Consider the following 69,946-nt stretch of genomic DNA (forward strand, 5'->3'; position numbering starts at 1 on the left):
CCCCTCATTGGGTAGACACAATGATGCAATTATCAAGAGCGCGCTCTATCACTAGGCTTAAACTGAGAGCTATGACAAAACTGAGAAAAGTTTAGCAAAAGATTGTTCACGGTTGGGATACATAAACTCCATCTTGAACTCTTGACAATGAGGATATATGTGTGGCAAATTTTGCTCTTCAACATTCTTATAAATGTTATAAAAAGTGTGAATTTTGCTTCAATATAGCATCTATTTCTTTTCTATCTCAGGCTGATGCAAACTATTGGATACGTGCTGCTAGAAAGACGATGACAATTTCAGGCCTCTTGTTTGATATAGATTGAGCTTCTCTGTAAATGGAGAAGTCAGAGAAAACCACATTTATGCGCCTTCAACCTAATAACAGGGAGGAGAAATAGGGAGGAAAGATTAATCTATTAACCCATAATAATAACTCCTTTTCAGGGTTTACAGAGGGTAGATATAAAGTGTCTTTAAACAAAGTCCTAATCAAACTTTCTAAAATAGTTACTGCTCGCCAAGCGTGCATTGCCTCTGCAGTTAACCCGACGTCGCAGACATCATATTACAGTTTACCACAATCTTTTTTATCTCTGCAACTGCCTCTGACTGGAGGATACTCATCTCTTGGAACATCTTAATTTGGTGATTCTCCACTGCAATGTTTATCTTAGTTTGATGATTCTCCAATGCAGTGTTTATCTCATCTTGGAGACTATCCGGCAAATTCTCCAAAAATGGTGTGAGCAAATGTTTCAGTGATGGGATTTGTGCCACCATGTCCTGCTCTGACTCCTGAAAGGAAAGGCCACACGCGTAAAGACAGGATTAATTTACAGAAAGAAAGAACACCAATGCTTGCTTCTGTACCTTGTGTTTCAGATAATCATACATCTGCTTGCAGTTCTCTTTTTTATCCTTCTTGTGCTTCTCCATTTTATCTTTTTCATTCTCTTTATCCTTCTTGCTCTTCTCCATTTTATCTTTCTCATTTGCTTGTGCTAGCATCTTCGCAAGTTTCTCTTTATTGTAGTGTTTGATGCGTGGTTTCTCCTGTTCAGACTCCGGGAGAAGACTGTCTAGGTACGATATCTGTTGACCACAATTTTAGTGTTAAACATAAAATTTATTGGTCATAATAAAAGAAATAGTTTTAAAGATGCTTACAAGCAGCACAGCTGTGCAACCCGTAGGGACTGCATGTGAAGCTTTTTCTTTTCCTTTCTTTCTTATCCATTCTAAGATACCATCCTTCAGACGTTGACAAACGATCTTGCACCAATCCTGCTTTTTCATACTTTCCAGGTCAGAACAAAAAGCTATGTTCTCACCTGTAATGTAATCAGAAGTAGTGGGCAGCAGAAGCCGATTCATCAAAATACACAAGAAACATTTGACTTGCTTATCAACATCCCTAATTCCCTTCATGTACTGGATGAAAGTATCCAGTTTGATCCTTGTTACCTTCTCCCTTTGGGACTTCTTTTTACCATCTTTGTTCTTCGCCTTGATCGGAAAATCCACCACAAAACCAGCTTCTTTCAGCTCATTACATAATTTTATGTACTCATTCATTTTTTCTATAGCAGTTAGCTTGATACCCAACAGGAAATTGTTATTGTCCCCACAACCTCGAGGGATGCCAAGTTCATCATGCACCAACTCTGGTGTGATCTCCAGTGATTTGCCAGGGTTAATTTTCATGACAAATCTTTCGCCCTCAGAGCTAACGTCGCATCTTTCTGCCAGCCATATGATTCTTTCTCTGCTTTGAAGGCTCTCTACAGTGAGATCCAGCAAATCACCGAAACCAAGAGAACGGACCTTGTCTTTTGCGTCATCTGACAGAACTCCAGCTGCCATGATAATATTTTTAAAACTGCACCTCATAAGTAGAGACCTTTTAGTGCCCTACAAAAAATCATTTTCATTAACACTATTTCAGAGTCATGGCAACATTCCAAGCCCACTCCTTTTCACCCAGCAAAGGTAGGAGTTCATTTTGTACCTTAGGGCCACCCTCCACCTGCAGTTGATCCTCAGCATCCACAACATGCTTCACAGCAAAAGTTTCTTTGTCTAGTAAGTCATACAATGCTTCATCTTGTTGGTCCAAAAGATCATGTTCTTGATGTTGCCTTTTCTCTGTCGCTTGCACTGAACCATCTTGCTCTTCATCATGAACATTGTCAAGAATATCTTTTCTTTGCCTAAACACTCCCCACAGGTAGTGTTTTCCTTGGAAAACTAGAGTTCAAAAGAATTTGTTCAGTAATAGGAAAAGGTCAGCAAAATATTCCAATGTGACAAGGTATATTAGAAGCAATGCTAGATCATATCAAAAGGGTTAAATAGGAAAATAAATAGGTGTTTGCATCATCTAGCAAATGGGAGGGGCGGGGAGGGTAGCAGTTCTCCAACTGTGACACTTACGATGATATTGTTCTGCCAATAGGGCAGAATGGTCTGTTGCAACTGGAGTTTTTGACGCCATCTTTGCACTGTCATTTAAAGACCACTTTGAAGCATTGTTCAGAGCAGACTCAGCACCTTCAATATCGTCTTCATCTTCACTTTCAATTATGTATCTTCTCCTTCGCTTCATTGGCCTACCATTTATGAGATTTTGGTCATTAAAGTCTCCAGATTGTACAACCTCTTCCACATAAGATTCAGCGTTTACCCGATCCTTCACCATTGGTTCATTACACTTAAGATGTTGATGATTGACATTTTCCAGCTGGACATCTTCAGCCTTCTCTTCTTCTTCTTCATCTTCATCATCACCAGTTAGAATGAGACGTCTACGCTTTTTTGGGCTGTCCTTTCCCAAGTTTCGAAAAGTATCAGAAATTTCAACTTCTGTAGCACTAGCCTCAAGAGCAAATTTAGCTTTTGAAGAGATCTCTAAGGATGAAGTCGAATATGCTTGATCCATTGCTAGTGATTGTGGAGTTTGCATTGATTTGCGCTACTGGTGTTTATGAGCTCCCTTGCAGTCACTGTAACATAAAAGGAGATGTTCAAAACCAACAGCTCCACACATTTTACATACAGCATTCTGCAGAAATGCCCTTGGGTTTGTTATAAATTATCAAATATAGAAGTAACAAATGATAATACCAGGCCAGAAGTAAAGACCGGTAGTCAGCCAACAAACTTTAGCTCATCTCTAGTATATCAAACCTAAAACATATAGTTTAGCAATAAATATGTTACGGGGGGAAACCTTAAAAATTAACTGGATCAGATGCTGGGAGTTAGATAAACACCACAATGAATCATTTGTCTGAAATACTGCATATAACCTAGTTTATGAAAACCATACCAAAATATAGTAATGACTAATTTGGAAATAAAATACGAAACCACGGCTTTAATAGTTTAAGATGGCACCAAAACATACTTGTGGTTGACAGAATTATTAATTCACCATCTCAGGTAGACATTATGTTAGATGCAATTTTCTTGTGAAGTACAGTATTTGCAGGTTGACAAAACCAGCAAATATCATTGAAAGCAAACATTATATACCATATATCCAATACCCAATTTGTTAACATAGTTAAACACTTAATCCAATCACAAACATAAGTCCATCCAGATATGTCCTATGTCAAAAATATTCTGGCTAACAATATGTACAAAATATATTATCTTAAATGAAAAGAGTTATAAATTATGAGAGCATTTTCACAATGAATCTAATGGTGTCGATTTTGCGATGTCAAACTATATAAAATTTTAGATATTTATAGTAAACTTTTCTAAAAAAAATGGGACAAACGTAGACTTATATTGATAATCAAAGGAAGCAACTTGTGCATGTGCTATTTTATTTACTTTGCGGTCCTGATATCACATACAGTAGGAAGAGCACTACTGTACAAGGCTCAAAAGATCAGGCCATATATAGCAAAACATTTCTTTTCAAGGTGGAGCATTAAGGAGTAAAAAAACACCTTCATTTGAAGTAAGTGCGCTGACTTTAGTTTTCAAACAACTTCCTTAAATCCATACTAAAGATGTGTTAAACACCTTCATAATAGTCCTTTCAGCCATAGCTTTTCAGCCAAGCGAACATCAATGACCCAGTCTGTTTCAAAACCACAGAGAACCAAACAAGACTGCAGGCACCATAGGCTACTTTTATAGCATGGCACAAACAAACTATTGAACACAAACGCCTCTTATTTGTCTTTCCTTTATGGACGGCATAAATAAATGGCTTTCACACATATTGAACTGATGCATCACTCTAACCTACACAAATTCCCATACATTACCTTCTCGATAATATGAATAAAAAATAACAATACCAGCCTTCTACAAACACATGTCGATACCCAACCTAAATTGTCTGCGATCATTAGTAACTATTAAGTAGTATTTGGTTATTTTCCACAATGAACCACTCAAGTTAGCAAGCTTTTTGTCAACTAAATTGTAGCTTTTTAACTCTTTTGTGTCAGGATTTATTTTGAACAAGACTAATATAGATAAATTAAACCATACTTCATTAGCGCGCCTCACTACAAAGTTGGGAACAAAAGAAAGTTGATCTGTTTGTGCAAAAATGACGCCTGATGCTCTATTAACCCGGCCAATATGGTCCATCCAAGGTTAAAAGACAACAGCTGGGACCATCTCGTCCAGATCAAGGGCTCAAATGTCCCCATATCCTTGGTCTCTCCGGCTCCGGGGACGACATCTCGGCAGCCAAATCCACCCGGTAATACAATATAATAAAGACAGGGGAGGGATCGGAACCGCGAGCGAAAGGGATTTGAAACAACGTACCATTGTAGCCTAAGATTTCGATGACACCAGCAGCGGCTCCATCCTCGCCGACAGCAACGCTTCCAACAACGGCCGCCAGAGATCCTCTTGAACCCTAGATAGTCGGCCTCTCTCGATCTCTCCACTCGAAAAGAAACCAGCGGACCGCCGAGCGGAGAGATGAAAAGGGAGGCAGACGATGGGGGAGAGAGGAAGGTCGACATTTATGGTGCCTCGCTCGCTGGTTCTCAGAAGCCACGATGGGGTCGAAGGATTGGTGACGGCTGGCGGCGTGGTTAACGCGGTGCGAGGTCCCGAGGCGTGGGAGTGGGAGAGGACGCGCGGCGGGGGTGGAAGATGGAGGTGGAGGCGACGACGGGCGGAGAGGGGCAGCACTGCACCAAAGGCGAAACGACGCGCCTCCTGAATTCACATTTCCGTCCGTCCAACGTGGTGGTGTACGGGTGTGGGTTTTTTTAAAAAAACTCCGTGGTGTACTGGTATTGTTAACCGTGTGCTGGTAACTGGTGTAAATCGAAGCTATAGGAAGAGTCTACGACCCCAAGGCTTTTAGGCCTGGTTTAGTTTTAAAAAATTTGTAAAATGGATATTGTAGTATTTTTGTTTGTATTTGATAAATATTATTCAATTATAAACTAAGTTAGGTTAAAAAGATTCGTCTCGCAAGTTATAGGCAAACTGTGCAAGTTTTATCTATATTTGACTCTCGCCGTAAGATTTGATATGACGGAGAGTGAAATTTTTTACACAATTTTTTGTAAACTAAACAAGGCCTTAGTTCACCCAAAAACCAAAGACTTTTTAAGATTTCATGTCACATCGAATTTTGCAGCACATGCATAGAGCATTAAATATAGTCAAAAACAAAAATTAATTACATAGTTTGCCTGTAAATCGCGAAATGAATCTTTTGAGCCTAGCTAGGCCTTGTTTAGATCCATTTTTTTTTAGATTTTGACACTGTAGCACTTTCCTTTTTTCTTAACAAATATTGTTCAATCATGGAGTAAGAGCATCCCCAACCGTTTTGCATAATTGGTTTGGCAAATGAGGGAGTTTGCCAAGTCTCAAAAAAATATGGCAAAGGTGAAAAGAGGCAATCTTCAATGGTTTGGCATTAATCACTTCATGCATGTGCCGCAAGATTCGATGCGACGGAGAATTTTGAAACGTTTTTTGGTTTTTGGGATGAACTAAACAAAACCTTAGTCCATGATTAAATAATAATTGATAAATAAAAACAAAAGTGCTATAATATCCAAAACCAAAAGATTTTTAAAACTAAACAAGGCCTAGTAATGTTCACGTTCAGATAGAAGCGTTCGCTCTTCAAAGGCTAACTTCTCCGGAAGATGAGTTCACATGAGCGGCTCGATCTTGGCCTTGTTTAGTTCCCCAAAATTTTGTAAAATTTTTCAGATTCTCCATCACATCGAATCTTTAGACATATGAATAGAGTATTAAATATAAATGAAAATAAAAATTAATTGTACAGTTTGTCGAAATTGACGAGACGAATCTTTTGAACCTAGTTAGTCCATAATTGAACAATATTTGTTAAATACAAACGAAAATATTACTATTCCTATTTTGTAAAATTCTTTAGAAGTAAATAAGGCCACGAAACGATAATGGCTGGGAGCCATTTAGGAGAGGGAGTTACTCCAAAACTGAGGTAGCGCTATACCTTGCTATATGCGTAGCTCCGCCACTAAATGTTGATACTAATTTTTATAAATCTGTCTAGTAAAGTTTAGAATTAGTTGACTCCTCGTAAAACTAGATCTTCATTATTTTTACGACAAGAAATAAGATGATTTTTATTGGTATCTTGATTAAAATGACAACTAAGTAAAATAGTGATGTAGCTAGATTTTTTTTTTTAAAAAAAAAGGAAGACGAGGAAATGTTGTTTTAGACAAGGAAAAGCCCAATATGCAAGTTTTGGCTCACTATGTACCGTCTGGGCCACCGACATCACTAGCGTCCTCCATGCCTGCCGCCTACCCTACCGGACCATGCTTCCCTTCCCTAATCCCAATCGAAGGGTTCGCTGATGACTCCTCGCCCCTACCATTGGCACTGTGCGCCCATCCAATAGTCTCTCACCGTTCGCTCGGCACCGCTGCTACCATCTCGCTCGCTGCCCCTCAACCTGCCACCACCGCTGGCCCGACCGCCGCCGCCAAGCCCTTCCCTTTTTAAGCTCGCAAGCCATGGAGGGCTCTCGTAAAAATCCAAAACCCTAATCGTTGTCGTAGCCTCCTCCACCGCCACGGCCTGTGGCGACCTTGTGACTAGCTTTCCCACCCATTGCCTGCCCTCACCCCCATTGGATTTCACCATCGACCTCGCATGTGCAACACTTGTGGTAGTGATGCACGTGCACCAAATAAGAATTTGGTCCTCTGGATATCACAACCAGTTCCTCTAGAAAATCCAAACATACTCCAAGTCATTTTTTTTTCTTTCAAAATGAATTAGGAATAATTACTCGCACTATAAACTTTTACCTGTATTCATTAAAAATACTATAACGTAGTTTCATTTTTCACATGTTTTGTTCTTAGCAACGCACATGCACTAAATTAGTATGCTTATTAATTATGATGTCAACAATGTGAAATATTGATGTGGCTAAAATTCAATTGAAAATATGGTTTCTATATGTAGTGTCCACATGAGTTGATAATTATTATGTGTGTAGTGTCCACATGGCTTGATTAGTATAGAAACTATCTTATAGTTTTAGGTTAGGACTGCATTAGGGCATGTACAATCATAGACGGCAAGTTATTATCTGTATGTAACATCGCATGACATATAGATGAGTAAACAAATAGAGGGGTATAGTGGGTAAACTCTTTGGTTGTCTATTACTTTTTTAATGTTTAAATGTAGTTATGGTCAAGCATAAATATTATTTAATCATTATGATGTTTGTTGATACAAAACATATCAAGAAAAGACTATAAGTGGACAAGGTTTCTTTCTAGCTAGTTGTCGATTATGTTTTATTACACCAGTACACATCGATGAGGCAGGAGCCTAAACATCCTTCACTCTAGAATGATAGCCTACAACATCTAGCTCACATTCTGAACTCAGCTCTTCGGACCAGCTAAAAGATTATGTGTATATCAGTTCACCATGACATCACTGTAGCCACCTAGCTCAATCAATGGGCAAGCAATGCTACCATCCTCATGGATAGAGTCTTGTTGGAGCAACCTATTCTTGAATTTATCTTCAGGGTGTTGTATGACATCTTTTGTTAACGTATCTTGTGACACCAGCAACTTATTTGGCAGCACCTAAATGGGTATGTTAGGAAGCATCTCAGCAACTTAGGCAAGATGTTTATGCTATTATTGAGGGCTAAAATTTTGGTAGAAGTTATAATAAATGTTGGTTGAAACATCTTGCATCCTAAGCTAGTGAAAGCACTACCGTTGGAGGGTTCATTTGTAAATGTCAATCCCATCCTTGTGTGTGTTTCACTATGACAAATTAACCATGATCCAAATTAATCTTGTGTGCTAGGTTGCCAATTTTTGGACCAAAGCAAATACTAGTATTGACACTATTATAGATATAGAACATGTCTAATAGAAGAACATTGTGGATGTTGCACTTATCTTTACATTAGTATAGGTAAACAAAACTATTATGTTGCATTATCATGGTATTTTTGTTTTATTTCAGAATGTCAATATAGGACAAAATTTAGTGATGTGATGTGAACGGATCACTATGAATTCATCAATACCATTCCCAACAAAATAATTGTACAAGTATTCTAGAATAGAAAACAAATATTAATAAATCAGTATATAGAAAATCAAGTAAGGAAAGGTTCATAAGGGGAGAAAGTAGTATAACTGCTATATTTTTACTTGAGCTTAGGCTTGTACCTCTTTGTTCGTCGACAACTATGAAGTTATACTTCCAATGTGTCACCAATATTAATTTCTTGAAGGATGGCAATGGTCCCCAATACTTGAGTCACTTGATTCGAGGAAGTGGAGGAGCCGGGGCTATTAGATCTACTAGCTTTTGAAGGTGCCATAGAGGGTGGTATTTCTGTCGTTGGGGAAGAAGAGGCATGGGATTGCATAGAACCAATGGGGGAATTGTTTATGATAGTGCTACTAGTTTTTAAAGGGAGTGGATGGCGGCGAGGAGAGGAAAACTAATATTAGGGTTTGGTGTTAGGGATAATGCATATATAGTCACAACAGATGTTGCCAAAGGAAATTGGGCCTAAACCATGGCCTAGGCATGAGGAAAAGCCCAATATACTATGCATGTTTTGGCTCACTATGTACCGTCCGGGCCATCGACGTCACTAGCGTCCTCCTTGCCCACTGCTTACCCTGCTGGACCATCCCACCCTTCCCTAATCCCAATCGAAGAGTTCGCCGGTGACTCCTCACCCCTACCACTGGCACTGCGCACCCATCTGATTGTCACACTCTTCCACCTTATACACCTATTTGTGTGTTTGGCACTGCACAAATTAAGTTAAGTGTGCATTTAATACTTGTCACACTCTTCCACCTTATACACCTATTTGTCTGTTTTACACACACTTCTACAATAAACTTAATGGAGGTGGTTGCTTTTCTTTTTTGGAGGTGGGCAAAGCCAACACCTCCTCCAATGAAAGGCCTCAGTTAATCCATGACCTACGGAGGCGGTTGCTTTGCCCGCGTCTATAAATCAAATATGGAAAATATAAAAAAAAGAGAAACCCATGGATGGGACCACAGAGCCCATCTAGGGGCCTGTCAAGCCCATCCACGGGCATCGTCGCTGCAGCTACCCGTGGCCTCCCGCCGTAGGGATCTAGCCTCGAATCGCCAGATGGAGCTACCCATGGATGGATCTAGGGAGCCGCCGCTGAGAGAACCACTGGGCCGGGGAAGGAGTCCCTGTCCGTCGTGTCCATCGCTTGCCCGCCTAGATCGAGTAGCCCACTGTCGGATCTAGGGAGCCGCCACTAGGAACGGATCTGGGAGCCGGGAGGACAGATCTAAGGCCCCATGAACGTCGCCGGGAGGATGAGGGGGCATCGTTGCTGCTGTGACGAAGGAGAGGGAGGAGGGAGCCGGGGGCATGCAGCCGCCTCGCGCCCAACACGCCATGGCTACCGCGCCGGAGGAGATGAAGATGACAACCTCAGGAGGGACGGGGAGGTTGCCACCTACAGGATAAGGGAGGGACCCGCATCACTAGATCTGAGAGGGAGGGAGCTGCGCCGCCTGTAGGAGGAAGACGGCAGAGGCCACCACCATCGGATCTAGGAAGGAGAGGGCCCTGCACCATCATTGAGAGAGGGAGGGAGAGAGGACGCTGGATCTGCATGGGGGAGTTAGAGTGAGGAAGGATGATGAGGGAGAAGGAGGCTGCCGCCTAGGCCTAGGAGAAAGAGAGGATGGGTGAGGGAGGCTGCTCCTTCGATTGAATGGCTGGAGGAAGCCGCCGAACCCTAAGTTGACATATATATATATATATATATACTAGCAAAAATGCCCGTGCGTTGCAACGGGGAAAAGAAAACTATCAAATCTATATCTCTATTACCTAATTGTATATATATTTATACCTACCTAATAATAAAGAGGCAAAATTTTAGGCTCTTTTTTTGTCCATCTTTTTTTTGTCTATTTTCCTCTAACTACCGAACGATAGAGAGTTTCTTTTATTTCAACTAATATATAACTCGTGCTTATACGAGTTAAAATAACTTGAGTCTAAACTAATATATGGAAAGAGTCTTAATATAGGTCAGACCCACATCTACTTCATGAGCGTACCTCAAGTCTGAACATTTCAATTTTATTGATTCTACAGTCAATAAACACATCTAAACATAAGACTAAACTAATAGGACTTTCAGATTTTTCAGCATACCTTTGACATACAGGGCATTTAAGTAGGGAAAGCTTCCCATTGGCCCGGTAATTCTTCTTATGTGCTTCATTCTCATTCATCAGCTTCACCATCTTAAGAAAGGCGCTCTTCAGCACCTTCGGGTCCACCCCCGTCTCCTCCACCTTCACCTGCTTCGCAGCACGCATCTCAGACTTCTGTTGCTGCTTGCGTCTGGAGGACTCCCTGGGCACACCACCATTAACCTGATCCTCCCACTTCCGCTTCGGGACAGGCATTGGAAGCAGCCCGGTAGTGGACAGGAGTGCGGGCATGGGTGGCGGACCACCGCTCGAGGGGTGGGCGCAGCAGGGGCAGCTGGGGCGGGGGCGGCAACGGGGGCGGCGCCAAGAGGTGCGCGGGTATCGGCAGCGGCGGGCCGGCGGCGGCTGGCGTTGCTGCGGGCTCGTGTGGGAGAGCGAAGTAGGTGCACATGGTACCGTCAGGTAAAAAAAAAAGACAACACTACACCGAGACGGAGACCGAGACAGACGGTAAAAAAAGTTGGCGTGGGTGACGGACAGAAACGGATTGGGCAGACTGAAATTTCCATGATTAAGTATTAGGGAAAGATTAGAATTTCTATAAAATATGATATATCAGTTAAATATATGTAGATTATAAACACATGAACTTATAAAGTGTTCACATAACATAACAACACATAAAGCAAAGGTAGTGTAAGCATCTTTGAGCATAAATTTAGTTAAATTAGTAAATCAGTGAGATATACAGGAATTATGCTAAAACTTTTACCACAAATCAAGCATCACATTAAATAGGCTATTATAAAATTTTTATAATAATTGGAGCAAGATAACTACAATTTTAGTTTTACACTAAAAAGCATAGGCAAGCATCTACCAACAGAAAAATATACTAAAATTTATGATTTTTTTGTTTACTATATGGATCTAAATATGTGGAGCTCAACAAAATTTATTTTATAATTTTTAGATTTTTCTATGAATTACTATATATATTTATTAATGCTATGGAAGATTAAAATTCTATTCTTTTTCTTCTTCCGGTCTATGTAGGGGCCGATGATGCTGACAAATTTGCACTTAAGTCCCTGTACTTTTTTAAATTTTAATATGTTCTAATATGTATAGGAGATTTTGTATTGGGAACCCTAGTTCTTTTTTTCCTCCTCCTCTACTGATTCCAGACGGAAACGGACATAGGGAGTAGCGGTTGGCAGAAAAATATGGGGCAGACTGAAATTTTCTCCTTATATATATATATATATATATATATATATATATATATATATATATATATATATATATATATATATATATATATATATATATATATATGAAGAGCTATCGGGCCTCGTCTGGGTCGATTGGGCCTCAGCCTTTTTAGAAGACGAGTATTATAAGGTGCCCGCCTCCAAAAATGAATTTATAGAGGCGGGCACCCTAAAACAACTGGAGGCGGTTATTTCAAGATGTCCGCCTCCATAAATCATTTTTTGGAGGCGGGCAAAAGTGACCGCGCCTCGGTAAATAAAAAGTGTCTGTCTCTGTAAATAGTAGGCATTAACCAAGGTGATTGAATTTTGTGACCGCCTCTGTCAATAAAAGGGCACCATCTTACAAATTCATTTGTGTAGTAGTGACGTGTGCCAAAATGGTTTTAATTAAAGATGTTCAACACCTACCATGCTCACTCTGTCGCACACAAAAAGTCCTATACGACATCTTATTTTTCTCTTTTTTGTCAAATTGTCCTTTTATACCAGCTAATATTTATCTTGAGAACTACCAAATACAAACTCTCATTTTAGTGTTTTTTCATTACTTACAGAATATATAGCTAAAGCCTACTAGACCCCCTTATTAAAAAGACTATTTAGTATGTATACCCTTTCCTCTTGCATGGCCCCTTGCGTGATATGTAGCAAGATTGGAATCATACACGTGTTTTTTTACTTTATTAAGTATTTACATTTATGCAGCTGTTTATATATCTTTACATTCCTAAAATTGTCACATTAGCTTAGAGCATCTTCAAGAATATCCTAAAAGCCTTCCTAATCCTGTTTTTTAGCAAGATTGGAAATTTTTTCTCCAAGAATCCGGTCGTCGACGAGCTCCATGGGGTGTGCTTCTTCACCAAGTTGGACCTGCGGTCGGTGTACCACCAGGTGTGGATGTGGCTAGAGGACGTCCACAAGACGGCGTCGGCGACATTCCAGGCCTTGATGAACGACGTCATGTGCACCTACCTCCGCTCGTTTGTGCTTGTCTTCTTTGACGACATTTTGATCTATAGCACCACTTGGGCGAACCACCTCCGGTACCTCCGCGTCGTCCTCGACACCCTGCGGTAGCATCGCCTCTTTGTCAAGAGGTCCAAGTGCTCATTCAGTGTCACCTCCGTTGCCTACCTTGGTCACATCATCTCGGCGGCCGGCGTCGCTATGGACCCCGCTAAGGTCTAGGCCATCCACAATTGGCCCCAGTCTAGATTGGCGAGGGCTGTGCGCGGCTTCCTCAGCTTGGCAGGAGATTGTGGCTGACATTGCCAGACTTCACCAAGCCCTTTGTCGTCGAATGCGACACATCTACATATGGCTTCGGGGCTGTGCTCATACAGGAGGCTCACCCCATTGCCTTCTTCAGCCGACCGGTGGCACCCTGTCATCGCTCCATCACGGCCTATGAGCGAGAGCTCATCGGGCTTGTTCTCGCTGTCCGGCACTAGAGGCCGTACTTATGGGGGCGCCGCTTCATCGTCAAGATGGACCACTACAGCCTGAAGTACCTCCTCGACCAACGCCTCACCACCATTCCTCGGCATCATTGGGTGGGCAAGTTGCTCAGCTTCGACTTCTCCATTGAGTACAAGTCGAGCGCGACGAACACAATGGTCGACGCCCTCTCGCACCGCGACACCGATGAGGACAACATAGGGGGCCTTCAGGCGATCTTGGCACCCCACTTTGACTTCATCAGCCGCCTTCGCCACGCCTAAGCCATTGACCCCGCGTTGGTCGCCATCCACGACGATGTCCGGGCTGGCACGCATGTTGCGCCATGGGCGGTGATTGAGGACATGGTTCTCTACGATGAGCGCCTGTATATTCCACCATCCTCACCCTTCTTGTAGGAGATTGTGGTTGCTGTCAATGATGATGGACATGAGGGCGTCCAGCGCACTATACATCGGCTCTGCCGCGACTTCCATTTTCCCAACATGGGTCGTGTTGTGCAGGACTTTGTGTGGGCATGTACTACATGTCAGCGGTACAAGTCGGAGCATCTCCACCTGGCCAGCCTCCTCATGCCTCTGCCAATCCCCACTGTCGTCTGGGCAGACATTGGGCTCGACTTCGTTGAAGCACTGCCCCGTGTCAGTGGGAAGTCGGTGATTCTCTCCATCGTCGACCGCTTCAGCAAGTACTGCCACTTCATCGCCCTTGGCCACCCGTCCACCACCGAGTCCGTGGCACAGGCCTTCTTCGCCGACATTGTGCACCTCTATGGTGTGCCGCAGTCCATGGTGTCTAACCGCGATCCGGTGTTCACCTCGACTTTCTAGCGGGAGCTCATGCGGCTCATGGGTACTAAGCTACACATGTCGTCCGCGTTCAACCCCTAGTCGGACGGCCAGACGGAGGCAACCAACCGAGTCATCGTTATGTACCATCACTGCTTCACCAGCGACGGTCCTCGCCAATGGCTTCGATGGCTCCCATGGGCCGAGTACGTGTACAACACGGCCTACCAATCGTTGCTCCGGGAGACGCCGTTCCGGGTGGTGTACGGCCGTGACCCGCCCTCTATCCGCTTGTATGAGCCTGGTGAGACACGGGTTGCTGCGGTTGCTCGTGACATGGAGGAGCACGAGGCCTTCCTCACCGATGTACGCTATCGCCTGGAGCAAGCACAGGCAGTCCAGAAATGCCACTACGACAAGCAGCATCGGCCGGTGACATACACAGTGGGCGACTGAGCGCTCCTTCATCTCTGCCAATTCGCCACGTCCTCGCACCCCAACATACAACGAGCAAGCTGAAGCCCCGCTTCCTAGGGCCATACCGCGTAGTCGAGCTCATCAACGACGTCATTGTCCGCCTAGAGCTGCCTCTCCAAGACCGCATTCATGATGTGTTCCCCGTGGGCACCCTTAAGAAGTTCGTGGAAACACCTCCGTCAGCTCCACAGCCCCTGCCTGACATCCACCATGGGACTGTTGTTCCCGAAGCGACGCGGGTCGAGCAAGCTCGCTTAGCGCGCGGAGTTCAACAGGTGCTCATCCACTGGCGGGAAGAATCGACAACTTCTACTACCTGGGAGGACCTCGATGGCTTTCGTGCCAAGTACCTAGATTTTCAGCACGAGGACGAGCTGAACCTTGAGGGGAGGAGAAATGTCATGTGGGGGGCGCACTTATGCACGCCAGCAGCGGGCCCGCGACATTAGGAGAGCCGTGGCCAGGTCTCATGCAGCAGGCGTGGAAAACACATGCGAGGAAGGCAGGGCCGATACTGATTGATTGATAGGCCTTGCTCTTAGGAGAGTTTATTTCTATAATTAGTTATTTCTAAAATAGTTGTTATCAAGTTTGTTAGGCCTATGGCCTATTTATTCTGTACCCCGCGAGACAATTGAAAGGCAAGAAAGACATTATTCAATCTAATCTCTGTCTCTCTACTAAGCCTGTGGCTAAGGTTTGATCTCTCCGGAGAAGACGGATCAAGACTACGAGCTCCGTAGTCGAGATCCAGCTACCCAAGGGTTTAACGCCCTTGACAGATTTATATATAAACTTCTTGTCTAACTTTTACAATAAGGAGGTGTTTAGTTTCTCATAAAATGCAAAATGCCAACTACTTTGGAATGATGGAATGTAAAATACCAAAATTTTCAAGATTGTGTTTAGTTCCATCCAAAATGCAGAATTTATTACTCTCATGAGGGCCTCTTAAGGCTCTTTTAGGTTTTCTTTGGACTCTTGAAGCCCAAATCCAAAATAGAGAATAACCACTTATTTCTAAAAATTTTACATGGTGTATAGTTCCATTATACAAAATAATGAATCAAAAACCCAAAATTTTTGGAATAGAAGGGAAACTAAACACCCCCTAACTATCCAAAGTGAAACTATGAAATGCTGAGGCAGTAGATGCCCACGCCCCACCATCAATATATATGAGGCAGCCAGACATCAGCGCCATGTAGATCCACAAGAAAGTATGAATAGCACAGATACTAAAATATCGAGACTAAACGGCAATGTATATACGAGTACATCAGTTTACACCCACCGCATCATTCATCAACACCGTTTTCATTCATCAGACGCTCCAATGTTGGGAATTTCCTCAGGGAACTGGGGGTTGAATTTTTTAACAAATCTCCAAATAATGCCCATGTTTGTCTCTATCAGAACTTCAATGTCAGGATCTGGTCAATGGAAGGTCCTGTCGATGCTGGAGAGGTTGAAATCTGAACATACAGACTCAAGAAGTGCCAAAAGGTAGCCTGAACAGCAAGTGGAACTATCAATCATGTGGCATTTGGCTCTCTCTTTTGAAGTCTTCAGTTTCTGCACTATTGCCTTCATCTCAAGCGTAGCAGCCGTCAGTTGGCTCTTGTAGGACTCAACCTCGATTTTGAATTTCTTCAGCTCGGCATGAAAAATTCCGATTTCAGAATCCTGCGCAGACTTATCCCAGATCATCTTATCCTGCTCAACTTCAAAAGTTGTAAACATGAACCAAGAAAGATTATGAGGAATGTTTACGAAATCATAACCCTGATGACCAACTGGAGGAGATTACCCGTAATAGCAGCTTTCTGACGCTTCTCCAAGTCGCGCCAATGAACCTCCTCCTCCTCAAGAGTCCCAATCCTTTCTGTCAAGGATCTCGCCTCAATCTGAAATTTCTTCAGCTCTGATCTCTCTGACTTCAATTCTGCCTCCAACCCTGCTTTCTCACCTCTGAGAGCAGTTCCAACCTCACCCAGAGCTTTAACCTGGGATCTAAGCCCAGGGATCTCCTCAACCTGAGTCTGGAGAGCTTGACATTGGGTCTTCAGAGTGCTGTGCTCGACTTGTAGAGCATTTTTCTCCTGTTCCAGAGAACCAATATTGGATCTAAGAACGGGAATCTCCTTGAACTGGCTCTTGAGATATTCACATTGGGTCTTCATATTGTTATGCTCGGCTGGATGCAAGCACAGAAAGACGAGCATCACCAATGCAGCTGAATGCCATTGAGACCACGATCATCACAAGGAGAAGCTTACCATCAGCATAGCCCCATTCTTTCTTTTTCAAGAGGACCAAGGATTTTTTCACATCGAGTTGTCCTTGAGAGCATCAACCTTAGCCTTGAGAGCATCATTCTGGGCAGCTCTCTGTCATATAGCCACCATATCCTTCTCAAGAACCGGCAACATCTTTATAAGTATCAGAAGATATATATGGATACAAAGAAATAAACAATCTTATCAAATTACCTCCACTATTCCGATAGTGGCAGCTCCAACAGTGTCTGTTATTTGAGCAAGCGAAGGGGAAACAAAGGTTGCTGGATCAAGTTCTGGGGCCAGTTGGTTGTGTGTGATCGCCTTACTCTGAACATGCGATGGCAGACACACAGCCAAAGCTCCAGTCTCCGCTTCGAGACTACACACTGAATGCAAATCTTGACACCTAATTCGAGGCAAGGTCTTTCTCCCAGTGGGACCAAGGTCCTGAAAGCAAATATGTAAAATTCAGAAGCTGTGCTTGTGGTGCTTACTGTATGGGATGCCTTGTTCTGGAAAGTTACCTATGTGGTGAATTATGCAGCTGTCGAAAAGTCAAAAATCATTGAACTGAAATCTAAAAATAATGAAACAAGATAGCCATCGGGCTATTGGTTTACCTTTCATACCAGGAGATGCAAAGACCCAAACTAGGATTAGGGAGTTTATGCACCTGAGTGATTCCAGTGGCAGGAGATTGAGGGGGTGCAGTAGCAGTAAAATTGATTCCAGTGGTAAATAACTGTTTTTTTTCCGTGAACGTGTCCTTCTGACACGTATTTCATTAAGTAGAAGCAGAGGTTAACTGGTTACAAACCATCCTGGGTAATCCAGGGATTACCAAGCAGGGAGTGACCAAACACATAAAACAGACTAAGGCCTAATTTACATGAAAAGTTTGCGACGAGACGACGACAACAGCCATAATTGCCATAGGGCCATTGCCATAATCATCACAAACAAACGGCAACGAGCAAAAGGGAGGCTGTCAAATTAAGCTAACAAGCATCCTCGAGCACGAGCTCGACATTTGTCAGGTCCACTTTGAATAGCACCCGCAGTGCTTGCCTCTTGGACGAGTCAAGCGGCTCCTGTGGTGGAAAGCATTCAACGCTTGAGGAGCCAGCTGCTGCTTGGGGGTTGCGGGATCCCACTTCGAAGAGAGCACCTTCTGTGCCTGGAGCGTGGCGTTCGCAGCACGCAAGTGGGATTTGGCCGCGAGACGGCCACTGCGATGAAGGGAAGCCAATGGTGGTGAGCGGCAAGACCGACGTCGAGGCGCGGCCTTGAGGACCGAGGTTTGCAACGGTTCTGTGACGCGCCTTGCAAACTCTCGGCCGAGGGCTGAAGGAGAAACCTCCGACGACGCCCTTACATCCTGGGCATCCGTTCTTGGGGCTGCCGAGTCCGAGTCCATGCCCGGTGCCACGCCTTGCGACACCACAAGCACGACGGTCTTAGAGGACCCGTCCATCTCGTCAAGACCCAAACACGAGCTAGACCGCCCACCAGGTGAATTGCTCAACCTTTGAACCGAAGGAGATGGCGAGCGTCGTGGCCTGCATAGGCCACCGCCATCGAACAGAGCTTGATCACTTCCAAGAAGTGATCCCAACAGCCCAAGTGAAGGCCCGGGCGGGGAACATGGCTTGCAAGAGAGGTCATCAAACCAGTCATCAGCACTGACCGAGGCCCCCACTCCTGGAGACTTCTTGAGGACGACCACCACCCCCTCTGAGCGCATGGGATCCCATCGCTCATGGGCAGGCTCAGACCGTGGCTTGGAAGCGATGGGGTCGAAGAAGTCCACGATGTAGGAATCCCGAGGCAGGGAGGAACGCACGCCACCCTCGTTCGCTGCAGGGATCCCAGCAGGGGGATGGGACATGGACATCTTGGTGGCAGCCTTGACGCTGCTGGAGTGATGTGATGAGCCACTCCAGGACCTGGTAATTAGCCGCTGTGATATGGAGTCAAATTGAGCATGATCTGATGGCGGCCTTTCACTTGACACCTTCCCTAAAGAACTGCTGTGAGAACTTTCATTATTCCTTTGAGTGCATTCGTCACAAAACCAGTCTTCTAAAGATCCATCAAAGAGAACTTCTTTCAAACAGTACCTGCACCAATGACGAAGTCATGAAAAAGATGGCCCATAATCTTTTTGATCCAGAAAAGAAAGCTAAACATGTAGTGCGAACATAACTAAACTGTGCAGAAGTAGCACATTTGATGTGATCTATAATAAAAAAAAAGTTTTCAAAAGAGAACAAATCTACTATTGATTATGGTCATTAACAAGCAAACATAAATAATGTATTCAACAAAATATGTTTAAAGGTACAGATAAGGCCTTCACTAGATCAAGTGGCAATACCATACTTCAAAAAACAGATGTACCAGGTAATTATTTCTTCATATTGTTGCAATGTTAACAATTAGGTATCCTTAGGATGAAGAGTCACATACTGGTGTGTATGAGCTCCCTTGCAGTCACTGCAACATAACAGGAGACGTTCAAAACCAATAGCTCCACACACTTCACACACAGCATCCTGCAGAAACGCCAAGGTGTTTGTTATAAACTATCAACTATAGCAAGTAAAGAACAATAAAACCATAAAATAGTCTGATGCATTCTCATGTTTTTCTGATACAATGCAATATCCATGTTCACTAGTTATGATATATATACACTAGGCCATTGATGATTAAAGATCAGCTGCAACCCATAACATTTGGTTCGGTTTTTTGTATGCAACATAAATTAAGAAAAACTCTAGATAGATATCCTACATCGTTCTCAAGTGCCAAAAGTTAACGTCCGGGCAAGCCATAGCTTTGTCCTTAGTATAGTAACAATTAGTCTGATGCTAGCATGAGCATAGCAGTGAGCATCATCTAGATATATTGAGTGAGATAGAGTCTAGTTAGACTTGTATAATCTCAATCTTAAGCAAGGTTAACACAGTAAATTTAGAAACCGAGCCAGAGGCAAAGACTGGTAGTCAGCCAACAAACTCTAGCTAATCTTAAGTATTGATATCAAACCTAAATAAGAAATAGTTTAGTGATAAGCCGATAAATATGTTACAGCTGGAACCCTTCAAAACTAACTGGACCAGAATGTTGGGAGATAGATAAACATCACAATGAAACATTTGTCCGAAATACTGAATATAGCCTGGTTTATAAAAACCATACCAAAATATAGTAATGATTAATTTGAAAATAAAAGATGAAACTACAGCAGTAATAGTTTAAGATGGCACCGAAACATACTTGCTGTTGAGAGAATTATTAATTCACCATATCAGGTAGACACTACGTTAGATGCAATTTTCTTGTGAAGTACAGCATTTGCAGGTTGACTAAACCAACAAATAGCAAGCATCATATGTCATATTCCAATACCCAATTTAGTATCAGAGTTAAATACTTCCTCCAATCACAAACGTAAATCCATCCAGATACGTCCTATGTCATCAAAAAAAAATGCTAGCAATACCTAAATATATATATATATATATATATATATATATATATATATCATCTTCTTAAATGAGAAGAGTTACATATTATGAGAGTATTTTCACAATGAATAAAATTAAACCATACTGCATTTGCACACCTCACTACAGAGTTACCCGAGCAAAAGAAAGTTGCTCTGTTTGTTGCCAAAGGTGGCGCCTGATGGCTGATGCACTATTAACCCAATGGCCCCATCTGTAGACTAATGACATGCGGAGGCATGTACTTGACCCCACTAACCATGGTTCTGATAGAGTCCACCAAAGTGCATCGATGGGAAGTTGATGACCTCTGTGAGCCTATGCGTCACACACATGCACATGTAATCTAAAGAATCAAAGTTCAGTGGGCAATCAACACCTAAGCAGCCATGCACAAACACCTAAGAACTCGTCTCTCGGATCCGGCTCCGGGACGACATCAGCAGCCAAATCCCTGACCATGCTAACACGAAATGTCCGTGCAGCACTCAGTGGAGCAGCCATTCAGGAAGTATCTAGGATTATACTGATTTCGATTTAGATTCTAGGCACACATAAACCAGCTTAAGGGTTGGTCCTCATTCTCAAAAAAAAAAGGAGGGCTGTTCCTCCTCAAGCAACCCCGGCAGCGAAAACAACTGCATGTTCTGCACGGGCAGTGGAAAAGGATTGAACTTCAAGTGGCCACAACACAAATCCCCGATGGAATGACAGAGTAGAAAAACTAAAGGAATATGACAACAATGCTCCTCCCAACTGTGACGGATCCCATCCGGATGCACACTGGACTGGGGACCGTTCCAGATCAAGCAAGGCCAGGGGGGCACGCACAAGCACTCCGCAAGAACTCGTGTCTCCGGCTCCCGGGACGACGACATCGGCAGCCAAATCCGCCCGGTAACAAATTAAGACAGGGGAAGGAACCGCGAGCAAAAGGGATTGGAAATGTACCATCGCCGCAGCCTAAGATTTCGAGGGGTCGCACTCGCACCAGCTCCACTCGATCCCCCCGAGCCCAATGCTTCCAAGTTCCAACGCCCGGCCAAATATCCTCTCGAACCCTACTCGGCCACTCTTTTTCTCTCTCTTCATTCGAAAGAAACCCAGGGGAGGGAGAGGATTAGAGGAAGGTAAGCATTAATGGTGCCTCGGCTGGTTTCTTGGTTCTCAGAAGTCACAATGGGCTGGCCGCAGTTATCGAAGTCAGGTTGGGCAAGGCGAGCGGCCGCGTACGTGTCCTGCGGTGGTGCAGGGCGTGCGCATGGAGCCGCCTCACCTTGCTGGATTTGACTTGCCCCGTGGTCGGCCGTGCAGCAACCACAACTATAGACAAAAAAAAGTAGTTCACCGTGATTAAAAAAATTACCTATCAACTATCTTATATACATTGTGAGAGTAGTCTATAAAATAGTTAATACCAAAAGTTACTCATAACACTATAGGCTGCTCATACAACAATAGAAAATCTTATATTCATTATACACTCATTAAACAAACAAAGAGTCGTTGGCTCCAAAAGCTAGCCCTTAGCCCTTGGCCTCTCTTCTTTTCTACGTGTCTCCCTTCTTTACCTCTAAGGCCTTATTTAGTTCACCCCAAAACCAAAAACTTTTCAAGATTCTATGTGACATCGAATCTTGTGGCACATGTATGGAGCATTAAATATAGTTGAAAACAAAAACTAATTGCACAATTTGTCTGCAAATCGCGAGACGAATCTTTTAAGCCTAGTTACTCCATAATTAGACAATGTTTGTCAAATAAAACGAAAGTGCTATAATATCGAAATCCAAAAACTTTTTGGATCTAAACAAGGCCTAAAAAATGAATGAGCTTGTTGCTCTATACTTGAGCACTTGAGCCTCTTCTCGGGCCTTAGGCCAGTCTCAGTGGCCCGTTTCAATGCACTGTTTTCAAAACAAATCCGTTGACAGGGCACCAATGAAACGAATAATGAAACAACCTCCACAATGCATGAGTTTCACCTTGACGTTTCCTAGGCTGGGTAAAGCATTTAATTACTGCAAAATGATTAGATTACATGCAAGATGGTGAAATGATTTAGCCCTCAGTGGAGATTTCATCCCGTTTCACCGCGTGGGAAACAATGCCCGTGGAGTTTCACCATGGTGAAACTACTTACTTCTCTCTCCTCTTCGTTTCATGTAAAAAGTGCAATTTTGCTGACATGACGCTCTAATAAATGTGCATGACATCCTGGTGAAACCCTCACTGAGACTGACCTGATTGCTCCATATTTCAGCATCTGAGATTCAACTCTAAAACACAACTGCTTCTAATGGAACCCAACCCCAGAAACTTTTCAAGCCTCCTGAATCAAGGCGATCCATCACAGTACTCATCAGAGGGTGTTGGCCAAATCTCACCTCCTACACCCCAATCTCAGCTTCCCTTTAGAAAATCCAACTTTCTACAAAATTTCAATCCTTTTGGTCATCTAGCAATCCACCCACCGTATGGCTATTCTCCTCCCAGATTTCAGTGTGTTCAGCAGCAAGGGAGTTGGCTACAAGCCCCTCCACCGAGCTTTCAAGGATTTTATCTCTAAGATAGTGTTGGTCCTTTGGGTGCACCTGCAGCCAGTAGATCACCATCAATGCTGCAATTTGTCCATTTTGGTGGAGCTGTAGCCAACTCTTCTTCCCATGGATCTGAGTCTAGTTCTCAATGCTCTGCATAACAAGAAAAGCAATCATTCAACGTTGATGAGTTAACAGTTAAGTGATAATAGTGAAGAAGAAGAACCAAAGAGACATCAACGCATCAATTGGAGTGAAGAAGAAAATTGGTAGCTATTTGAGTCGTGGACAAAACACTCCACTGATCCCTATATCGGCATCGACAGGAAATTTAAGTACTATTGGAAAGATATAGCTGATGAGTTCCACAACAATGCGCCAAAAAATGGCCACAAGAGGTCAGTCAAGCAACTGAAGACACACTAGGGTGATGTGAAGACACACTTGCACCAAATAATGCTTCTTTGTGTGATATCCTGCTAAACTTTGTGACATCCCTCTTCACATCATGGAGGAAGGCATTAGAGACATCTAGCTGTCGAGTGGGCCACCGCCAAGAGGCAGCGATAGTGAGCACTGTCCGAATCGTTGCTGGCTTGACGATGGGCGTGAAAGTTTCGCCAAAGTCAACACCGGCGCGCTGCGTGAACCCACGGACTACCCAACAGGCTTTGTAACGATCAAGAGACCAATCAGGACGGAGTTCATGTGTGAAGACCCATTTGCCCGAGATGATGTGGGCTCCAGGCGGGCGATCAACAAGACGCCATGTCTGATTGGATTGCAGAGCATGGAATTCAGCTTCCATGGCAGCGTGCCAGTTTGGGTCGCGAAGAGCAGCATGGGCCGAGGAAGGGATGGGCGAGATTGCTGCAGTGCTGGAGGATGGTGGCGAGGAATCAGCGCTGAGGGTGTAGCGCGGATTTGGCTTATGAATGCCGGCCTTAGCCCGTGTCAGCATGGGATGAGCAGGCACGGGCTGTACTGGTGGCGAGGGAGTGGCTGGCGCCATGGCCACTGCAGGCGACATCGCCGCGGGTGACGTTGCAGACCCAGGGTCATTGGCAGCCGGAGATGCCAATTGCCGAGGCATGAGGAAGTGGCAACGCAGAAGTGGGCACTGGAGAGGGATGATGCACCTGAGCATGCTGGACAGCTGGAGCAGGCTGTGGAAGCATGACAACCTCTGCTGTCGGACCAGCTACAGTAACTCGTGAAGGAGAAGATGGTCGTGGGCAACATCGTCGTGGGCGCGCCCCTATGATCAGCTAACTAACTCACTTATAAAACTGTGGGTTACAACACATATATAACAAAAATAGCTGAATGAGCTCACATCTGACAATATAGCAAGCACACGTGACAGATTTCACACATAAGTTAGGTGGACAATTAAAAATGTCATATATAAAACAACTAATCATGTGCTGCTAATGTACTGCTAGCGGATCTATAGCCACGGCCAACAGATTTTAGTCGCTCCTCTCTCCTCTCTTTATTTGCATCACTATTCAGGAAACAAGAACCAAATGTGACAAATGCTTCTCAGCTGTTTATAGGCAACAAGAACTGCATCAGTTGTGTAGCCGCTTAAATAGAGGTTTTACATGCAATGATGTCTTCGACTTCAAAGCTCTTTTAGTCTGGGGCTGTTTAGCCTCCACTATCTGTATTTTGTACTCTTGGTGAATTTCTCTATCTCCACTTTCAAGTATAAAATTACCCTCAGTTGCACGTTCAATCAGTAACATGATGCATGTATGGGGCATATGGGATGAACTTTCGGGTGTCCGTGCGAGTTTTTTCTATCTCCCTGAACATCATGTCTATAAAGTCAAAAGGCTTCCCGAACAAAACATGATATAATACAGCCTGGGTCTGATTGTTAAGCTCATCTCTAGCTCCATTCTTAGGTAAGATGGTCCTTCTCACAATCCGATTTGCTGCATTAACATTTTCATCTTCAATCAACATCTCTTCTTTTTGTGTGTCAGTAATTCTGTCCTTAATCTTTTCTGCATCAAAATGATTACTGGCCTCATTGTCCCTAGGAGGATCAAGTAGAACTTCCTGACAAAATCCCTTCGTGAGAGTAATCTTCCTATTTTTGCCAGTCATCCACGTCAGCAAAGTCCTACTCGGATTTATATAGAAAGTGGAGAAGAACTGTTTGACCGTTTCTGCATGCCAGTCCTGTCTTGTAGATACCAATTTATGAAGACCAATGTCATGCCATTTTTCCTCGAGATGTCGAAACTCTCTGGAATTGGTGATTCTGTCCCAACAGATCCACCCGTTAATTACTAGAAAATTTGGTCTTCTTATAAATACTGGTGTACAGGTCCTCTTGCTCGGTGGACCAAAAACGTGCATCTCTTGAAGATCTGGCATGTCCATAGAAATTTTCTGTTTTTGATAAGGAATACCGGGCCTTCTTTTTTTTTAAGAGAAAACCTCCGCTTTTATAAAGCACCAAGTTTGGATACAAACTGGGGATACCAGTATCTCGAAAAAACAAAGGGAACTAAACAGAGTCTATTACAAAGGCCACAGCCTAGACCAAATCTTCAAATCTCAAACACATCTGTAGACATCATCAAACTTGGTTTAAAGTTCCTCATCCAGCAGATCAAACTGTCCTTCGCCTGAAGCACCTTCCATCTGTCACTTTCCTTCAAGAGTATCGACCATCTCTTAAGGCATCAAATAAAACGTCAGATGGCGTGTTAGGAAAATGTTTCTCTATTGCCATCTTGTTCCTTGTGACCCATAGGGTCCAGGCAAAACCTGCGAAAAGAAACATAAGAACTCGCATAGACAAGAGACCTTTGCCCCACAGCCATCCCTCTGTGAGTTCTTGCAAGGAATGAGGGACATCTCCCAGACATAATACCTCTCTTATGATTGACCATATCAATTTAGCAAGAACACAGTAAAAAAGAATATGATTAATGGTTTCTAACACTCCACAAAGGCAGCATTTGCCATCTCCTTTCCAACCCCTTTTTAACAGTGATAGACCCACCGGCAGTTTGTTGTTAAAAGTTTGCCATAGAAAAAACTTTATTTTGAGTGGTATTTTACACTTCCAAATAAGTCCAGCCACCCTACTCGGTATGCCTCTGTTTGATAAGAATATGTATAGAGACTTAGTTGTAAACATCTTAGTTTTCTCAAGGCCCCATGACACTCTATCAGGAATGGTTTCATCTATAGAAAAATGTTGAAGTTCATCATATAGCAAAGTCCATCTCTGGAATTCTTCACTTGAAAGAGCTCTTCGAAACTGCACAACCCAATCCTGATCAACCCAACAGTCCCATACAACACGGTCAGGGTGACTCACCATTCTATACAAATCCTCATAATAGATTTTTAGTGGAACCTCATGCAACCAGCAATCATGCCAAAAGAAACAATTATTACCCCTGCCAATTGTTAAAGTAGCTCCCCACTTAAAGAGATGTTTAACTTTTTGAAGCCCCTGCCAAAACTGAGACTCCCCTTTGGATTTGGCAGAAAAGAAATTAGTACCCCTCATATACTTGGTTTTCAGCAGTTTAAACCATAACTCATCAGGTTCCTGCAAGATCTTCCAGATCCATTTGACAAGCAAACAATCATTCATCAATCTAGTGTTAATGATGCCCAAATCCCCTTGGTCTTTTGGTCTAGAAACCATTTCCCATTTAGCCATATGATATCTAAATTTGTCCTCAGTCCCTTGCCACAAGAAGTTAGCCTTAATGCTATCCATTTTTTTGTGCACCCCATCTTGTAGCCAATAAAATCCCATGCAGTATAGGGGAATGCTGCTAAGACAGGTATTAGAAAGAATTTGTCTCCCTCCTGAAGTTAAGTGTTTCCCTTTCCAAGGGTCAAGCCTCTTGTACAATTTTTGAGGGAGGAAGGAAAAAGCACTGGTATTAAGATGTTTATTACTAATTGGAATACCCAAATATTTCATAGGCATCTCCCCCCAAGACACAGTTTAACATATTGGCCATCCTTTCCTTTTATACTTGATGAGCTCCAAACGCATAAACTTCACTCTTATGATAGTTGATTCTCAGCCCAGACAACCATTCGAAACAATACAGAATCAATTTAAGATTTTTAATGGATTGATCTGACCCATCAATCAAAATAACAGTATCATCAGCATATTGAATATGTGATATGCCCCCAGGAATAAGGTTACTCAGCACCCCTTGCAAGTGACCCTTACTAATTGCCTTATCTAGGAGAATACCCAACACATCAGCCACTAGATTGAAAAGAATGGGGGATAAGGGGTCACCGTGTCTTAAACCCCGAAAGGTCTTGAAATAGGGGCTTCTCTCCCCATTTACATTAATGCAAACCTTACCTTCCCTTACAGTGCTCATCACCCATTGAATCCACTTTTGGGGAAAGTTTTTCTTTTCCATGACTTGCTCAAGAAAACTCCAACTAACTTTATCATAAGCTTTTTCAAAATCAATTTTAAGAATAAGACCTTTCTTTTTTTGAATAAACGAATAAGACCTTTCTTGTGGGAGAAATGTAACTCATGTATGACTTCATGCAAAACCACTATGCCATCTAAAATATTCCTCCCCTTGATAAAACCAGACTGATTTTTTCCTACCACCCGTTGAGCAATCAGACTGAATATTTATTTACTAGCAAAAATTTAACAGTTTCAAGAATTGTAATATTTTCCTGATGCCAAGTTGAGAAACCGGCTACAAATTTTCCTCTTTATATTTGTTTTATAAGCACTAGAGACCCGCCCGTCACATCCTCATCTTATTATTCTTTCGGGCACGCGGCCGAGACATGTCCTGCCTCACACAGTCACCACCAGCGCCCCTCCCACCAGTATGGTCCGTTCGCTTATCTTATAAACCATATTTTTCTACTAGTCAGTAGTATTTTTTCTCTCATAATAAATCAGGGAAGAGTATTTTCAACCTGTGATTACATCATTGTCATGAAAGCCTTGCGCTATGCATTGCCTCGCGCACCATGAGGGTGTTGGCATGCAGTTCCTCCATGAGCTTCTCCATCCTGTACCACCTTTCGTTGAGATTAAAATGCTGCTTTGATTTGTATTAGTTTGTTAGCACGCTTTATAAATATTTTATGGTTAAAAGAATTTAGAGTATGTGATTTTATACATCAGCATGTATGACAAATTAATGAGGAACACATCCACAAAACTACCCTTGCCATTTTGATGTGGAGGCGTTTAAGGGGTAGCTGGGAGTTAACCGGTCGGACCCAAGTGGCTACGACGCTATCATCCAATTCATTCATATCCGCAAATGAAGAAAAACAAATAGTATCAACAGATTGTTCTCAATTCTCTGCTGCTGTCAATAATAGCTGCATCCACTCTACTATATAAAATTTCGTCATCATCAACTGACGATTCCATGCTAAGCAGCACCATCTCGCAGGAACTGTAAACTGTTGTACACAAAAGAGGCTCTGCCCCTATTCAATGAAACAAAAACGATAATAATACTAAAGATACATATATGTGCAAACCACTGGGGAAGCAAAGGTTATATCATGGCGTGGTAACACAAGATTTCCAATAACGAATCAGGACGAGCAGGAAAGCACCAATCAACTCTGTAATGATCTCTATGCTCCCTTGTGGTAGCTGAACCTGCTCAGCCATTTCCGTGGCAACAGAAAGGCCTGTATCCTTAGCCACGTCCAATGGGAACTCTGCAACTTTGAAACCACCTAAAAGTGTTGGATCAGGAAATCTTAGCAGCAGATGGACAGGGTTGGTAACTTCCATGTTTCCTCTCAGCAGGAATTCTCCCTTCCGAAACACAAAACTGTCACACTGATCACCATCTCTAGTCACATTCTCGATCTCAACCAGGGAGACTGAAACTGGAGGTGCTGAAAGAGAACCATATATATCTTTCTGGAGGAAAGAACTCTTAAGGAGCTCACTCGCAGAGAGTCGCTCATCCACTGGAGCTAAACAGTTCTCTATGAAGGATCTTACCTCCACATCTTTAACCTTGTAGAGAGCAGCTGGCTTTTTACCCTGTAATAACAATTGGGATTAATAGAACATAAAAAACTGATTCTATTTTGAACAATAGTGTGGAAGGAACAAGGTATTCTGTATGGACCACAAAATGCATACTTCCGAAACGTTCTTGAATATATGGCCAATGCCTTGACATTCACTGTAAGGATGTTCACAAGTCACCAGTTCAAGCATGCACATCCCAAAAGCATATATGTCCACAAGCTCATTATAATTCCCAGTGTAGAGCTCTGGTGCCATAAATTCCAATGTCCCTGGATTTGATGACAGAATTGCTGTTAGTACATGATCAAACTGAACAAGGAAGATTCTACTGCATCCCTTGAGCTCTTCCAAAGTAGAAGTACAGGGTATATATAGAACAGGTCTAAAAATGCATGTACCTGTTAAACAAACACTATATAGATTTGTGTAAGGAGACAACAGACAATACCTTTTATACTTCGTGTTTTCTGTTGTTGCATGAATGTCGCCAAACCAAAGTCACCAATCTTCACTTTTCCATGATTTCCATTTATGAATATGTTATCACACTTTAAATCCCTATGAATGATGGCCGGATTCTGACTATGTAAGTATTCTAGCCCGGTCAGTATCTGTATCGCCCAACGTCTCATAGCCTTCATGTCCAATTTCTTGTGCTTTGTGCGATATCTAATAACATGTTAACTTCAAAAGGTTATTTCACAGTTCATAAGGAAAAACAAAACAGTGTTCATTTTATAGAACCTCAAAACTCAAAAGCAGTAAACATTGAAGGAGGTGCATACTGTCTCAAGCTGCCTGATGTGAAGTACTCTGTGATGATGTTTACAATCCCCTTGTCCTCATCGATCCAAGAGGCAAACAACTTGACAATGTTCTTGTGCCTGAATGTCCTCAGCAGCTGGATCTCCATGTTTAGCTGGTCCAACTTTTGTGAGCAAACCATGACAGAGTCATTGATCCTTGATTGGCTCCATGCAACCTCAACACCCTCCAGCTTGTCGAAGGCTCTATAGCTATATATCCATCAAATCAGAATTAAAGAACACACAGGAGCAGTTGGATCTCTATAGATAGATAGATTAATTAGCTTCCTCCTGCCAAGTGTTCTTTTATTTCCACAAAAGTAACAACAATTTTGTCTGTCACACATTTTCAGCTTCATCAGTTGATTGATGATATATCTACATGGGACAGTTGTGGACTTGTGGTCTTGATTTCGTATTTATCAAAAAAAACTGCATTGTGTCCAGTCAAAAATCAAAAATAAACAAAAAGATCAACAGATGAGATTGATCGAAGGATACACAATCTTGACAGCCCCTGATCCTACGATCTCATCGTACTGCAGACACGCCGCGGTGCCACACCATTAAGAAAGGAAAAAAAACAGAAAAGCAGGTAAATCTTGCGTTCATAACCATACTCAGCTCACGATGTCATCACACATCAAATCATATAATCATCATATAAAGACATAAAACGGATCTGATCCAGGAAGAAACGAAGCTTTGACAAGTGAAGCCTACATACACGGATGAATCGTCCGGTAGGGTCTTTCTCGACGAAGCCTTCTTCTTCCTCCTCGTCGGGAGGCTCTGTCTGCTGCTCCTCCGCCTCCACGGCATCCATCCCCGCTGGCCTGCTGTACTGTATACCAGCCAATCCAAGTACGTTTACTTCCACGGAGCAAAGAAGTTACCCACAGAGATTTATATGAAGTTATTAGTTGGCGGCGGCGGCGGGCGGCGGCATATATTCATGGATAACCAATCCACGTCCAAGTGTAGTCCAATTCCAGCCCGGGTTGTCTCTAGTCCAATTCCAGCCCGGTTTGTCTCTTTTTCTTCTTTGGAAGTGTTTAAAATTTCACCCAAATTTCGCAAATTTCAGTGCGAAGAAAAATCCGAAATTTACTATAGTAGACTCATATTTGCTGTGGTTTATGTTGCATATCTTCTACTTAATAGATGTATAGTTATATAAGTCGTGCTAATATTTTAAAAAAAAAATAGAAAAAATCACACTTTATGTTCAAGTCTCCAAATAAATTTTGGCAAAACTTCAGCCAAATTTTATGAATTTTGATAACTTTAGGGATGGCTAAAAAACTTTTAATAACAAAACTAAAAACCCCAATTTTTCAGTAAATTGTTTGAAACAATATTTCTCAAAGACCGAATTGGTCAAACCGTAAAAGACCAGCCAACCTCAACACTAGCCCAGCCCTCTAGTTTGGTCGAGATAGCGGCTATCAAAACGGGCCTAAGTTTTGAATGGTTGTTCAAACGGTTGCTTGTGATGAAGCTCTGAGTTTGGCAATGAATATAGTGCACGCCTTATGCTAGTGCCTTCAATTACCTTGGCTGAGTTTACTTATAAAAGTTATTATGATAATAAGGTGGCTATAAAATATTACTAAAAATATATTGATAAAATTATGATTATAAGTTATGGTAATAAATATAATTTTTTTTCATCAAATAGAAAAAGTTGTATGATTACCTAATTGTTTATTAGATTCTAATGCAGCGACCCAAAGCCACACCCCTCCTGTTTCCCCACCTCGATACACCATAGTCTAATCTTTTTGATAAAAGAACTTTTATGGTTAAAGAAAAAGAAAGATGTAGAAAAATCTGTTGATTTATGGTTAAAGAAAAAAACAAGAAAACATGAGTACCATCGAAATTTCAAGCATTTAGTTTTACTTCTATTTTCAGAATCAGATCACATAAATATATCCGTTTCCAAAAACCGTATTTTTAGAAATGGTTGGTAGTTGCTTTTTTTTTATGAGAGTTGTTATTAGTTGCTTTAAGAGGAATAGAAGTATTGGTCAACCGCACCTACAAATCAATTTGTGTGTGTGTGTGTGTGATGTCGTAGTACCTATTTTCATCCCACCACTGCCTATTATTCTTCGTGCTTCCATTTTTACTTCACCGATGTCATACACTCATACATATGGTAGAGTTGCTAGATTCTAGTCAAGGGTCCGCCACTGTTCTCATCGTGCATTGACCGGCAACGGTGGACGGACCTGGAAGATTGACCCCAGCCCAATAACGAGAGACGACACCGATGAGCACTACTACTATACTATTGTGGCACGTACTGCCGTGCTGCATGCATGTGCGTGTGTGTCCATGGTTGTGACACTGAGAACACGGCGGCGCGCGGCCGGTGATGTGTCCTATAAATACCACGGCGACGCCGGGCAGCAGCGGAGCCCAACACAGTACACAAGCTCATATCAATGGCTATGGCGGTGCTGCCGCGGCGTTCCCGCCGCCCGGCGGTGGCGCACCTCGCCGTGGCGTTCTGGCTGGCGGCCATGATCAGCGCCTGCCACTGCCGTAGTGTCATCCCGGACCAGGGCGGCCTGGACCCGGATCCGAACCGCCCGTGTCGGTATCTCCATCCTCCGTTCTGTCGTTCGCCGTCCCGGCCCCGTCCTCCGACGCCGTTGTCCCCTTCGCCACCGCTGCCACCGGCGCCGCCGTCGCTGTCGCCACCGCCAGCCACGCCTCCTCGTGAGTTGAGCACTTTCATCAGCTAATATAACGAGCTTGTTAGCTTAATTATTTACCTCTCCATTTTGCAGCAGCTCCGGCGACGACTCCGCCACCGCCGCCGCGAGGCCATAGGCCCCCGATTTGTGGCCATCATCCGCCACCCCAGCCGAGGCCGATCAACCCACCACCGATTCCGTTGTTGTCCCCGCCACTGCCACCGCCTCCGCCGCCGGCGGTCACCCCTCCTCGTAAGTGCACCGCTGCCAGTAGCGTTTATTTGCTAGCGAGTCTTGATCTCGGCTCATCACAAACTCGATCTCGTTTGCTTTGCTTCCGTTTAATTTGCAGCTCCGACGACTCCGCGACGCCCTATCTTTCCGCCTTGTCATTTCCCTTATCGGTGTCCTCCACGGCACCGGATCTGCCCGCCCCAAGGTTGCCCAGGCCAAGGTGGTTCTCCCTAATGGCTAATATATGCTGTAGTCACTTTGATGTCACCATCATCGACGTCGTCATCGATCATTGTCCATTTGAGGTTCCAAACGGGCAAACAAAATCATCATCTACTATACTATATATATATATATGTACCTATATTTATATATTATGCAACGTGGAAAGCCATTAGCCCGTGAGAGACAGAGGCCTCTACTAATAATAATCTCAAAAGGTCTTTGAAAGAAAGTATCACAGAGTTGTTATGTATGTGTGTATTTGAATAAAATTTTATAAGAGGCTAACTAGGCTCTGTTTAGAAAGTCTCTCAGCAGTCATCAGCTTTTGCTTCTCCAAAGTGCTCGTAAATTAAAGCTAGAAGCTCTCCAAACAGGGTACCTTCTTTAATTAAGATGACAAAAACTCCAAAAGTTTTACTTTCTACTAAAAGTAGAGAAACTCTCTCAGAGTACCAGCAACGCGGACGTATATGGATGTTAGCCTGAGCAAAAAGTTACCTTGACACGACGGCACGGAACACGGGAACAACTCTCTCCACCACAACGGTGGGTGCTTCTGTGTTGTGTCAATTGGGGCTATGGGCTCCTCTGCAAGCTACACTAATGGTCTGGGAGGATATCAACTAGGCAGCTTTTTCTATCCGAGTCTACTTGGACTGACCAAACATATATACAGTTCGGAGCATTGGAGAAGGCCTCAAGACACCACCAATGGAGGCTAACACTCTTAGCAGTTCTATTATATAAATAAAGTGATTCACATAGACTAGGAAATATTGAGACTACTATTCATACAATGCAAACTATCAACTTGAGGTTTGCAAAGAAACTTTTTTCTTTCATCATGCCTCACCTTTATTCTCTCTCTCTCTCTCTCTTTTAGCATAGACCACCTTCTTTCTCTCTAAGCATTTGTAGCGTCTACAAGTCGCTATGACAAATGCAGAGAACCTACTTTTTATCCGATCCTACATGGCAATTGGGGCTACTAGCAAAAAGGCAGCATCGGGGAAGGCCTCAGAGCAGCTTCTCGAGCTTTTTTTTTAAAAAAAAATCTATAGGAGGTTCTTTTAGAAAAGCTACAGCTCCCCCAAACAAGGACAAAATAAACAAAATGGTGTCAGACTCATTTTGGTTGAAGAGAGAAAAACAGCTCTCACTATAGTTTAAATGATTTAGGTGAATCCATAGCTACTTTAAACCCTGCCAACGAGCCCTTAGGGATTGGGACACATGGGCTGATATTAGTACTTGGTCTGTGTGACTTTTACAATGTTGGGCTCAGCCTACCTTTGGCGGTTGAGAGACGACAAGGCCATCAAGAATTTGCAACTCATATGCGGCTATGATCTGATGTGGATTTTCCCTCCCCTTTTACTGTTCTTCTTCCTCTTCCAAGTATTCCGGCTGCTCTGTGCTTATCCGATTCCCTTATTCTCCAATCCTATCCACTACCCTGCTGCTAAGGTTAAGTTACTCCAATCCCTAGCCCTTTTACAAGAAGAGGGATCAATATGGTGGAAAGCCATGACATCGTATCATCGCATCACATCTTTGATGCTACGACGTGCATGTTTGTTTCAATTATTTCACCTCTGATTTTTTGGAGTTTGGAACTTTACATCACTTGCTTTAAATTCAAAGAGAGCTAGAACCAAGTTTTCAATTTTTACTGTCTAGGGTAACTTTTTACACTACCACAAAAAGGATTTTAGATGACGTGCCTCCTATGGCTACCCCTTGCTTTAAATTCAAAGAGAGCTAGAACCAAGTTCCCTTGCTATCCAACATCCAAAAAAAATATGATCAATACCCTACGGCTAGGAGCAGAGCCAACAAGAAACTTCCCCTTTCCATGCCCTCTTCTATACAATTTGTGTTGCAGAGAATGTGAAATGAAATAATTGCCATCAAAACACATTAAACCTTGTTTGGATACCTTTGTATGTATCCACCTCAATCCATGTGCGTTGGAGTGGGTTGAGATGAAATTTAGTTTTAAATTTTATCTCAACTCACTCCAATACACATAGATCGAGGTGGATACATGGACATCCAAATGAGGCCTTAATTTTCATAGGCTAACGACATTACTATAATGTTAGATTGGTAGTTCGTTATACCTCCAAGATAAGAATCTGTATAAAAACTTGGTGGTAAGACTCGGTGACTTCTCCAGGTCTCATAACACATTGTCAAGAGACTCTGGAATGATAAGAACAATTGAGGACACGGTGTCCTAGAGTTTCTCTCACTAACATACCTGTGATCCATACAAGTTTTTTTAAGTCAATACCACATTCCTCCTTGTGGATAACTATTAGTTACATATATATTTTATTTGGAGAGGAGGAGATTTCAAACAACTCTATAAAATTGTATCTTCAATTGTTTTTGGTTGTTTAATGGTTGGTTGTGCATGCAGGGTTTCTTTCTTTCTTCTTATTGTTTGGGTTGGTCTTTGTGGTAAGTTGCAACTCTGCGCATCGAGATCCTCTCAAAATTCGCGTTGTTGTAACTCTCTTTCTCTAATAAAATACATGCCTAGACATGTTTTAAAACCAAAAAAACTTTGTTTAATCTACAAAGTCTAGATATAACTTGGAGCTAGGAGTTAGCTAGTGCTCCACCAAATGGGGGCTCATGTTTACACTACTATACAAACAACGTTCAGCCGTTCAAGGCCGGTCAAAATGGACTATTAGATATGGTTATCGAAACCGTCATTGTGCCATCAATTGTAAACATCTAGAATTTCTAGGGTATAGCGAATATGGGCACTTTAACATATTCATATGGCTATTTTGGTCATCTTGATGACATCGCAATCACTAGAACTAAAATGTGTTGAGATGTGTTAGACATATCCATTTAGGTCTATGATGCAAGGATAAAGTTTGATTAAGATCCAAGTTGAAGCAGAGAAGATTCATTGAAGATTCCATGTCAAATCATTCATTGTAGCACTTGATCAAAGTCGTCGGTTCATAAAGTGGCACACGGTAGTGAATATAGGCCATTGGATGATCCACTGAGGTGAAGAAGTGCTTACCATATCACGCAGACCTCAAAGAATGGTGCCAATAGAGGTCATTAGTCGGTGTTTTGTGGTCCACAACAGATCACATATGAGAGTTTTGTGTTGCCTTTGGCCATTACAAGATGATATAAAGAGGCTCTTGGAGTTTATCTTAGGTAGGCAAATCCAATTAATAGGACTAATAGGTGTCCATAAAACTTTTAATTGAAGATCCAAACATAGAAGTAATTTTGGATTAGCTAAACTTTAGCTAACTGATTTTGGTTTGAACGAACTACTAATCTTTCATACAGATAGTTTGACGGGGACGGTTGTGAGGGCACTCACAATGCAAGACTCTATCACAGAGTCCAAGACAATTAATTACATATTATTTATGGTATTTTGCTGATGTGGCAGCATATTTATTGAAGAAAGAGGTAGAAAAAATAAGACTCCATGTCTTATTTAGACTCTAAGTCCACATTGTTCGAGGTAATAAATAACTTTAGACTCTATGGTAAAGTCTGCATTGTGAGTGCCCTGACTATCCATATCCACTAGTTACATAATGCACAAACGCCAATACAGCCCAATAAAAATTGGTAAAAGCTAAATGAAGAAGGTTCTATTTTCGGCCTTAAAGAGAGAGCTCAAATTGCCATAAATGGCAATATATGTTCCACGATTTTTCAGAAAAAAAGGAAATATGGATTCTTTAGCATAAACAACCTTCCCTAAAATAGAAATATGATTATGCTATTTTTTGAAAAATTAAAGTTGATTTATTCAATTTGTGCCTAATATAAAAAGTAATTTTGTACTTGGTAAATGAATGTGATAGAAGTAATTTTGTAATTTGTGAAATAACATGAAAACTAACCTCACAATTTGTGAATGTTAGAAAGATAACCTTCTAACTCGTGAATATAAATTACAAACAGAAAGGTAACTATGGCATACAATTTTAAAGACAAAATTGAATCTATATCTAATATTAAAGAGAAAAATTTTCTCCCATTTTTTGTCCATCTTCCTCCTAACTACCTGAACATTAGAGAGTTTCTTCTGTCCCATACTAATGAGTTGACCCATACTCATACTTTGTGGTATCATTTGTACTCAATTCAATTGACTTTGAGTAGTTTTAGACTCGGTTCAAATCTTACTTTAGCTTTTGATGAACAATATGTTTGAAGAACATTTTATAAACACATGACAAGAAACGCTTCATGCTGCAATTCTGTGCACAATAGCAATACTCACTATACAAAAGGAGGACGTGCCAGCACATAAAATTTACATTTTCAAGGAAACAAAAACACACTAGTGCCCCTACAGAACATGAACTGCTGTGCCCCAGGGGCTTGAGTGGTGCCTTAGACGCTGGGACCTCACGCATCCTCTACTTGCGAGTTGAACACAAAGCTTGGAAATGTTGTGGTGATATCCCTGTTCAAAAATTAATCCACGATAAGAACAATATTTCAATAAATAAATGCTGTTACTTCATCAAACATACACAGATTCAGTAAAGCAGCAAAAAGAAAAAAAAAGGATTAACTGTATTTTTTTTTGTTTTGGTCCAAGTTTCAATTAGCAATCATGATAGTGCACCATCAGCACAGAATACCCCCATCTTCTCCAGATAAGGATCTGACAGAGAAGAACAAGCGATCTGGCAGGCAGAGGTTTTATGATAATATTCCCTCCATTTCACTATACTTGTCCATGCCTCAGAATTATCTGTTTCAACATATCTATCCAAGGGTGGAAATGATGGTGTTTTATTGTGATTTTTCCTGTTATTATAGTCCTAAAACCACAAGGTACTTCTGTTCTTTCCAATAAACTTCCAATCCACAGAGGATGGATTTTTCTTCTCAAAACAACAACAAAAAAAAATTGACAAGGGCAGTTAAGACTGCCGCCGCAGTTTTCAAATTAAGAAGAAAGTGTCTTCTCACCCGGCGAGAAAACCCCCGAACCCCCCACCCCCATCCATACACGATGGCCTTTCCGTCGCCCAAGTGAGAATTAGGCCAGGGCTCCCCCAGTGCTTTGGTATGAGGACGGGCGAGGGGATTTTTTTAACCTAGCCTGAAATTCGCTCCCACTGGGATTCGAACTCAGGACCTGGGAGGTGCCGCCAGAGTGCCTAGACCAACTGATCTAGCATCCTTTGGCTTCTCTAAACAACAAGCCTATTAATATCTTCATTATCACGATTAAGAAGACATTAAACAGACATTACACAGAGTATACCAAAGGGCACTTGAAATAAAGCTTATCAGAAACAGCAAAAGTATCCTGTGCACATCATGTACATCATAACATGAAAATTCACAATAAAAGTATAAAACGCAATAGTTTTGACCACTGAGGAACAATTGACTAAAACAGCATATTCCAAGACCATGGACAAATACAGATAAATGGAGGGTGCAGGTGTTGTATGTTCTGTGCGGTTAACAAATATAGTCTCTACAATACTGAACTAGGGAGCGTCACATATGAAGTTAGGAACCCAAGTAGAAGTTCAGGAAGAAAACTCAAATTGTAAGAAAAGGGAAAACCCATCAAGAGTACTGACCGGAGATATGGGAGGGTCATATTTTTTAACAAAGATGGATGCCTCAAGACAAGGCTACGCCATTCCTCCTTGTCGATTTTCCCGTCGTGCTTTGTATCCGCTTCCTCAAATGTCTAGTAACATCAAAAAGTATGAGCAACCAAGCATAAGTTCGATAGATATATACCCTATACAGAAATATGTGTGCTCGGATATACCTTATCAATAATGCCTTCGATAATATCATCTGAAAGATTCATTCCTGATTCAGCAAGTGTTGCGACCACCATTTGCTTGACCTGACAATCAAGAACAAACACAACAACATTTTCATTGCTGATGGCTGCATTTAATGTCAAATGGGATATACTTCGTGCAAGCAAATATAAGAACAATCCTCAAAAGGGTTGTGTATGAGCCTATGAGGGCTTCAGTTGTAGAAGTCATGATGTTCAACATCATCAGCTTAGTTCAATTCAACTTGAGAAATAAATTTCCACTGACGATAAAATTATATGCTAAATTGAAGCCTGACTTCAGAGGGTGAATAATTGTATTCACATACAAGCTAGTGTAGCACATGTAGGAAAAATAGATGCAACATGGAACATGCAAACCAATCATATGCGCTAATACATGGAAGAAGGAAGCATGTGGAAGGTACCTCCTGCTTTTCAATGAAACCTTGTTGTTTGAGATCATACAGTTTGAAAGCAACTGCAAGTTGATAGGAAACAAGATCATGAGAGTGAATGATTAGTGTAACAGATGCATACTTTCCCAAAGTAGAATAAACTGAATTGGTTAACTACATACTCATTCTAAGTAGTTCATCATAGAAAACTTCCCAAACCTAAAGATTTTGTATGTGCATGGTAAAGATGCAGGTTGCAGGCCTCTGCACCAAAATACTCTATCTACAAGCTTCTCCCTCCCTACAGAGCCTTAGCAGGTAACAAAATCAAAATAAACTACTTCTCGACGCAACAAAAAGGAGTTAGTGTTAGTCCATTTAACTCATGTACCACATCAGGAATGAATGTCTATTCCATTTTTTTTACAATGTTCATCCTTTTGTGAAGTTGAAGGGCATCACAGGCATTACAGTTCCAGCTGCCTATCTTGTCCACAAGTGTTTTCGTGGATATTTAGTAACTAACAATAATGACTCAACATCTTATCTTGAATTATTATCACACATTAAAGTCATAACTGGATACTCAGTCACTTATATAGCATTTTCAGGAATAAATAAATGAATGGATAAATTAAGCATGAAGGCTTACAATCAATTTTGTCATCAATTGGTGCACTTGGATGGAACACAGAAAGGGCTCGAGCAAATTCCTCAAATTCAAGAATTCCATTGTGCTTCGTGTCAAACAAGTCAAATACCTAAGTCAATGAATCAAAAACAGGATACCTTAGTGTTTATTTCAGGTCAACCCAAAAGAAATATGCATATTTTGGAAATCAAACGAATTTGTAACAAAAAGACAGAGTTCACATTGGGCACCCCCTTCCAATGATTGCAGGTGGGTGATTACACATACAAACACATTGAAATATGCGTTGACGGCTTAATACATGCCCACAGAAACATGAGTGTGAGCATATGGTTGAAGATTAAAAAGCCCAGGGTCTATGTTGTCCTATCATTGTTCTAGAAAACTTGGCATAATGTGATTGATTTCAATGTTCATAAAACAAATATTGTACTGTTAATCATTTTATAACACACAACTAGAAAAATAATATGACCCAAATAGCAAAAGAAACAATAATAGAGTAATAAACGACTGAATGCCGTGAAGGTTTCAGCAGTAAGCTCTGCTATCATGACAACAAATTTTTTCACTGACAAAATGTATATAAGGATCCAGTGGACATACCCGATCAGCAAACATGCTATCCTTTCTGTTGGTCTTAAACAGAGCTAATTGGAATTCTTCCTGCAGAAAATACATTAAAGCCCAAAGGAAAGATCAGACATCATGGCTTCATGGAAACAAAATTGTCAATCACTGCCACTTCACACTCAAAGAGATCAGAACCTACAAACCTTGTTAATCAAGCCATCATCAACCACAGCGCTGCTAATCTTCTTGAACAGCTCATACAGAGCCTCGATTTCATTCACATTAACTGCAAAATACAGGAAATACACTGCTGAATAAACGGCAACAGACATGAAACAAGCGTCTGAAAGTAGTCTCATTCCATAGAAGCAAGCGAGAGTAAAAGGAGCATACAAACAGTCTCTCTAGCCAAGCGTTCAGGGTCCTCAAGGCCCTTTGGCCGACTGGGTATGTCGAGATCGCAGCACTTGAGCAGGACAGAGGCAAGCCGTCGAACGAAGTCCACCATTGCACACTCTACGAATAGCTATCCAAATCAACACGTCTCCGAGCTGCAAAAGACCAGGAAGAAGCGGGTCAGGACCGACGACCGCAGCGCAGAGCAATTTCGACGACCACATGACACCACACCACCCTCCCACTTCCCCTTCCGATTGGAGCAGAATCCCATGGGGCAAAAAAAAAACAACCACTTCCCCGATCAGGATCACCGGATCACAGCCCAGCTGGAAGCCACGCAAATCGTAATCCCGACTGACGCCCCGATACCTCGGACACGGACACGAAATCGAGCCAGAAACGGATCCCGTCGCCGTCGCAAGCACGCGCCACCGCGGGTCCGCAATCTCTCCGCGGGTCCCGGCTCCTACGAGCGAGCGGCGCGGCCATGGGATCCCGCCGCATCGGAGTTTCCGGCCTGGGTGGCGACATGGGATTCGTGCACGAGAACGGATCGGTAGGGCAGCAGGCCTCACCTCATCGGGGTTCCTCCTCGCGGATGGAGGCGGGCTGTTCGAGGCGTGGAGGGGGGACGGAGGGCGGGCGGGGGCCGGCGGTGAGAGGTTGCGGAGGCGCCGGGGAGGGCGTGGCCGCGAGAGGAGGGACGGGAGCGAATCGCCGGCGGAGGAGGAGCAGGAGGAGGAGCGCCACGTCAGCGGTTCTGGAACCTGAGGATGTCGTTGGTATGTTCTCCTCGTGATCTCGTCCCAGATCCCGGGCACATTCCTGGGCCGAGAGGTAGATGGGCTTTCGAGACCGGGTGGTGGTGGGCTTGTGACCTCCGTGGCCCGTGGACCCAGCAAGTGGGCCATGGTTTGTCCGTTGCTGTCCTGATTTGAACCGGGTCAGATCGAAGATGCCAACTAGTCACCCTAAAAGCGTGGAATGGAAGGTAAGCAATTTTTTTTTATATAAGAATTCAGCTAAACTTGGTAAAAATCAACATCAACTTTGTTGTTAGTAGTTGTATTTGCGTCGTACGGAGGAGAATTTATCTGGGAGTCCATTTTCATCATGCTATAAAATATAATAACTCAAGCGTTCGTACATGATTGCATTATACAAAAAAAATATCCGTCTCTCTCACTCACTCAAAATAGCAAGTCATGTATCATGTATCAGTATATATAAAAAAGCTATTCTTTCAACATCGGCATGTGAGCGACATTTTTATTTGATGTGAGGTCAATAAGAGAGGCAGGATTCAAGATGGCAACGGGTACCCGAAATCCGAGTACCCGATGGGTTTTACCCGATAAAGAGACGAGTATGGAATGAATTTTCTACCCGTGGGTACGTTGGGCAAAATTCTATACCCATCGGGTATGACGGGTACGGGTGTGGATGTGTACTACCCATACCCGCCTACCCGCGGGTAAAAAATACCCGTCAAAATAACTAGCCACCCTTCTCATTTTAGCCTATATAACACATGAATTTGGTCTAAATCCAACTAAACTCTCCTAATATATATGTATATGAATTTGATGTTGTCATATAAATATTAGTTTGTAACTTCTTGGAGGTTTAGTACGATTTTCTTTGTGTAAATATATGATATTTATATGTAATTCTCGGGTATACTAGCGGGTGCGGGTTACCCGTCGGGTAGAAATTACCCGCGGGTGCGGGTATGGAATTACTTTCCTACCCGTGTGCAGGTACGGATAACTCGACGGGTAAAATTTAGACTTCGCGGGTGCGGGTACGGGTGGCCACTACCCGTCGGGTACGTACCCGTTGCCATCTCTAGGCAGGATCACAAAAATCTTTGGTCCTTTAGGATAGAGGCAAGATGGAGACTAGTGTTGCAATGCAAGTTCTTTTGTTGGCGCCACATTGCCACCTGAATTACCGCTCTTCGATTTAGATCACCTTAACTAACTAACCGTTTGTTTTTTAAGCTAAAATCGTGGGGGCAAAGAGCCTCCGGCGGCATTAGCAATAAAAGAGAGAACAACAAAGTTTACAAGAGAGTTACAAAAGCATCTAAGAGCATCTCCAACAACTTGGTAAAATTCACCTGTCAAATCTTGAGTTATAGCAAGTTGCTAATTTGTTTAGCAAAAGAAAAAAGATGTGTCTCCAATAAGTTGCTATTCTCACTTGGTAAAAATAGAGGATGACAGATGGGACCCGCTCACTTGGTAAAAGAATATGTGTCTCCAACAAGTTGCGCTCGGGATAGCAACTTGAGATAGCAACTTGACAAATCTCGGCAGTAGAAACCTCTGGATAGCAACTTGGGAAATTTAGCAAGTTGAGATAAGGAGTTGTTGGAGAAGGATTTTTATGCTTTTAGCAAATTTGGTAGGATAACATGTTGAAATACTAAGTTGTTGGAGATGCTCTAACCAGAGGTTAGAAAACAAAGTGAACTGAACAAAATAACTAAACAAAGCAACTTAAACGAGACTATTACAAAGCATCCAACCAGGTCTGAATAGAGTGGTGGAGATAAGAATTAATTTTGCAGAAGTGCTCCTGTACTTCTTTCTTGAAAGTGGACCGACCGTTTGTTGCTAGCTAAAAAAAGCTATATTTATTAGTTGTTTATTTTGAAACTTATTAGTTGAGCTATTATACATGCTTTCTAATCTTTTTGGGATTCTCTAGCTAATAGTATAGTTTATCAGATCAACACGGCTTTATTAACCATAGTACAATATTTTTTCTCATAATAAATAAGCACTAGCCACAGCCGTAGAAACCATCAGCCAAACAGCTCCGACCAATTAGTTCATTTCTAACCAATTTTTGGGTTACTAGAGGTGGTATTTAGATCACTAGATAATAACTAACTATTAGAGCAATTCCAAGAGAAGAGTTATCCATGTTATGTATTCTATATTTGACTATTTTGGAAGAGAAAAGAGAGTCCAACAGCTATTGTATTTAGTTTGCTAAAATAGCAAGTCATCTATCCCAGAGTTCTCGCATGGTAAATATAGCTTGCATGTCCCGCTAGCCATATGATTTGCCGTATAGAAAAACTGTTAGAGTTTTTTTGTTTTTTTACATGATTTTATATTTTAGAGGTTGGCTAAATCTTGAATTTAGCCATTTATTTTTACCGACTCTCTTGGAGTTGCTCTTAGTTACCTAGATCTAGACATGCTCTCTTTGTTCATTCTCGCTCTTTCATGGCCTAAATTCCGTTTCATGGTAGCTACTAGTGTGACAATTTGTATCTAGATCCACCAAAGTTTCTCAAATTCGCTCTCTATTAATGAGCTCATGCAAGCCGATGAAGTCGGTGGAGGAACTCGTGAAGATATTTAATGTTTTATGTATGTGTCGCAAAATTTAATGTGACGGAAAATTTTAAATTTTTTTTGGATTTTTGGGCCTTGTTTAGTTCACCCCGAAATCCAAAAAGTTTTCAAGATTCCCTGTCACGTCGAATCTTACGGCACATGCATGAAGCATTAAATATAGACGAAAACAAAAACTAATCACACAGTTTGACTGTAAATCACGAGACGAATCTTTTGACTCTAGTTAGTCTATGATTAGACAATATTTACCACAAACAAACGAAAGTGCTACAGTTCCGAAAACTTTCAGTTTTTCGGAACTAAACAAGGCCTTGGGTCTTGTTTACTTCCACCCAAAATCCAAAAACTTTTCAAGATTCTCCGTCACATCAAATCTTTAGACGCATGTATGGAGTATTAAATACAAATAAAATTTAAAACTAATTACACAGTTTAGTCGAAATTTACGAGACGAATCTTTTGAGCCTAGTTAGTCCTTAATTAGACAATAATTATCACAAATAAACAAAAGTGCTACAATATTCCGAAAAAATTTCGGCAAGGAACTAAACAAGGCCTTGGTGAAAGCCTAAAACTCTACTGACACGCTAGCCTAACCAGGCCTGCGGATCCTTCCACCACCGCGCATGTCTGCCGCCGGCGCCGTGGCGGTGGGCCGGTCGGTCGGTCGGCGTCCCGCGTACGCTTTACAGCAGGTGCGCCCCGCGCCCCGCGCCCCGTATGGTCATGCGCTGGGCCCCGCATCCTGAAAACCGCTGGAGGACCCCCAACCGCCATCCAACTGACACGACACGGCCTGAGGGCACCGCACCAGTCATCGTGAACTCGCACTGGCATGTGGACCCAAAACGTGTAGGGACCCACACGACATAGTAGGCGACGCCGGAAAGCCACCGCCAAACAGTCGCGCCGGGCCCGCACCTTCTGCCGTAGCAGCAGCAGCACCCACGCGGCTGCCTTGATAGGGACAACGCGGCAAGGCATTCCTCCCTACCGGAAATGACACCTTTACCCCCCCCCCCCTACTCACGGACTTCCACCTCGCCTGGACCGAGTCCACGCGCCGTTGTCTACGGTGGGCGGCGGCCCGGGGTCTCGTCTCCCGCGAAGTCTACCGCCCGTAGAGCCACCGGTCCACGCACCGAGCCCACCCAAACTCCCCCTCGTCGGCCGTCCACCTCCCCGTCCCACACCACCCCGGGATTCCCACCGCACTCCCAGCACCCTCCTCTGTGCACCGTGACCTCCCGACGCCGGTTCCAGCCGTCCGTCCGCCTCGGGATACGTGTCCCGGCTGGCACGCCCTCCCTGGACCGGGACCACCCGGCGGCGGCGGCGACCGGCCCGCCCTTTCTACTCCTCATCACACGTCCCACCCGCACCAACCCCACACAGGCACACTCTTTCTCCCTCTCTCCACGCTAGCGAGACCACGCGCCGCACCGCACCGCACCGCCGCAAGCCCGCCGCCCGCGAGGGTGCGAGCTAGTAGCTCTGTGGCCTAGCTGCAGGCGCGGACTGAGATGGACCCGCGCTTCGCGCTGCCGGCCGCGCCGGCGCCGTCCACGGGCGGCGGCGGCGGGGGTTTCGCGCGGGGGCACCACCGGCGGGCGCACTCGGAGACGTTCCTCCGCTTCGCCGACGCGGACCTGCTCCTGGACCCGGACGGCGACTTCTCCTTCTCCGACCTCGACTTCCCCTCCCTCTCCGACGACTCCCCGGCCGCCTCCGACCCCACCCCACCGCCCCCGCCGCTTCCGCAGCAGCAGCAGCAGCAGCAGGCGGCCCCGGCCCCGGCCCCAGCGCCTCGCCCGCCCGGCGGCGGGGCCCACACGAGGAGCCTCTCCCTCGACGCCGCCTTCTTCGAGGGCCTCTCGTTCCAGGGACCCAGCGCGAGCGGGAGCGGGAGCGCCGGGGGTGGGCCCGGGCACAAGAGGAGCGGCTCCATGGATGGGTCCACCTCGCCGTTCGAGGGCGAGTCGGCGCTCTCCAGCGGCCTGCCGGACTACGCCAAGAAGGCCATGCCCGCCGAGAGGATCGCCGAGCTCGCGCTCATCGACCCCAAGCGCGCAAAGAGGTGGGGAATATTTTCTGGCATTTGATGCTTCCTAGATAGATCCGGAGGGGGAATCCTTATCCGACACAGTAATTTAGCGTCCGGAGCAAGAGTGCTGCTGATTGCCTCTAGTGTTAGTATTGTGCTATGGCATCTGAGCTATCTGCCTCGTTTTAATGACAATGATTGCGCGATTTTTTTGGTTCCTGTGGTGTCTCCGAGCTATCCCCTATCCAGGGGTTGTTGATTTGTGCTGAGTTTTCGATGGTGCTCGTGTAGGATTCTGGCGAACAGGCAGTCCGCAGCTAGGTCAAAGGAGAGGAAGATCAAGTACACTAGTGAACTGGAGAGGAAGGTCCAGACTCTGCAGACGGAGGCCACGACGCTGTCAGCACAGCTCACCCTGCTCCAGGTATGCGGTCGTATTTTGTTTCAAAATCAGTTAAGCTCGAAGTGAATTGTTGTGAAGAATTACATCAAATCAGCTTCATCTTTTTTTTTGATAGGCTTTTTGTTGCGTGCTTGTGTCGAATTCTGTGTGGGGGCTTGGTTCATATTTGGTTGGACTACATTTGTTTGTTGCTGTCTTGAGTCAAGTAGTTGGTTTGTTTTAAAATTGAATTCAGAAAATATTACTCTCTCATCGAACAATCACTTTGAAGTAGCTTTATTATTTCCACTTTTGCCAGAGCCCAGCAGTTCATAAGTAAGCATGCCATGTAACATGAATTGATACTGGGAACTGGGATTGGGCTTTGGTACTTTTGAGACAACTTAGTCATTTCAGCTTGCATTTGTGAGCACTTAGCTGCAGAACATTGATGGTTAGGATTGAAGCAAGTGCAATGAAAGGTACTATACACCTAATTACTGACCATTTCTAAATGAATGCACGTGCCATAAAAGGATGCAGATGCAAGTATGCATCCCATGTCTGAAAAAAAATCTCAATATTGCAGAAGCCTATTTTATGTATGGTCATTTATACTTGTGCACCTAGTGTTTGAATGTATCATATTGTTAGGCGTTGTTTGTGTATCGAGAATAAATCGTGACTTGAGTGTGCACTAAAACTTGATCTGTTTATGGCAATTTAGAAAGGCATGGTAAATTGGTTTGCTATTAAGATCTCAAATCGTCTCTGGAGTTTCTATGGAAATTTGTATGGTGTTTACGTTTGGGTGCATGGAGGCCACATGTGTATAAATTGATATTTAAGATGTAACTAGAGCTTAAGCATTTATTTCCTTTGTGTGCACTTCTGCCTATGGAATTATAGTAATGGCAAATGAAGTTGGTAGGATTCGATATTTCAATGTGCCTATTAGTCTTTAGAGGTAAAAGCGGATGTTTGGGGACCGATAGGTCACTACTCACCACGAATGGGCCATTGATGCTCCATTTCAGAGTTTGATTTGATTGAAGTGGATAAAATCAGATGTTTAGTGTTAAAGTGAAGATTAAGTGGCCACAGCAGAAGATATTTCTCTATCAAGAACAACTTGGCTAGTAATCTACCATTTAGTTTGGCAAGGATAGTCAGCTTAGTAGCTTACATTCCCAGGAGTATCACTATGCCCTAAATAAAGGGGAAAAAAGAGGATTGGTGATGAGATAGCTGGGCCTAATTCATCTTGGTGATTTGCTATTGTTCATATAGCACTTGAACTTCTAAACTGCTTTTTATTTGCTACTGGTAGGCACAATATAATGAAAGATGTCCTGCCTTTATCTTTTCTTTTCTATAAGTCCTGTCTTTATCTTTATCCAGTATGTGACCTTCAACACTTCCAAAGGAATATAGTTAATTTAGCGTGATTTGAGAGCTAGCATTATCTCATGCTGAGTGTCATGGAATATGTTGCTTTTGTTCCAAAATAATTAATTATTGTTTAATAGTATACTTTTGCAGGTTTAACATTTCCCACTTTAGTAATCTGTTTGTGCAGTATTGGAGTAATGTTTCCAATAGTCTTGCACCTCTATTGATATTTTCATGTTGCTGTTTCATAACCTCCCTTTTGTATGTCTGAGAATATTTGGTAGGGTATTGTTATTGAAGACTGCCAACCAACGACTTTTATACCCTTTTCTGGATATGTTTACCATTTTATGATCCAACCTTTTATTTGTTCTCCACATATATAACATTGTCATGTCTGACATACTGCGTTTTACTTCAAACCCAGAGGGATACAACTGGTCTGACTACTGAAAATAGAGAGCTCAAGCTTCGGTTGCAATCCATGGAAGAGCAAGCTAAACTGCGAGACGGTATGCTCTGTTCTTCCTTTGAAACATTTTTAGATCTCCTGGTTGTCATAATTGATTGCTCTTGATACACAATTCCACTGCCAAGATCTTTGGTTATGCTGACTAATTTATTTATCTGTTACTAAAGAAATATAACAGTTGTAATTTCCTAGTTATTTAGGGAATGAGCTCACTGAAATATTTCGTTTGCTACCTCACACAGCTTTGAATGAAGCCCTGCGAGAAGAAGTCCAGCGACTTAAGATAGCTGCAGGGCAAGTTGGGAACATGAATGGGAACCCCTTCAATGGTGGACTCCAGCAGCAGATTCCATCCTATTTTGTGCAGCAGCAGCAGCAGCAGCAGCAGCAGCAGCAGATGTCGTACTTTGGTGGCCACCAGGCTCAGCATCACAATCAAAACCATCGTCACCAGAGTCCATCAAATGGGGGGCAGTCGCTTAGTGGTCAGTCCCTAAACGACTCCATGGATTTCATTTGAGGACAATATCAGGGCGAATATTACATCATATACCAACTGCAGTTCAGCACTGTAAAGATAGCTAATGTACAATGTATGCATATGCCTCATTGGTAGTGTAGTTAGCTCTTCTTTGTATCATCATCATCATCATTAATCTGAAAGTGGCTCCTGTATGTCAAAATGCTGTTTGTTTTCTTCTTTGCTGGTTTCTGGAGTAATGTGTTAGATTGAACTAACTACCTTTAACAATTTATGTAAATGTTAAGCTTTTTTCTTTAAATGGTGGATGGGATGGCTATTGGTATCTGTCATTGTTGTGCTCCATCTGTGCCCCCTTTACTGTCTCGGGTTTCTCTACTATGTCGTGTAGCATGGGATACAGTTAGTTTGCAGGGCAATAACGTGAAATTAGCCGCTAGAATGTCAAAGTCTTAATCAAGTAAATAGTGGTAAAAGACACGATGACTGGAATATGATGGCCCATGTAGGCCACCAATGATTGCTCCAGCGAATCACAAAAGAAAAGTGTTCTGCATATAACACATGTAAAGCCACATGTTTAAATTACCAACTAAGACGGATCCATGTATACATACTCCACCTGTTAAATTATTTATAGTGGAGTTTAAAAGATTTCACCATTCTTAAACACCAGTGAGTTATTACTACCTTAGGACCGATAAAAAAACGGTTTTACAGTAGCATACTAGCTCAAAGGCAAGATATACTTTGAGATAATACTTTGCCTCGACCTCACCGTTCAGGCAGGTTGGTGGCTGGTCTCTCTCAAGTCTCATTTGACAAATCAGAAACAGCATCCTGGACCTGGAGGTCGATGGGATGTGAATATGACGATGCTCCTTCTCACATCTCACCCCAAATTCCTGCTCGTTTGACACTTCTCACATCTCACCTTTCTGTAACGATAGTACACCTTTAACCTTTAATTTGGACAAAACTATCTATTTTCACAAAATGAGTGGACAATTGCACTTGTGTTTTTTAATATATAATAAAAGGACCCCATCATGTTGCTCTTCTTTTTTCACCATGGTGGGGCATGCTCAAAGGGGCCACTTCTGTTTGTTCTTCGGTTGCTATCGGTAACCACATTCTTTTGACTCATGTTACTTTGTGAGTTGTATTTACAAAACAGAACCATAGCGGTGTTCCAAATAAGGTTTTCATGCAATGAATTTTTGGATATAGGATTACCACCCCCATATAAGAGCAGCTGATGCCTGCTAGTTTTTAGGTGAAAAGTATCATTGCCATTTGTCAATCCTGGATGATTTTTGCATAAAGGTTTCTTAGTAAAAGTTCCATGAGGAAAGTGTGGAACATGTTACTGTGCTATTTAACCTAGAAACTGACAGGAATTCCTGAATTTCCCCGTGTTAGTATGTGTGATGGCACAGTAACCAATATCATCGCATTATCTGAAATTTCACCATACGTATATGGTTTTGAGGACCAGCACTACAACAGGCTCCTTTTTCTATTAGTAATGTGCTTTCACTATCACACTGGATGGCGCACCATTAAGGAGGACATTTGTTTCTGAAGTGCAGGTGGAGAAATAAAAAGCATGCAAAAGTGCATGCTTTCTATAATAATGTCTTTTCATTGCATTAGCTGTTCAGAATGAGTGCACTGACCCTCATCATGTTGGCGCAGGATCACAGGTTAGGCTGGCAAAGCAGTAGGAAGCAAAGGCCATGTCGTATTTATGGCAAACATGTCACTACAGCATTTTTCTATTTTCTTTTGCAGCTTCCAAAGCCTTATTTCCTACTCATGCATTGAATTTGTTAGGATGATCAAATCGATCATCTTTTTTTCCTTTTTTGGTCGAGCTACGCTGGAAATCTGTTTGCCATTTCATTAAAAATCGATCGTACAGCTTGCTAGATCATTGAAAAGAATCATCTAGCCTACTAAGGATATCAGCTTGTTGTAAGTTTCATTGCTGCAATTTAGCCTTCTTGTTTCGTGCAATCTTAATGAATTCGCTTTCTGAATCTAGTGGCTGTAAGGAGTGATTGAAACTATCTTTCACTTTCAGAGCTCATTAAGTCATTATACTCCTGCTGTTTTCTGTGTCAACTTGCCTGCTGCTCAATACTTTGCATCTTTAAGTGTCTGTCCTTCAGATTAATGGTACAGATATCATACGGTGCCAGATTGCTGCATTATGCATTTATGCTTCAGGTATTCTTTTGGGGCTTTCTTGTTTTGAAAATTGATTGGAAGTGTGGTACCCATTCCACAAGGTGAGGGGACTGAGCTGGACCTAGGACTCAAATCCAGCTATGTTGACAGAAGCTCTAGCACTCCTAGAAGAAGATGAGCACCATAGCTATATAAAATAGATGGTAACAGGTTATTGTGCCGTCACATTTTTCTTCCTACATGGCGCATCCTGCATTTCCCCTCAAGAACTCTATGCTCTTCACTAAAAATTTTCAGCCAGTCACATTTTGACAAGTATTCAGAGATGTTTTTTTTTTTTAAAAAAAATGGAAATCTCTACTAAGTTCTTCTAATTATTTGTTTCTGTGATCATCATGGTAGCGCCTGCCCTGGGAGAAGCAAACAACTAGGTTTGTATATATCATATAAAATTGTTTCAATATGCTGATTCCAAGACTTTCAATCAGAATCATTGGCCTGGTGGAATCATCGGTCCAAGTTTGCATTTATGATTTGTTATGTTCTTTAAAATAATGTTTCGCTTCTTTCTCTGATACCATTAGGATGGCACCAAGGTCTCCATCGGCCGGCCTTGACTCATTTGATGTCATTGTTGGTACAGTATTTCATCAGCATTGTAAACAGTCAAACCTATACTACATGGACTCTGCAGTCATATATTTCTTTTCTCTGTTTCAAGATCATTACTGCCATGCTCTATAAAATGCTATCACGGTTTCAAGATAATTACTGCCATGTTCTATAAATAATGGTATAATGAAAGTCTTTGTTATGGATATTACTTTTTCTTCAAAATTTACTGGTCTACAAACTTGTATTATGAATTTCCTCCTGGTTTGGTTCATGGCTGTGACAATTGCAGTAAGCGTCTTCCTTTCTTCACTGACAAAACAAATTATGAATTCATGTGCATAGTTCATATGTTCTAAAGCTGCCAAGAATGTTTTGTCATAAAAGAATAAATACTTCACTTTCCAACTGTGTTTGTTTTGTTTTATTGTACTTTGATATCCCTATTGTTCTGGTTAATCATGACAACAAAGCTAATACTTGCTGATAAACAATGCATGGGAGTACTGACACAGGGCTAATCACAAGGTACCCCTTGTTGACGTCTTGGATGATGACATCTCAGCTTGTCCTCTAATGCCATCCATTTCTGTGCCGCTTGGCAAGTAAGCAAGAAACTGTTCTTTTATCGTTCCAATTTACAGTCATCACTAACGTCATTTGTGGTTTTTACATCTGGGCCTCTTTATTCGATCTTACCTCGGTATACTGCTCACAATAATCTCAGCATGTAAATTATATTGCAGATTTTCAGTCATCACTAACGTTTGGAGCTAACTGTAATTGAAAATTACCGGGGAGAAGAGTTCCAGTGCAGATTGATGTGAAAAACGAGAGGTACCTAGCTTAGAACCAAGAATATCTCAGTGGCCCACATTTGTTCTGCGTGAGTTCCCTTTCTGCATCAACTCTACCCCTGCAGACAAGCAGCATTGTTCCCTTCCAGTTACAGTCTATTGGCTACCTCTCCTGCATCTCTCTTAAAAATTGATGTGGTGTTAGAATCAATCTGTACCAACTTCATTATTGAACTGCAAAGAGTTTAATATTAATTTACAACATCAGTACAGAATGGCTGGTGACACTTGCACATAAAAGAATTGGGCATGGAAGCCGGTTCGTGTCTTACGCATATTGGCCAATCAGTATAAAACTGGACATAGCCAGAGGCATAAGAAAGTAAATGTGCTTGGCCTGATCTTAAGTATTTTCTCTGTAAAAATGTAGTCTTAAGTAAATTTGCTGTCTTATAGATTAGAACATTAAAATTCTGGAGCTGACTGAAGAATATCTACTTATTGCAGTTCTCCCAAACCCCTGACTCCATGTCAGACTGGTAAAATCTGCAGTGGCATGACTCTTCTTATGTTTGCAACTTGGTTTGCTTTTTATCAACATTACCACTTGTCATGGCTGTTGCAAGATGCATGGAATACATCCTGCATATGATTCAGAACCTTATCACATGCTGACACCTAGCAGGAAGCATTCCACTCTGATTGAATGGGAAAATGACACAGTAGTGACACATCATCCATCATCTGAAGTCGGTACAGAGTTGTCCAAAAACCACACATCTTGTGTAGATCCATGCCCCAATTGGGGTTCCAAGGTGAGACAAATTAGCTTACACCATCCATGAAGGTCCACATATAAAATTCCATCCTCTTGAGAAATGGTCCTAACCCTCTTCTGTGCTCATTGTGTACATAAGCTGTATGAAACCACAGGTTCCAGCAGAGAGTTCTTCCTGAGGATAGCAACCAGATGGAGACCATGTCATACCCTTACTCCCCTCTCATCCCCTTCCCCACACAGCATGAGCAGAGCAGCTACCTCCTGTGGTCTCCTCAGGTGCTGACCCCCCTTGAGAATGGCAACATGTGCGATGGCGACGCCGATGCTGATCCTTCCCCTGATCAGCAGCAGCAAGATCATGAGCTCATGAACATGCTGCTCCAAGAAGCCAATGTCTTGCTGCTCCAAGATGAGCTCTCCAATGGTGATCCATCATTGGACGGTTTTGATCAGAGGCTGGGAGGAGGGCAAGAAAATGGCAACCTGCTGTTGGGAGTCCAGGAGGAGTTCATGGAGGAGAGCAGTTTAGGCGACCTTCTCGTCGCCGGGGCCAGGGCAGTCGAGTCCAGGGACGCGATCAGTGCCTCGGCCATCTTGTCGAGGATCGACGCAGCACTGGTCAGCTCATCCGACCATCTGGCTTGCTACTTCGCCCGGGGCCTGCGGTCCCGGATCTCCGGCGAATGCCGGTCCACTGCTGATGATGCAGCAGCGCCGGGGAACCGGATGCCGGCGTACCGGATGCTCCAGGAGCTGTCGCCGTTCATCAAGTTCGCGCACTTCACCGCCAACCAGGCCATCCTGGAAGCCACCGCGGACGACCCGGCCGTCCACGTGGTGGACCTGAACGTCGGCGAGGGCGTCCAGTGGGCGTCGCTCATGTCGGACCTCGCCCGCCGCCACGGCAGCCGCAAGCGGTTCCGCCTCACGGAAGCGTTCGTCACGGCCGACGCCGACGCCGGCGCCGCCGCGCACCGCACGGCGGGGCGGCTCCTCTCGGAGTTCGCCGCGTCGCTCAACGTCCCCTTCCAGTACAGCTCCCTCCACGTGCGCAGCGACGAGGACCTGCACGGCCTCGCCACGAGCTGCTGCTGCAACTGCAACTGCAACGGCAGCGACGACGACAGCGCCTCGTCGTCGTCCTCGGTGATCGTCTCGTGCGACACGACGGACCAGCCTTACAGCTCGCTGACCAGGCTGCAGCTGCTGCTCGCCGGCAGCGTCGTCAGGATCCTCCGGCCAAAGCTGGTGGTCACGACAGAGGAGGAGCTCTTCAGGATGGGCCGACGAAACCCCAATTCCTTCGAGGAGTTCTTCCGGGAGGCGCTGCACCACTACGGCGCGGTGCTGGAGTCCCTGGGGAGCTGCTTCCGCGACGGCGGCGGAGGCGGCTACGGCGCGTGCCTGGCGCTCGTGGAGAAGGAGGCGCTGGGGCCGAGGATCCAGGACGCCGTGGGGCAGTACCAGTACCAGTACGGCCACGGGCCTCTGGCAGGTGGGGCCTGCGGCGTGGAGCTGGAGGGGTTTAGGGCTTGCGAGATGAGCAGCTTCAGCGTCGCGCAGGGCAGGATGCTGGCTGCGCTCTTCAGCAGAGGGTTTGGGGTTGTCCATGGCGACGGCAGGCTTGCGTTGTGCTGGAAATCTAGGCCTTTGACCTCGGTGTCTGTCTGGAGTCCTGTGTGAAAAAAAAAAAAACACACACACACACACACACAAAGATAGTACTAGAAAGTTATATGCATGGTCAGCTTGCCTTTATTTTGTTCTCGAATGCATTTTTTTTCTGTTAAAGTTTGCCGTGGGAAATACTAAATTTAGCCATTTTTTAAACTAAAAATCTTTTTTTCTCTCGTGTATATAGCTCACTGGAATAAAAAGGAAGAAGTTTTTAGTTGACTGAGGCTGAGGCAAGTTTTAAATTTCAGTATTGTAGCAAAAAAAAGTTTTAAATTTGGTATTAGAATTTTTTTTCATGTACCCCTAAAATCGTCGAAATTTCTAAAGTATATTTTTTAAAAAACAAAGGATCTAAATAAAATATTAGAATGATTTTTTTTGTGAAAAAAATATTAGAATAGTTTGTAATACACATCTATTGATTCGAAGAATATGCAATATAAACAATACTCCATTCGTTCTAAATTATAAGATGTTTTGTCTTCTATGGATACATTACTTTTACTATATCTAGAAGAGTCACACCAGAGCATCTCCAATAGTTTGGCAAATGACTTTCCATCCATAATTTTTTTAGCAAAATGAAAAAAAATCCCCTCCGACAGTTTGGCATCCTAATTCCCTATCTTTTCTAACTTGGCATATCTCCCTGTCTAGCACGCAAATATACGCGTAGGCTCCGTGCTTGGCATTGATCTTTCTCCTTATGCTTAGCAGGGCTCTTTGTTCATTTAATGGGACACTTCATTCGTTTAGCGAGGTTCTTCGTTTTGTTAGCGGGGTTTTTTGGTTTTTGGAAACGAAATTTGCCAAACTGTTGGATCCCCATATTATTTTGGGAGTTGGCAAACAACAAGATTTGCGAAACAAATTTTGCGAAACTGTTGGAGATGCTCTTATAATTTGAAAATGAACGTATAAAATATAAGTCTAGAGTTATGTAGCATGTCCTTTAGGCCTTGTTTACTTCCACCCAAAAACCTAAAATTTTTCAAGATTCACCGTCACATCGAATCTTTAGACCCATGCATGGAGTATTAAATATAGACGAAAATAAAAACTAACTGCACAGTTTGGTCGAAATTGATGAGACGAATCTTTTGAGCCTAGTTAGTCTATAGTTAGACAATAATTACCACAAATAAACGAAAGTGCTACAGTGTCCCGAAATTTTTTCCTTTGGGAACTAAACAAGGCCTCAGTCTGATACGAAATTTTTGATTTTTTTTTCCTTTTATCCATCTCTGAAATTATCAGAATTCGTGAAATTTCACTAAAATTTTGAACCATGGACTAAGGTTTGAATGTCGCTGGTAAGTTTTTTTTTCTCAAGCTAGGATGAGATTACCAGAGATGCTGGTGTGCTATCGTGAGTTTAAGCGATCTTTGGGATGGTTGATGTGGAGCATGGCAAATGAGGCATGGTGCCACCAACTTGCAGGAGGTCGTGGGAACTCATTGGACGTTGCTGACGCAGAGGCATTGGCGGACGCGCGGGGGGGGGGGGGGGGGGGGGCTTGGTATCCAAAATTTGTTAATAGATTTTCTTTTAGCAAAAGACTTCATGTATTTGATATTTGTCTATATTTATTCTAAAAATCTTTGTTTTTGAGCACTTTGAATATTGAATTATCAATCTTATCTGTATCTATTACTGTACTGGATTGAGCGAGAAACTTTTTTTTAGCTATATTATTTAGCCCTCCCTCTTGATCCGTTTCTGGGTCCGCCACTGGGTAGAGGAATGTGAAAATTGTGGTAGGTTAGCAAGACTGATGGAGAAAAAGGAAGATGGAAAACCATTATCATTAAAGTGGTAAAAAGAAGAAATATAATATAGATCATCAAACCGAGGGCAGGAGGTGGAAGAGTTTGGTCACTGGAAATTGATTTTATGTTCAAGCTACTGAAGTGTAGTATTTCACATTATTCCTATATCTAAGCCCTCTGTTGGATACACATTATGTGACTGCACGCTCCGTGGTGTGAGAAATCGGACTACTCGTTTATTCTTGCGGTGATGAGTCTTGCACGGTGAAAAATGTCAATGATATCGCGAGACGTTTGGCAGGATTTTTTTCAATTCCCGCGATGGGACAACAGAGAACCCGATTTTAATCGGTTCAAAAAATGCCTTAAATTAGTCATTTGTCCTTTTTTTTTTGCTCTACCATTCATCTTTTTTTCTTTCTTTCGTTCCCCGATCCTACCCTTTATCAATGAGATTACATCATGCCTTTTGTCTGGTGATGAATCTAGACATTCATCATATCTCCCCCTAAAATATTTATCATACGTACAACCATATTTTCCCCTTCTACTTCTTGCTAATCAACTTATGTCTTTCCTGTTTGCATTGGAATTTGCTCATGACGGAGCCAGAAAGAGATTGAGATTGTTAACCGCCGTCGTCGTAGAGATAAATCAGAATAGGTTACTCACTTTGCTAGCGAATTATGCTAGCTAGAAAGTGTAGACGTGTCAGCTGTAACAAAATAATTGTTAAAATACCAGTCTTCTTCTTGGTAAAAATAAAAAGAACAAGAAACAACAAGGGAGGATCGTGCTGTAAGGCCAGTCTCAATGTATGTTTCATGAGAGTGTCATGCACATTAAATAGAGTGCTTCCTTTCAAAAAAAAAACATTAAATAGAGTGCCACATAAGCAAAATTGCTGACTTGGCAGGGTCATTAAATGAAGGAGTTTCATCAGATGAGAGAGGAGTTTCATCCCCATAAAACTCCTGTGGCTCGGTTACCTAGTTTATAGTCTTGATAACTATGTCATGAAACTATGCATTTAGACTGCCCTAACAGATACTTGGATGTGTACGGACTACGGACTAGTAGTGAAACTGATTGGTTTCCCTATCCTCAATGACTGGGCATCCCTTGTAACTTCCTTCAGCTGTCAATTTCTCCGGACCGGACCGGAGAAAGTTTCTTCCTGCCTGCATGGAAGGCACTACTAATTAATAGACTGGATCAACCATCACCAGCTGCGCCGGCTGATCATATGATGAGCGAGGTAAATGATTAGAGGATGGGTTTAGTTTTACACTTTTACAGCAGCACTCGTGGAGATTTATCTCAGTGTCTCTCTTCTCCTGATTGAGCCATGTGTCGTGCTGCCATGCATTCTCCTCCGGGTTGATGATGCAGAAGTTTCTTGAAACCAAGGTAGTAGATGTTTTTTGTCAGGTGAGTAAGTGACTCCAATATGATCACAAGCTCTTGTTCTTGGCGTCGTCTCTGAAGAATCATTCGCTGGCTTTTTGGGCGTTTATTTGTGCAGGTGAGATGGTGATGTTCAGGCGTGGCACGAAAAGGCTACGGGGGCGGGAGCAAGGAAACGACATGGATATGGGGATGTGTATATACCGAAAAGGCAATGCAGCCCATGTTGGCATTTGGCTGCTGGCAATCTGGCATTGCATATGTAGTGTAGCTGCTAAATCTGTATTGTTCCGCTACTGACGGCCTGATTACATTAGTGATATCATTAATTACATTACATTACATTATATTACGCAGAGAGTATGGTGTGCAGAACTGTCAATGGATGCGCTGACCACTTCTCGCGTGCCATCCATTCACACACACGCAGGATTGCATGGCCTCTGACAAGAGAAAAATGACAAGGTCATGATGGGATGCGGTGCGTCATCAGTAATCAGTTTATGACTCTTGCGTCGTCGTCTCGTCGATGCAATTGAAGTAGCTATATCATTTCCTGTTTATGAAAATAAAATGTCATCTTTGCAATGATTTATTTTGATAGGAAAAAAAAGATGCACGCAACCCCACCCCCCCCCCACCCCGCCTCCACCTCAATCACCTCTCGCCACGCATAGCCCCACCGTCACGTGCTAGGGTTTCTTGTAGCATGGCAAAATCCTAGCGTGCCTTCTTCTTTCCCTCCCCCTCCTGCATATCAGTGCTAGCTCTGGCCATGACTTTATTCTTCCACGGTTAGCTCCGATCGGCGTCCCCATTCCACTTGGCTTGGCTATCTCCACCGTCGCTAGAATCCTAAGCCGCTCTCACCATCTGGCCAGCCAGCCTTCCCCGAGCCCCTTCTATTCTAAGCCGAAGTCAGGGAAAAAGGGATAAAAAAAGAAGGAGTGGGGTCTCACTGTCGCGAGCATGGCCCTGTAGTCTGGTAGTGGCCTTTTTGTCACTACAAGAAACCTATGGTTTTTTGACGTACTTTTTATGTCAAAATATATCGAATAAATGTCACAACTTAAGGTTTTTGACATTCAGTTGACAAAAATTCAAACGTCAAAAAACCCGCATCACAAAGTGATCAGTGTCACAAGCTTATGACATTGGGTTTTAGTGTCATATAGATTTATGACTTTGGTTTATCGTCATAAAATCTTAAGCCTTGCCACATGGGCAAATGCCATGTAGGATCAAAAGCTGACATGGCAGGAAAAAAACGTCACAAAATAAGTCTTGGCCTGCTAAAGCCCACATAGCAGACAACTTCTTCATGGGTCACAAGATTTTTTGGGCCCATATTTCGTGGGCCATTGTTTTAGTTCATTTTTTATTGGCCCATTTTTTTCGGCCCACACAATTTCAGCCTGTATAAAATTTTTCACAGCACACAATTGAACACATATGTTTTTTCAGCCCAAATATTTTCAGCCCATACAAAAACCAGATTCAAATGAATCATCTCCACATGATTGCAATATCACAAGCACTTCACATGTCTTAAAATACAACCCATTACATCCATCCACCAATTCAACATACAGACTCTCAATATCTCAAATTATAACTTGCTATAGCAGCACCAGCGGTAGCAGCACAGCAGCAGCAGTAGCGGTAGCACCAATAGCGCAATTGCCACCAAAATAGCATTCTTATCCTCCTAGACACATATGTTGCCAAAATGAGCCTAATTCAGTTAGACAGCTTACTACTGAGGATCAGGTGATGCAAACTTGTTGCCAAACAAGGTCCGAAGGAAACCTTGGATTTCAAGGCCTTGCTGTTTCAGCTTCTCAGTTTCTTCTTCGTTCTTTCTTGCTGCTTCTTCATTCTTCCTTGCTGCCTCTTTCTGATCCTCTAATTGCTTCTGCACATCAGCCAGTTGTGATCTTAGTCCTTCGGATCCCTTCTTCTCAGCTTGCAATTCACTCTCAAGCTCATTCACACGATCATTCATTGCAGCAGCTTTGGCATTTCTCTTCATCGTTGTGGACTGCATGCCAACATTGCGAAGAAAAGTTGATTTTGGCATAACATAAGCTATAGCTTGAACAGGAGTCTTTGGATCTTGCCCTTCTTCCGTTGGTTGAGCAACGTAGGCCTCCATTTGAGCCTAGCAACAATAGCACCAAAAAAGTTAGATTTCAGCACTAGTTATGTATTTCTAGAACTCATGTCTATAGGTAAAGTAACATAGTGCAAGAAATGGAATGGTATCTATAGAGTGAAACTTTCTATGCTAGTTATGTGTCTAGAACATATATATGAAATGATCTTCCATGTTGTTGTAAAGATTTGTGTACTCCCCCCCCCCACACACACCCCCACACCCCTAGCTGCTATGCAATGCCTCGCCGCCTAGCATCCCTGGAGCTACGCCGGGCGCCAACGCTAGCTGCTCAGGTTGTAGGGCAGGCCTCCCCATGTAAATCCCTAGATCTAGGACTAGAGCATGTGTTGCAATTACACGCCATATGGATTGCAAAGTAAGAGGGGGCAATCAACAATTTACCTTCAGGATCAAGTCTGGTTGAGGGTCGGGTCTCCGGTTTGTGACCAGGAGCCATCTTCACGAGTCCAGGAAGCTAGGAGCGGAGTGCTGAGGATGTCGTTGGGCGCAGGGCCTCTTCGGCTGTGGGCAGTGGAGGGCGGCGGATCCTCTTTCCAGGCAGTAGATAGGGCAACAAAGTGGCGGCTGTTGAGAGGAGTGAATTGGATTGACTAGGGTTTGGGGGAGCATGAGCTGAATAGGTCACAATATGGGGTAATTTTACTGTACTATCCTTATCCAAAGGAGACTTGTTGTGGTATATGTCTGGATAGAAATGATATTTTCACTCCAAAATTTTTGGTGTGGCGCGGAGACATGGCGCCACTACACGGTTGCGCTAGGCCTAGACATCCAAAATTTGGTTTATGCGCTGCTTACTAGTGTTTTCTTATTACAACTAATAATAAAATAATGGTACACAGAGAATACAAATATGGCACACGCCCTGGTTTTTGCTCTTCATAATTGCATCTTGATGTTTAGTATTAAACTATAAATTTGAATACGTGTTTTTTTTGTATGATGATGTTTTCATTGTACATCTGGTAATAATAAAAGTTTCTAATTGATATAACCAAAATCATTGCGCGTAATGAAAGTCATGTTAGGAACAAAGACATGATTTGAACTATTCGTAATGTCCAGGGAGAGAAAATAAGAGTACTACCTAGCGTCTGCTAATGAAAATATTATTCTATAAAATATGAAATCGGCTTTTAAAAATAGGAAAAAAGATTTAATCTTTGACTAAGTCGCAAGTCACACGTTTTTTCGCGTAAAATCACGCGCTACGCGGCTAGTGGGATTCCAACCCGAGATCTCGCCCTCGCGCATAGCTTCTTCTACCACTCCACCCATTACTTCGATATGTCTATATTAGAGTTTAGTTTCTCATATATTATCCTAAACCGAACATACATTGATTATTGAGACCCTAAACGAATTCAAATAAAAAAGTTATCAACTACAAAGTTTCAGCTATTTTGGCTGGGCCGCGGATGACCCATTTTAAAGAAAAAAAATAAGACAGAACCAAAACAAAGAAATAAATAATAAAAAAATTATGCTACGTGGCAATTGGAATGCCACTATGGACAAGAACATTTAAAATAATTCAATAAAATAAGTTATGACACATAACATTTGTCAAAGATTTATGACATTAGAAAATTAGGACTTGTGACATAGTAAATATTGTCACTAGATGGAATTAGACTAGTTGTATGACGTTTGTTATGACATCCGACTTTTTATTGTCACTAAGTAGAGATACCTTAAATAGAATGTCATAAATCAGATGATATAATGACATTATTACCTGTTGTCATACTGAAAACGTCAAAAAACCACACATATCTTATAGTGTGTGCCCCACCTCCAAATCTACTGTCACGAGCATGGCCTTGCCCCACCTCCAAATCTTGTGCGTTTGGAAATTAGCTTCTCTGAATAAATACATTAGCATTTTTTTTGGACAAGAAAGACATTGGCATTGTTCCTGCATATAGTTTAAGTATCTTCTCTTATATATAAAAGAAAGGGCCCAGCAAACCATTCCGTCGCGTCAGATATGATGGGCTTCCATACTCCTTTATGGCCTTGTTTAGTTCCCAAAAATTTTGCAAAATTTTTCAGATTCCCTGTCACATCGAATCTTTTGACGTATGCATGGAGTATTAAATATAAATAAAAATTAAAACTAATTACACAGTTTGGTCGAAATTGACGAGACGAATCTTTTGAGTCTAGTTAGTCCATAATTGGATAATATTTATCAAATACAAACGAAAGTGCTACTATTTCTATTTTGCAAAAATTTTTGGAAGTAAACAAGGCCTAAAGGTGTCACAATCTCTACCCTAGACTATCTTCAACAATCGTCAGCCAAAATACAAGACCTATTTGTCCTTTGACTAGCACTACAGGTAAAATGTTTCATACCTATTTTTAGTCTTCTCCAACCACAAGACCTAAAAGACAACACTCTCTGCAAATAGGTCTCGAAGAGAGAGGATACCCAAATTTGGGTTATGCCTCTCCTGGTACCCAAAGTGGGTCTTCTGGATGGGTACTCTGTTGGAGGCTATAGGTATTGTGTTGGAGACCCATTTTAGGTTTGGGTTCCCAGATAGGTCTGGTGTTGGAGACAGCCTTAGAGCATCTCCAACAGGTTTCTAAATGAACTTGTTATTTCTTGTTTATTTGGCAAAACTAGAAAATAGTCACTCAAACAGTTTGGTAAATGGGTTGCCATCTTTTGGCAACTTGCTATCCAGCAGCACCGCGCGCCTATATTTGTTAACTTGCTATCCAGCAGATTAGTTGATTTGGTTGTTGGTTGTGGGTCTTCTTTTTAAATTTATCAAGCCCAATTGGCAAACTGTTGGGGACAAAAGAAAATCTCGCTTGTCATATGCTTTAGCAACTTGCCAAATCACAATATTTGACAAGTGAATTTTACTAAACTATTGAAGATGCTCTTATGCTACAACATACGGTTTGTCATCATGAGTAACCAGAGCATCTTCAGAAATTTAGTATAATTTACTTGCTAATTAAACTAATAAATTGAGCAAGTTAATAAAAAAAGCAACTAAAAATTTTATTGTTCTCCAATAATAACCTAGAATAATACATTTCTAAAATTTAAAGTAGGGCTCACATATATTTGTTTTTTCTTTATTTACGAGAAATAATTAATCAAGTATTTCACGTGGACTGCCGCCGCCGTAGTCATATCAGGCATCCTTTTGAGTCTCAACTCTCATGTCCGGCGTTAGCGTTGAAACTAGTATGGATAATTCTCGCTCCGAATCTAAATTTTAAGAATATGGATAAATATTTTTAATATCCATGTGGATATGAGTAATCCAAATCTGATTGTAGGCGGATGCGGTGTAGGATATGGGATTGGTGAAATCCGACGGATATGGATTATCCAATAATTGAACATGGATTATCCGACGCTTATAATAGGATATCCAAATATTTTAAAGAGCAAAGGTGAAAAGATATAAGTCGCCTAGCTCATGACACAAGCATTAGTATATTATAGCCCACGGTAAAGCTTGTTTAGTGAAATAATTCTACCAAAGTGAAGGACTAGTACAAGACAAAGAGTGAAGACAAAGTTTTACCTAATTAAGAATATTTACTTATTTCACACATTTTTTTCTACTCTTAAATTCAAACAGCTAACTTGTATTAAAGTTTGAGATCTTAAATCGAAGTGGTGGTTGATGGTGATTATTTTGTGTTGCACAACCATTTTATAACTTTGGTTAATGAATTGTTTTTCATCATAAAAAACAACACGTAAGCACATATTATCCAACTTTAAAAAGTCCGCTTCCGCTCCGATACCGGTCCGAATATATAAAAAAAGGGCCCAGCAAACCATTCCGCCGTGTCAGATATACCATTTCTGACATCTAAAAAATCTATATTCATATCCGAATCCGTGTAATATTCGATCCGCTCTGAATCCGATTAGAAAAAAAGGACTAGGATATAGGAAAGCTATTATCCGCTTCAATTCGATCAGTTTTCATCGGCGTCCTTGCTTGTTGTTCAATGGCGCTATGTAGAGGTGTTCGCTGCTCACCTGCTCTGGTATGCAACACAAAATCCAGGCCGTGTAGAACGCAGAGATTGAACAAGGATGGAGGCAGGTATGTTCCAGCTACGGCCGAACCGAACTGCGGCGGCGAAACAGATGGCACCAATAATATATCTCGCGCCAAAAAAAAATCTCTCACGCGAGAAAGTAGCGTGAGAACATGTCTGTTGAGGAGGCTTGACTAGAAAAACTTATGAGTTGAGAAAAAATATTTGATAACTTTTTATTTTTAAAAAGCTCTTTTAGTAAAAGGTCGGAGAAGACTATTTTGTTTTTTTTACTAAAAAAATCAAGATAGAAAGTTCTTTTACCAAACTTATGGAGATACTTTTATATCTTGCATCATCGTCTCTCGATAAATTGAAGTAGCTATATGTCATTTCTTGTTTCTGAAAAAAAATGTCACCTCTTGCATGATTTGTTTGATTGGAAATAAAAGAAGGACATTGTCATTATTGTTATTCTTGCATATAGTTTAAGCACGATGCATGGAAAAAATATGATATATTCATTAGCGGAGCCAGAAGCTTAAGAGCCCAGTGATTCTTGTTATGCAAAAATCTTTAGTTAAAAAATTACAGAGTTCTATTTTAATATAGAAAGGAATTACAGGTGGCCAGATGGTGGCTCCACCACTACTATACTACTCCTGTACTCCAGATTACGTACAGTATCTAGATGAACATAGCTGTTTAACTTTTCTTCCTTCCTTGTTTTTGTTATTTTTACAGTAATTATATATTATGACGAGATAATTTATTTCTCCATCAAATTAGTAGCGTTTTTTTAGGAACTCTATCAAATTAGCAAACAGCAGTCTGAGTCACTGAGTGAGCAGTGCTCTGCGAAGCAAAATTATCTTTCGGCCCATGTGGAAACCAACCAAGCCCGGCTCGGTGTAAAGTCACGCACGGCCCAGCAACTCCTCTGCGTCAGATATCTTTTGAGCCCAGACTGCATGCTGGGCTTTCCAGGCTCCTTTGGGCCTTGTTTAGTTCTCAGAAAATTTTACAAAATTTTTCACATTTCCCGTCACATCGAATGTTAGACGAATGCATGAAGTATTAAATATAGATGAAAATAAAAACTAATTGCACAGTTTGGTCGAAATTGACGAGACGAATCTTTTGAGCTTAATTAGTTTATAATTGGACAATATTTGTCAAATACAAACGAAAGTGTTACAGTGTCGATTTCCCAAAATTTTTTGGAACTAAACAAGACCTTGATAGAGTATAGAAATCTCTACCCTCAAAAAAGAAAAAAGAAGCAATCTCTACCTTATGCAATCTCAGTTTTCATCCAAAGTGTATTGAGGCTCAATCAATAACCATTTGTGTATAAAATAATATTGTTTATACATAGGCTAAAAATAATTCATATTTAAGAATATTTAGATCTGTATTTATATTCATCTTACAATTTGAATATAAATATTGAAAGTGTGTTATCTGATTATTAGGTAGATGGGACGACACTAGGGACAAAAGTACCGAATGATGATTGTCCATATCAAATTGCGGGTGGTGCTAGACAAAGGATGAAGTTAGGCCAAGATGCATTTTGATAATTCATGGATGAAATTATGTCTCAATATAAAGTTTTCTTTTTTATAGACAAAGTTGAGTTGAAAATAAAAGTTTAAAGACTGAAATGCACTCTGATAGTTTATGGACAAATTGAGCCCAAAATGCAAAATTTGAGGATTGAAACGATCGTCTTCATAGTTGTGGGATGAAATTGGGTCTAAAAGTATAATTTAGGGACTAAAACGGATATTTAAGAGTTTAGGGATAATTAAAATTGAGCCTCAGGTAATAGTTTGATGACAAAAATGACTATTGTACCTAAAACCTACTCTACCATCTCTGTGTTCTGCCTTGTGCTGGTTCAAATATATTTTTTTCTAGACTGGTGACATATATATCCTCCAGCAAGTCAGCAACACATGGATGGATTATAGCACGTGAAGACGACACACTGCTAGCTGTTAGGTCACCTCATCCGTGGTCCACTGCCATGCATGGCACACCTAATCAAATGGTGGCCGGTGGCTCAGCTGCAACAACTCCCCACCCCCCAAACCCAAAAAAAAAAAAAAGGTGTCTTCCTCTTGTTGCTACACTGATCACTTAGGTATGGGCTATGGCCATATGGTTAAAAAAGAAGCTGTATATCCTTTCCATATACAATATATGTATATGAGCCCTATCCACCATGCTATTCACATGTGCACAATCAGCTGAGTGGGAGGAAGCAAAGGATCACATAAATTTTTCTCGATCACGGGTGGTCATAATGTGTACGACCTTGATTAATTTTTGCAGAAACGTCATTTGGGGGCCAACCCAAGATTAGACCAACAAGCATGGAGGTACAACTAGAAAGGTTGCCCATGCATAATTGTGCACATTGACTCCTGCACCAGCAGACAGCAGGCCTCACACACACACTCCTACTTTCGTCTCAAAAAAAAAAGTTCTGTTTGGATCAATTTTCTTAATTTTGACTAGATTTATAAAACATACTCTCTCTAGCTATCCAGGAAAGATTGCAACTATAGATAGCGTGCCAGCAAAAATAGTTCACGTTTGACTAAGTTTCTAGTGAATATATAGTATTCATATTTATGGCTCCAAATCAATTTATTACGAAAATATATTTTGTAATTAATCTAATAAAATTTATTTCATATCATGAATATTGGTACTTTTAATCTATAATTGGTTAAACTTAAGATACTAACATGTGACACTGTGCTAGAATTGCATTGTTTCTTGGACGGAGGGAGTAATACCAAAATTTATATATTCAAATAAATTTATTATAAAAACATGTTCAACAATTAATTTAATGATACTCATCATGCGTCATAAATATTAAGAGCTATTTTGGAACGCTGGATTTGTCTTCCTATTCTGCATTTTCCTATGAGAAATGAATTGATTCCTATGAAATTCATGTATAATTTCTATAAAAATTTGTACATTCCAAAGGGGTCCTATATTTTCTATATATATTTAGTTAAAACTAAAAAATATTTGATTTCTGAAAAAAAGTGATGAATGACACTTTTCTAAGGACTGGAAGGAGTACACGTCAGCAGCTCAGCCTTTGGAAAGCTGCTTCCATGACAAACCTCCCAACTCCCAGGCTTTCAAGTTTCAACCCTTCCTTCTCTGCACAAATGGATAACTACTGATGGAATTTTCAGAGATAAAAAAAAAGAAAGAAAACTACGGATGACGCTCACATTGGGTCCTTGGGTAGGGCCAGCACTCCACTAGATTGGAAAATGTACCACCAGCAGCACTTGTTGCCTCACTCAACAAAACCACATGCTTGAAGCTTTTTACCTTTACCAATGAAAGCGAAAGGCTCGGAACAAGCGTTCAGCAGCTTTCATGCACAGTTTCGCAAGTGCCTTGCAGCCACGGCAAGCCAATGATGTCTGGACTTGGTGTTGCTTCTTTGATGATTGCTCCGAAGACCCCCAGCGTAGTTGCCATTCATACACCTTGTGGATAAGGTTTATTTTTACTAATTTTATCGTAGAATAACAAAGAATGTAGTATAAATCAATTCACACTGCACAAATATTAAAATTTGTTGGATACTAATACTATTATGAAATTATAGGCATTTACCTTAAAGATATTGTAGCAATTATTTTATTAATTTCTTAAATCTATATAGTCATATAGATAGAATGTGGGCGAGATGATATTTGTGCCCTTGTCTTCGTGCTCTCTTTCTAGGTTCATCACTCATCTCATTGTTCTCTCAACAACCCCCCTCCCCAAGTCCGCTCCTTGTTAGAATCTGATACCTCTAGTTATGCTCAACTTGCTGCCCTCAGATCTTTAATATAATATTAGTAGTATAACATAAGCTTACACCATATCAAGATAGACGTAGATGAATCTAACAGAAAACCCTAGCTGATGACATTAAAGCAACAATGATAAAAGATTAGAGTTTGGCAAAACTAGCTGCACTATAAGCTCTACTTTAAAAGAGTACAAATTATTATCACTTTCTCACAACCCTACTTGACCATCTAGGACATCTAATTTTTGCCCTATACAATAATTTAGTTCAATAAAATTGTCTAGCCTAAACTTCTTGAGTGCTCCTAATTACTCTTAGAAGTCTTGAATGAGACCCTTGTGTCGGCTTAGTTGATGCATATGGCCTCTTGCCCTTTACCCCTTGTTTATATAGTCCCCTCCAAGACCCTTATACATACAAGTAGGAGCTTTATTCCTAATAGAATTCTAGACCTCAAGTATAGAATTAGAATATCTAATAGCACACCTCTCTTGAGCCCTAGTTCAAGTAGGATTTGAGTTGCTATACAACACATCTTTACACAGTCCTCGCTCAACACCACGCTCAATCACGCCAACATTCAACCACCCAAGCAACTAGTCCTTCCGCTAGCACGATTTTGACCTGCGCTAACACCACTGAGGTCTATAGGATAGGGGGAGGGGGGTTTCCTTTCTTCTTTGTGCTCCTATTCTTCCAAAAAAATAGAGGAGCTCCACTGTATGAGAGGGGTGGTAGGAGGGCTCAAGCCTGATCTCTCGCTCCACCAATAGATTCGCTCTTGATCTCCCGTGATACGGGCTCATATTTGGATACATAAAAATAGTCCCTTAAAGTTCTTGAAATCCATAAATTTGAACCAAGACATTCAAAAAAATTGAATCAAATAATTCCCTTAGCTTATTTATTAGTTTGGATCAAGCACGTTTTATATTTGCAAAAATGAAAAGGACAATTGCATTTCCAGGAGGAAACATTTAAAAGTGATCCTATTCTAGAGCATATCATATCGGTACGTATACAGCCCATTTTTTTTTCCTTTTATTCCCTCCAAGAAAATGGCTGATGATGCCCTGATAGATCAAGTGCGCACCAAGAAGGTGAGATCTCTTTTTGCACAAGGAAGGAAGGAAACAGGAGCAGGAGCGTATGGCCGACAGCAGTTTGAGGCTTACGTAGATGGATCTATCCATATTCATTCGTTAACTTTGTTTTCTTTTTATGAGCAAATTCTTGGCAGTGGCATGTGCATCTGTCAATTCTCTGCCTGCCGTGAGCTTGACCCAGCGTTTGGGTTGCACGCTGCACTGCAAAAATATGCATGGTTCAGTTCACCCGTCAAATAAAAGATGCCCCCAATCCAAACCTCAGCTTTCACAAAGATATTGCCTATACATAGGAGAATATATATACGTTCTTGATTTATCTCTTTTCAATAAATATATTCCATGGAAACATATCTAAAGTGACAGCTTGTTTTTTCATAAAAAACAAAAGAAAGAAAAAAAACTTCGCTATTCACCGCTTCCTCAGTTTTAAATTATAAGATATTTAGTTTTTTTTAAGCACATAAATTTTGCTTTGTG

At 42.1% G+C, this 69,946-nt stretch overlaps 7 protein-coding genes across 14 annotated transcripts; 3 read left to right on the forward strand and 4 right to left on the reverse strand.

Annotated features, from left to right (window-relative positions):
* Nucleotides 281-5,216, reverse strand: LOC110429593. Of its 3 annotated transcripts, none has more exons than XM_021445744.1 (7): nt 4,804-5,216; nt 2,687-3,005; nt 2,437-2,612; nt 2,012-2,250; nt 1,171-1,914; nt 874-1,095; nt 281-798 (listed from the first exon to the last, which is right to left on the reverse strand). In XM_021445744.1, the coding sequence occupies exons 3-7, from the start codon at nt 2,606-2,608 to the stop codon at nt 544-546; spliced, it is 1,632 nt and encodes a 543-aa protein (XP_021301419.1). In that variant the 5' UTR covers nt 2,609-2,612; nt 2,687-3,005; nt 4,804-5,216; the 3' UTR covers nt 281-543. The 3 variants fall into 3 exon arrangements, with proteins under 3 accessions (XP_021301419.1, XP_021301418.1, XP_021301417.1); XM_021445743.1 differs by adding an exon at nt 3,127-3,189 and having other exon boundaries at nt 2,437-3,005; XM_021445742.1 differs by having other exon boundaries at nt 2,437-3,005.
* LOC8073478 lies at nt 15,725-21,781 on the reverse strand. Of its 3 annotated transcripts, none has more exons than XM_021445859.1 (5): nt 21,470-21,781; nt 19,476-19,561; nt 17,217-19,126; nt 17,004-17,135; nt 15,725-16,921 (listed from the first exon to the last, which is right to left on the reverse strand). In XM_021445859.1, the coding sequence occupies exons 1-3, from the start codon at nt 21,470-21,472 to the stop codon at nt 18,040-18,042; spliced, it is 1,176 nt and encodes a 391-aa protein (XP_021301534.1). In that variant the 5' UTR covers nt 21,473-21,781; the 3' UTR covers nt 15,725-16,921; nt 17,004-17,135; nt 17,217-18,039. The 3 variants fall into 3 exon arrangements, with proteins under 3 accessions (XP_021301534.1, XP_021301535.1, XP_002442858.1); XM_021445860.1 differs by having other exon boundaries at nt 15,725-16,448; nt 16,535-17,135; XM_002442813.2 differs by having other exon boundaries at nt 15,725-17,135.
* Nucleotides 28,395-30,779, reverse strand: LOC8073479 (probable serine/threonine-protein kinase WNK9). Its single transcript, XM_021445948.1, has 6 exons — nt 30,638-30,779; nt 30,412-30,449; nt 29,890-30,120; nt 29,553-29,773; nt 29,216-29,373; nt 28,395-29,113 (listed from the first exon to the last, which is right to left on the reverse strand). The coding sequence occupies exons 1-6, from the start codon at nt 30,734-30,736 to the stop codon at nt 28,616-28,618; spliced, it is 1,245 nt and encodes a 414-aa protein (XP_021301623.1). The 5' UTR covers nt 30,737-30,779; the 3' UTR covers nt 28,395-28,615.
* Nucleotides 32,252-33,435, forward strand: LOC110429664 (leucine-rich repeat extensin-like protein 3). 2 transcript variants are annotated; one of them, XM_021445950.1, is made up of 3 exons: nt 32,252-32,640; nt 32,715-32,870; nt 32,971-33,435. In XM_021445950.1, the coding sequence occupies exons 1-3, from the start codon at nt 32,364-32,366 to the stop codon at nt 33,084-33,086; spliced, it is 549 nt and encodes a 182-aa protein (XP_021301625.1). In that variant the 5' UTR covers nt 32,252-32,363; the 3' UTR covers nt 33,087-33,435. The 2 variants fall into 2 exon arrangements, with proteins under 2 accessions (XP_021301625.1, XP_021301624.1); XM_021445949.1 differs by having other exon boundaries at nt 32,254-32,640; nt 32,712-32,870; nt 32,971-33,395.
* On the reverse strand, nt 37,242-41,728 carry LOC8073480 (calcineurin B-like protein 6). Its single transcript, XM_002442815.2, has 9 exons — nt 41,502-41,728; nt 40,921-41,078; nt 40,731-40,813; nt 40,561-40,620; nt 39,955-40,063; nt 39,333-39,385; nt 38,887-38,967; nt 38,690-38,802; nt 37,242-37,548 (listed from the first exon to the last, which is right to left on the reverse strand). The coding sequence occupies exons 2-9, from the start codon at nt 41,033-41,035 to the stop codon at nt 37,491-37,493; spliced, it is 672 nt and encodes a 223-aa protein (XP_002442860.1). The 5' UTR covers nt 41,036-41,078; nt 41,502-41,728; the 3' UTR covers nt 37,242-37,490.
* LOC8073481 (transcription factor VIP1) lies at nt 45,655-49,379 on the forward strand. Its single transcript, XM_002441826.2, has 4 exons — nt 45,655-46,380; nt 46,639-46,771; nt 48,549-48,633; nt 48,836-49,379. The coding sequence occupies exons 1-4, from the start codon at nt 45,827-45,829 to the stop codon at nt 49,111-49,113; spliced, it is 1,050 nt and encodes a 349-aa protein (XP_002441871.1). The 5' UTR covers nt 45,655-45,826; the 3' UTR covers nt 49,114-49,379.
* On the forward strand, nt 49,536-55,215 carry LOC8079855 (nodulation-signaling pathway 2 protein). Of its 3 annotated transcripts, none has more exons than XM_002441827.2 (2): nt 49,536-53,491; nt 53,594-55,215. In XM_002441827.2, exon 2 carries the CDS (start codon nt 53,647-53,649, stop codon nt 55,138-55,140), a length of 1,494 nt encoding a protein of 497 aa, XP_002441872.2. In that variant the 5' UTR covers nt 49,536-53,491; nt 53,594-53,646; the 3' UTR covers nt 55,141-55,215. The 3 variants fall into 3 exon arrangements, with proteins under 3 accessions (XP_002441872.2, XP_021301622.1, XP_021301621.1); XM_021445947.1 differs by having other exon boundaries at nt 49,536-52,765; nt 53,184-55,215; XM_021445946.1 differs by having other exon boundaries at nt 49,536-52,484; nt 52,626-55,215.

Source organism: Sorghum bicolor, chromosome 8 (assembly GCF_000003195.3).
Source record: "Sorghum bicolor cultivar BTx623 chromosome 8, Sorghum_bicolor_NCBIv3, whole genome shotgun sequence".
NCBI lineage: Eukaryota > Viridiplantae > Streptophyta > Magnoliopsida > Poales > Poaceae > Sorghum > Sorghum bicolor.

Bases quoted from the DNA above. Each gene is read 5' to 3' on its own strand.
- LOC110429593 (XM_021445742.1), bottom strand. From the start codon at position 2,965: ATGCAAACTCCACAATCACTAGCAATGGATCAAGCATATTCGACTTCA. The intron at 2,251-2,436 runs GTAAGTGTCACA...TTTGAACTCTAG, and splicing joins ATTGGCAGAACAATATCATC to TTTTCCAAGGAAAACACTAC. The intron at 1,915-2,011 runs GTACAAAATGAA...GATTTTTTGTAG, and splicing joins AGGTGGAGGGTGGCCCTAAG to GGCACTAAAAGGTCTCTACT.
- LOC8073478 (XM_021445859.1), bottom strand. The intron at 19,127-19,475 runs GTATGTGACTCT...TCATTGGTGCAG, and splicing joins AAGGGAGCTCATACACACCA to GTACTGTTTGAAAGAAGTTC.
- LOC8073479 (XM_021445948.1), bottom strand. From the start codon at position 30,736: ATGGATGCCGTGGAGGCGGAGGAGCAGCAGACAGAGCCTCCCGACGAG. The intron at 30,121-30,411 runs GTATCCTTCGAT...ATGGATATATAG, and splicing joins TCAGGGGCTGTCAAGATTGT to CTATAGAGCCTTCGACAAGC. The intron at 29,114-29,215 runs GTATGCATTTTG...TTGTTATTACAG, and splicing joins TATTCAAGAACGTTTCGGAA to GGTAAAAAGCCAGCTGCTCT.
- LOC110429664 (XM_021445949.1), top strand. From the start codon at position 32,364: ATGGCTATGGCGGTGCTGCCGCGGCGTTCCCGCCGCCCGGCGGTGGCG. The intron at 32,641-32,711 runs GTGAGTTGAGCA...TCCATTTTGCAG, and splicing joins ACCGCCAGCCACGCCTCCTC to CAGCTCCGGCGACGACTCCG. The intron at 32,871-32,970 runs GTAAGTGCACCG...TTTAATTTGCAG, and splicing joins GCCGGCGGTCACCCCTCCTC to CTCCGACGACTCCGCGACGC.
- LOC8073480 (XM_002442815.2), bottom strand. From the start codon at position 41,035: ATGGTGGACTTCGTTCGACGGCTTGCCTCTGTCCTGCTCAAGTGCTGC. The intron at 39,386-39,954 runs GTAAGCCTTCAT...ATCAACTTGCAG, and splicing joins AATTGATGACAAAATTGATT to TTGCTTTCAAACTGTATGAT. The intron at 37,549-38,689 runs GTCAGTACTCTT...ATTTTTGAACAG, and splicing joins ATGACCCTCCCATATCTCCG to GGATATCACCACAACATTTC.
- LOC8073481 (XM_002441826.2), top strand. From the start codon at position 45,827: ATGGACCCGCGCTTCGCGCTGCCGGCCGCGCCGGCGCCGTCCACGGGC. The intron at 46,772-48,548 runs GTATGCGGTCGT...CTTCAAACCCAG, and splicing joins CACAGCTCACCCTGCTCCAG to AGGGATACAACTGGTCTGAC. The intron at 48,634-48,835 runs GTATGCTCTGTT...TACCTCACACAG, and splicing joins GCAAGCTAAACTGCGAGACG to CTTTGAATGAAGCCCTGCGA.
- LOC8079855 (XM_002441827.2), top strand. From the start codon at position 53,647: ATGGAGACCATGTCATACCCTTACTCCCCTCTCATCCCCTTCCCCACA.